Source organism: Syzygium oleosum, unplaced genomic scaffold (genome assembly GCF_021117445.2).
Source record: "Syzygium oleosum isolate NSW1041296 unplaced genomic scaffold, Sole_v2.1 Sole_v2.16, whole genome shotgun sequence".
NCBI classification, from domain to species: Eukaryota; Viridiplantae; Streptophyta; class Magnoliopsida; order Myrtales; family Myrtaceae; genus Syzygium; species Syzygium oleosum.
Genome location: NW_026607500.1, coordinates 277,827 through 349,915, shown reverse-complemented (window position 1 = coordinate 349,915; position 72,089 = coordinate 277,827). Strand labels below are relative to the sequence as shown.

At 40.6% G+C, this 72,089-nt stretch overlaps 1 protein-coding gene across 1 annotated transcript; it reads left to right on the top strand.

Moving 5' to 3' along the window:
- Positions 1–37,693: 37,693 nt before the first annotated feature.
- LOC115691505 (sodium transporter HKT1-like) lies at positions 37,694–41,715 on the top strand. Its single transcript, XM_030618140.2, has 3 exons — positions 37,694–38,935; positions 39,862–40,095; positions 41,517–41,715. The coding sequence occupies exons 1-3, from the start codon at positions 37,722–37,724 to the stop codon at positions 41,713–41,715; spliced, it is 1,647 nt and encodes a 548-aa protein (XP_030474000.1). The 5' UTR covers positions 37,694–37,721.
- The last annotated feature ends 30,374 nt before the right edge of the window (positions 41,716–72,089 follow it).

Sequence of the window (72,089 nt, the reverse complement as noted above, 5' to 3'; positions counted from 1 at the left end):
GATATTAGATCAGTCACCTTTCAATCAAATGAAAGAAAGACCAAATTCATAGATCGAGACAAATCCTTTCTAATGAAGGTCTTCTAAATGATCGTTCAAAGCATTTCTCGAAAGATTTCGAGTTATTTGCTCAAATACTTCCTTTAAAAGGAAATTTGATTGTCAAAATGCATCGACATGAAGAATGCGGTTTTTTCAAAATCAAGTTTCAAATAGCTTTTGGTCAACTTAAAAACAAATTTTCAAAAAGTTTGTGGTAATCTAAAAAAAACCACGTTTCAAAATAGTTTTTGGTTAACTAATAAACCATACAAAAGTTTCGTGAAATTATTCTTAAAATCACATTTTGTTAAAATAGATATTTCAAAGCAAATTGCACTTCGTAGCCTCGGAATGATGATTCTCATGAGTGATCGCGATTTTGCAGCTTTGAATATGGTGATTTTTACAATTTTCTCAAGTGATCGTAGGATTGTAGCTTCGGAGCTATCACCCTCCGAGTGTTCGCGACCTGTAGCCTTGGATAACTTTTTTGGCCCAAAGCATGGCCCCGTCCAAGTCCTATTGGCAAGAAGCCTTTAGGCAATTTCCAAAATCCTACGGGTGAGGAATTACATGGCAAGTCTCCAAAATCCAATCTTATTGGCAAGAAGCCTTTAGGCAATTTCCAAAGTCCTACGGGTGAAGAATTACATGGCAAGTCTCCAAAATTCAAGTTCTATTTGGCGAGGAGCCACTAGGCAAATTTCAAGTCTATTTGGCGAGGAACCACTAGGCAAAACAGATATTCTAAATCAAATTGCACTTCGTAGCTTCTGAGTAATGATTCTCATAAGTGATCGCGATTTTGCAGCTTTGAATATGGTGATTTTTATAGTCTTGCCAAGTGTTCGCAAGTTGTAGTTTCGGAGCTATCACCCTCCGAGTGTTCGCGACCTGTAGCTTTGGATGACTTTTTGGCCCGAAGAATGGCCTATTCATGGTGATTTTTATAGTCTTGCCAAGTGTTCGCAGGTTTGTAGCTTCGGAGCCATCACCCTCCGAGTGTTCGCAACCTGTAGCTTTGGATGACTTTTTAGGCCTAAAACATGGCCTCGTTATAGTTCTTCTAAGTGATCGCGGATTTGTAGCCTTGGAGAATTGACCCTCCGTAAGTGATCGCATATCGTAGCTTCATAAAACTATTACACAAATCCTATTTGGTGAGGAGCCACTAGGCAAATTCCAAAGTCCTATTTGGCGAGGAGCCACTAGGCAATTTCAAGTCCTATTTGACAAGGAGTCATTAGGCTAATTCCAAAGTCCTATTTGGCGAGGAGCCACTAGGCGATTTCAAAGTCCTATTTGATGAGGAGTCACTGGGCAATTTCAAAGTCCTATTTGGCAAGGAGCCACTAGGCAATTTTAAAGTCCTACTGGTGAGGAACCACTAGGCAAATTCAAGTCCTAAGGCAAAGAGCTGCAACCATTCATGGTTCGTGAGTTCGTCCTTAAATTACGAAATCAGAATAATCATCATAATCATCACTACCATCAATTCATGCCCCTAGATGAGCAACAAAGAAACTCTCACAAACAAGTAAGTTTCTCTCTCTCAATCATTAAGAACCCTTTCAAATTGTGTTCCAAAAAGAACCTTTGGATTAGATCACGAATCTCAAAAGCAAAGACCCTAATCAGTTGTTGTGAAATTTCTACCTTGTTTAGTGAGTCGACCAAAAATTCAGGTGTCACCTTATCTTTGAGATCAACCTCTAACGAGCTCAATCTTAAAGAGGGGCAGCTGTTGACACCTAATTTTTAGCTCATTTTTGTCATATTTTCAAAAATTTCAAAATTAGGTCTAGGGATCTTGGCCAAGCCTAGAAACCTATTTCTAAACCAAAAAATATTTTTTTATCATTTTTCTGCATTTTTTCTTAATTTCTTTTAGTCAAAATAAGCAAGAAAATCAAGAAAAATAGTAAATGGAATTAGAAAATTCCATAAAAATATTCATTAGTCTTATTTTAAATCCAATTTCATAAATACACTGTCAATTTTAGAAAATCTCAATCGGGTATATGTTTTTCCCAAAATTGGGCAAAATTAAACTTGAATTGAACTAAAAATGAAATTAAATTTTTTCTAGACATTTTTAAGTCATAGTGTCTTCACAACAATTGATTCTGGGACCTTTAATTGCATAATGGTCGATCCAATTGCACAATTTGACATAAAAATCAAAAATCCCCAAAATTTGATTGAAAATTAAGAATTTTGAACCTAAATTGGCAATTGTGCCCAAAATGAAATTTCCGAAATGTGAGACTATTATTTCTAGGTTTAATCAGGGGTGGGTAATTCAATTTTGGCATCAATTCTGCCTAATCAGATCATTCGGACCTCGAATTGAACAAAACCCTATTAACCCGAATATAAAAATGAGAAAATCTTGGGCACAATTATAATCAAACTTGGGGAAAATTATATGTTTGGGTTCGGAATGTGATGGGAAAGTAAATTTTGAGGTTGAATTTTAAAATTTTGGTGGAAATTGGGTTTAATTCGCGAATTTAGGAAAAATCTGAACTTCCGGGTCGGGCGGGTCGACCCGACCCGAACAATTCATCTTCTTCACCCGGCCACCCAACCCGCGATAAACCCAGAAAAAAACTAACTCAAACCCGCGACTTTGTCAAACATTTCCAGCCATTTTAGCACGTGTTGATCGGCTCAGCCAGCTGGAAAATGTCGAGTTGGCACCGGTTAACGACTCCAACCGATTAGGAGTCAGATTCAACAATTTTTAAGCGGGAAATCAAAGATGAAAAAAAAAGAAAAACGAAAGAACATTGAACAGAGGGTGTTCGACAAAATTCCAGAGAGAGAGAAGAGAGAGAAATGAGGGAAACCGAAGCGAAAAAACTAGAGAGAGAGGGTCAGAGGTCCCCCAGTGAGTGTTCGGCGCCGCCCTAGACGGCAGAGCGCCGGCGAATCACGAGTCGGCCGTGATCTCCCCTCGCCGTGCCAAGCCGGAAAACCTGACCGTGAAGGCTTGAAACCGAGTGCCGTCCGGTCGACTTGGACCTGTTCCAGAGAAACCGAGATCATCAAAGTTAAGACCGAGAGTCAAGGAACAATCATTAGGGTCCCGATCAGTTCAACAATTTCGTTTGATCGACTAACGAATCAGGTAAAAATCGTTCCCAATCAGCTTTATGAAAATTTTCTAGAATTCGGTTTTGTTTCAATGTGCATTTTTAAGTGATTTCATTGATGAATCTTGGCATGTTGATGTCTATTATTAGTTTCTAATCAATTTCGTATGATTTGATTGTGTTTTTGGGTACTAAAAATGCATAAACCGAGTCGGTCATGTTTTAGAACCTCTTCACCGGAACTCCGGTGACCTCACCGGAGCATTGCCGTGGCCGTAAGGCCATTTAGGTTAGTCTCCCTGACCTTGTTTGATGTTTTGACGGTTGTTTGAACCGATTGAGACGGCTAGGGCGGCTAGTGTTAGGATTCGAATCCTGGAAAATGAAAAATTTAAACAGTGCGAGTTAGGTTTTTTAGACCGATTTTTCGCCGTTCGGCGAAGGTCCGGCGGCGACCTAATTAGGTTATTTTGATAATAGAATACATGGACTTGCTAATGGTGCAATCAGACTGACCAAAATGTCACCATAAGGTCGACGGCGAAAGGTTCAAACCTGTGGCCTCGAAAACATTAAACACAAATTCATGCCTACCAAGTGTTTGGGGAAATGCCCCAATGAAGAAGACCAAAACGGTGCCGTTTTGGCACCGTGCCCGCCGGAGAAGGTAACCGGAGCGCCGGCGCCGGCGACGACCGGTTCGGTCTCAACCGAACCGGTCTGAACCGGTCCGGTCCGGTTCATCCCTTCGGCGGGAAAAATTCAAAAATAAAAAAAATAAAAATCAATAAAAAAATAAAAAAAAATTAGAAAAATTCAAAAAAATAAAAAAATCACAAAAATCACAAAAAATTAAAATTTCAAAAAAATTCAGAAAAATACAAAAATTTTCGAACAATTCATAAAAAATCAGTTCTCGGTTTTTAAAAAAAAATTTCGAAAAAAAAAATCAAAAAATCAAAAAAATTCAAAAAATTTAAAAATTCACATAAAGGTCTAAAATCATCGTGGCCAGCCATAAAAGATGAAATTTGAATTTTTTGAAGTGTCCAAATGGCACTTAAAAAAATCAAAAATTTTGAAAAACTACAGAATGATTAAAAATCATTGTGGCCAGTCATAAAAAGTGAATTTTGGATTTTCCAAAATGCCCAAGTGGCATTTTTTGGAAAATTCCAAATTTAGGGACAAAACCCCTAAAAAACCCTAAACCTTCAAAAATGAAATGAACAAGCTATTAGAGCTTCGTTAGGGTTTGGATGTTCTGCTTGACTTTCATTTTTAGTGGCTAAATTAGGATTGTTGTGATTGATTTGGCATTGGATGTGCACTTAATTCTTGGTGCTTAACTGTTTGTTCATGATTAGATTAGTGAATTGACCTTAGGGATCCCTGTGATACGCTAGACATGCCATATCATTCTTAGGTACCGAAAGGGCGTTAATGGTCTCAATTTGAGACCATTAACGTAACCAAGTCTCTTATCCAGAATCTTTGGTTCGTAGGATTGCGGTACTTCTCCCGTACCTCAATTAGGTTTTTAGTCAATCTACCGTAAATGACTAGTGGCGATTCCAAGTTCAAATTTAAATCAAGTAAACCCCGCTGTCACGTGAGGTATGGTCTGGGAGAGGTACGTATAGAAAAATACCTCCATCCTAAGCACGCGAGCGCATGGCGCGACACTTTGGAATTTGCCTAGTGGCTTCTTGCCAAATAGGGCTTTGGAATTTGCCTAGTGGCTCCTCACCAGTAGGACTTTGAATTTGCCTAGTGACTCCTCGTCAAATAGGACTTTGGAATTTGCCTAGTGACTCCTCGTCAAATAGGACTTTGGAATTTGTCTAGAGGCTCCTTGCCAATAGGACTTGGAATTTGCCTAAAGGCTCCTTGCCAATAGGACTTGAAATTTGCCTAGTAACTCTTCGTCAAATAGGACTTTGGAATTTGCCTAGATGCTCCTTGCCAATAGGACTTGGAATTTTCCTAGTGACTCCTCGTCAAATAGGACTTTTGTAATAGTTTTCTGAAGCTACGGTTTGTGATCACTTACGGAGGGTCAATTCTCCGAGGCTACAAATCCGCGATCACTCAGAAGAACTATAACGAGGTCATGCTTTAGGCCCAAAAAGTCATGCAAAGCTATAGGTTGCGAACACTCGGAGGGTGATGGCTCCGAAGCTACAAACCTGCGAACACTTGGCAAGACCATAAAAATCACCATGAAGAGGCCATTCTATGGGCCAAAAAAGTTATCCAAGGCTACAGGTTGCGAACACTCGGGGGGTGATAGCTCCGAAGCTACAATCCTGCGATCACTTGAGAAAACTGTAAAGATCACCATATTTCAAAGCTGCAAAATCGCGATCACTCATGAGAATCATCACTCAGAGGCTACGAAGTGCAATTTGCTTTGGAATATCTGTTAAAAAAAATGTGATTTTAAGGATAATTTCACGAAACTTTTGTATGGTTTTTTTTAGCTAACCAAAAACTATTTTGAAACGTGGTTTTTTAGATTACCACAAACTTTTTAAAAACTTGGTTTTAAGTTGACCAAAAACTATTTGAAACCTGATTTTAAAATATGCATTCTTTGTATTAAATGCATTTCAGGCAATCAAATTTCCTTTTCAATGACTTATTTGAACAAAATGTTTGCAAACTTTCAAGAAATGCTTGAAATAATCGTTTGGAAGACCTTCATTAGAAAGGATTTGTTTCAATCTATGAATTTGGTCTTTTCTTCATTTGATTGAAAGGGGACTGATCTGATATCCCTCAATTTTATCTCTCTTAACCAATCCTTAGGTGTTCGGAGATATTCGCAATATATACAATCCGATTGATCCAATAAGGTCTTTCAAAGGACTGTGATGTTGGCTTGGTTAATGGTTATTCAAAGGATAGGCATTCTGTGGCCAAAAAAAGATCTGATCATCTTTCAACTCACTTCGGGTCTTCAAGTTAAGAAGCTGGAGCATAAGATAAGACAATATTGCACACACTTCTTTAAGTGATGGCTTCTATCATAAAATCATATTTTCACTCTCAACATCTCAATCTAAAGAGTCTTTGGGGAGAGGTTGTAATGTTGGTATTGGGTAGGCTCAAAAGGCTCAATTGTTTTTTAATTCAGGGTTTTTGTGAAACTGGTGATCTTCTAGGCATCACCACCCTTTTTCTTTGTCCACTGGGGATCTTTTCTTATCATGAACACAAGAGTCTCCTAAATTTTCATCGAGATCTTTTCAATCACTGATTTGCTATGACTTTCGATTTTTCACAACTTTTGCTTTGCTTTTTGACTTGACTTTTGTCATTCTTTCTTTTGAATGTTTTTCTTTCTTTTCCTTTGCTCATTTTTCTGGGCATTGGCCTTGCTTTTACCAGGCACACTGCTTTTTCATGCTCCAGACTCCTTTGTCCTTGATCTTTTTGCATTCTAAGGACTCTGTGTTCTACCCTTTTATTTTCTATTTATTAAAGTGGGTCATATGCTCGTGCTCCAGTGCGAAGAAATGATCACCAACTTGGGGTTCTGAAATGAATATACAGGCTCAATTGGGCTTTGCTAAAGGTAATGTGTTTGGGTATAAGAAATGAAGTACTCTTCTTCCTCTTGGGATGTTTTGACCTTTCATATGACTTCATGTGAAGTTATCTCAGAAAGATTGATGCAAGAGTATACAATAAAATCTTTCTTGATCCTATTCTCCATAGCTATCAATCCACAAACCTCTTGATTTGCCCCAATGTGGGGTAGTTCTTAACAGGGTTATTTTGGGGAAAACTTCTCCACCGTTTTGGCTCAAATTTGGTTTGCAAGGGATAAGCATGTGTTTGGGATAGTGAAATGATTACCTTTCATCATTTCAATCCATGTAATCATTGCGAATATCTCCTATTTCCTTCGGATGAATTTTTCTGACTCACTTCTACACTTTGACTTTGAGTGTACAGGGGACGTATTTGGATATGGCTTACCTTTCATCATTTGAAGGTCTTTCCATTTGATTTAATCCAAACTTTTTCTATGAAATTTTTCAAAGCCTTTTGTCAAATTATCCCTTTTAGGGAATTTTGATGCTTATTGCATTTTCAAAGAAAGCGTGTTTCAAAATCTTTGATTAAAACATTTTTGAGGTATTTTCCTTTGCTTAGACTTAATGTCATTCCGCTTAGGGAAGAAAATGTTTGATTTTTCTCTTAAAAAGGCAACCTCTTTAGCACATGCCCTCATGATTTAGGGGTACCCGTCTGATCAACTTACCAAGATCCCTCTTGTTTGCATGCTTTTGCTTTGGTTATACTAGGGATTCTTCTGTCATTGCTCCCTTTCTTTGTCTCTCTAGGGATGGTAAAAAGGAAAGCACATTAGAGGATATCAATGGAAAATAGAATTGGAAATGATACTTCCCTCTACCATTTGATAACTCCATTGGGAATTCTGAAATTGTCAACTGGTTCATTTTCAATTGTTTTCTTCTGCAAAACAAATAAACATGTTCGTGAAATGTGTGGCATGCATGATATGCATGATATGCACATGTTCTAAAGTGACCCGAATCTTTTCTTGAATGTTCGTCTTCATTTTATGGGTAGAAAATCTTGAAAGCATCTGCATTTACAGGATATACCAATTCTGTTCTTGTTATATCTACAAAAATCAATGCTCCTCCCGGAAGAACCTTCTTGACAATGTATGGACCCTCATAATTCGGAGTAAATTTGCCACGAGGATCTAAATTGTTGAAGATGATTTTCCTCACTACTAAATCCTCTGTTTTGAAATTCCTCGGTTTCACCTTTCGATTAAAGGATTTAGCTACTCGTCTTTGATAGGCTTGCCCATGGCATATAGCTCTTAATCTTTTTTCATCAATCATGTTGAGCTGTTCATACCTTTGTTGAATCCACTCAGCTTCTGAAAGCTTTAACCGGGACAGTATCCTTAATGAAGGAATTTCCACTTCAACAGGTAGCACTAATTCCATTCCGTAATCCAAAGAAAATGGGGTTGCTCCAGTTGATGTTCGAATTGAAGTTTGGTATGCCATCAGAGCATACGGCAACCTTTTGTGCCAATCACGATAATTTTCGGCTGTTTTGGCCAGTATCTTCTTGATATTCTTATTTGCTGCTTCAACTGCTCCATTCATTTGTGGACGATATGGAGATGAATTCAGATGTCGGACATGGAAGTGTTCAAGTAGATCATCTACAATTATATTGTTTAGATTTGAGCCATTGTCCGTAATTATTGCTTCTGGAACTCCATACCTAGCAATGATGTCCCGCCTGATGAATCTTGCAACATTCTTGACAGTAACATTTTTGTAGGAGTTTGCTTCAATCCATTTAGTGAAATAGTCAATAGCAACCAGGATGAACCGGTGTCCATTTGAGGCCTTGGGGTTGATTGGACCAATCATATCAATCCCTACATCGAAAATGGCCATAGCTCGGACATTTGATGTAACTCATTTGGCGGTGCATTGATTTTATCTTCATAAACCTGACATTGATGGCAACATCTCACGTGTTGGATGCAATCTAATTCCATTGTCATCCAATAATATCCCAATCTCATAATTTTTTGGGCCAGAAGATGTCCATTCATATGCGGTCCACATTCACCTTCATGAATTTCTTTCATGATCTGTTCAGCTTCTGTAGCATCCACACATCTTAATAGAATTGAATTAAATGATTTCTTGTAAAGGGTTTGACCACTGAGGAAGAATTTGTTGGCTATCTTCCTTATAAACTTCCTGTCACCTGGTTGGCTTTCTTCAGGAAATTCTCCTGACTGAAGATACCTTTTGATATCGTGATACCATGGTTCGTTGTCGAACTCTGCTTGGACCATCATACAATGAGCTGGTTGTTCGAGAATATTGATTCTCAATGGTTTTACATCCATACCATCTTCAGCTTGTAGTAAGGATGACAAAGTTGCAAGAGCATCCGAAAAATGATTCTGAGCTCTTAGAAGATAATCGAATGCTACCTCTTCGAAACTTTCCATCATCTCTTCTAAATATCTGTGATGAGGAATCAGCTTGGCATCTCGAGTTTGCCATTCACCAGTTGTTTGCAATATGATGAGCATAGAATCTCCATATACTTGCAACCTTTTTACCTTTATTGAAAGGGCTAATTGTAAGCCTAGAATACATGCTTCGTATTCAGCGACATTATTGGTACATGGAAATACCAATTTCACAGATACTAGATAGTGTTGGCCTTCTAGGGAGATCAGTAGTGCCCCAGTTTCTGATCCAGATAAGTTGGTTGCACCATCAAAATACATGGTCCATTTGTCATCGACTAATGTCAATATATGATCATCAAGTCGTTCTTCAGAACTGGCAATCTTCTTCGAATTTTCTGCCAGCATGTCTGCTATCGCTCATCCTTTGATTGACTTTTGGGATGAACTTATGATGTCGAACTCAGATAACAAGACTTGCCATTTTGCTAATTTCCCGACCAAGGAGGATTTCTCAAGAAGATACTTGATCGGATCATTCTCGGTCACTAGCAAACTTTGGTGATGAAGGGTGTACTATCTTAATCTATGTAACACCCAAATCAATGCAACACCTGTCTTCTCAACTGCTGGGTAATTCACTTCTGATATTGTGAACTTCTTGCTCAAGTAATAAATGGCTTGTTCTTTACCATCATTTGGTCTTCTTTGTACAAGCACCGCTCCTAGCGACTCATGGTGAATCGTCAAATATATGATTAGCGGGACTCCAGGAATTGATGGTACCAACACTGGTGGGCATACCGGATATTCTTTGATCTTGTCAAAGGCTTGTTGACATTCTGCATCCCATTTTACTTTGGCATTTTTCTTCAACAGTTTGAAGAATGGTTTAGCAGTCTCGGAGAGCTGATAGATGAAACGGGCAATGTAGTTTAATCGCCCCAACAACTTCTCACTTCTTTTACCGTAGAAGGAGTCTTTAAGTCATATATCGCCTTGATCTTGGAAGGATCAATTTCGATTCCCCTGTTACTGACCACAAATCCTAGCAGTTTGCCAGATTTTGCCCAAAATACACACTTATTGGGGTTCAGCCGCAACTTGTACTTTCTAAGTCTTTCGAACAATTTGTGAAGCACCTCAACATGATCTTCTCCTTGTTTGGATTTTATAATCATGTCATCCACATGTACTTCGATTTCTTTGTGCATCATGTCATGGAACAGAGTTACCATTGCCCTTTGATATGTGGCACCGGCATTTTTCAGACCGAAAGGCATCCCCTTATAACAAAATGTGCCCCATGGTGTTATGAATGATGTTTCCGCTTTATCCTCTTTCTTCATGAGGATTTGATTATATCCAGAGAAGCCATCCATGAATGAAAATGTTTCGAACCCAGTAGTGCTATCCACTAATACATCAATATATGGAAGCGGGAAATCATCCTTAGGGCTTGCTTTATTTAGGTCGTGATAATCAATGCACACTCGTACTCGTCCATCATTCTTCATTACGGGTACTATGCTGGCAACCCATTCTGGATATGGCACTACTTCAATGAAACCAACCTTGAGCAATTTCATCACTTCTTGCTCTATTTTCTTCGCCAATGCCAGCTTTGTTTGCCTCAGTTTTTGCTTCTTTGGTGGAATACTTGGATCAATTGGCAAAGCATGTTCAACTATACCTGGATCAAGGCCTGGCATGTCAGCATGAGACCATGCGAATATATCTTGATATTCCTTGAGCAAATCTGTGATTCTTTCTGCCTCTGTTGAGGGAAGACTTTTTCCAATCTTAACCTCTTTGGGGTTCTCTTTATCGCCCAGATTAACAGTAATATTTTTTCTAACGTGAGTGGCTTTGATTCTTCATGACGGATCCATTCTCTTCTGATCCATTCCTCATCTTCATTATCCACTTCAATATCGCAAGTGATCTCCTTAGAAAGATTTGGGTCGCATATGAACCTATTATGGATGTGTGAATGCTCATGCTTGACATGTAACAAGCATGATTAGTAATCGCGCACAAAGTAAGGAACATGATCTTATGAAAAACTTTTAAAATTCATTTTGAAATTTGTTTTGAAAGAACATAAAGACAGAGCTAGTCCTCATATCATCAAACTTTCTTGCTCTTAAAATCATTTTCGCAATAAGGATCAATATAGAAACCCAAAGCCTCAAGCCTCATGAATGAGGATAATGTTCATCATATGTTTGATTTTATTTCTACATGTCCTTAACAAAATATTTGATCAGTTTTATTGAATTGAAAAACGTGATTACATCTATATCAAAAGGAATGTAAACTGAACTGAACTGAAATTGCAAATGACATCACAAGAAATTTGAAATTGCAATCAATAAAATGCAATGGAAAAGGCTAGCAGTAAAAGTTCAAGAGAATCTTCCTACTCCAGTGCGTAGGTATTTTTTGCCTCAGTTATGATAACGTTGATGATATTTTCCTCGAATAAACTTGGCAGAATAGATTCTTCTTCTGCATGTAAGTCCTCTTCCTGAAGTAGCTTGGAAGGTCTAGGAAAAGTTTCCTTGATGTGGATCTGATGATAGGGAAGCTCTCTAGCTTTGCTCTTCCATATAGTTGGATTAATGAGGCGATCACCTTGGCCTTTACAGCCTCCATGGTTCTTTCGACCTTGGCCTTGGCCTCCATAGTGATATTTAGGGTTATTTGGAATATATCCTACTCCGTGCTTCGTTCTTGTAGCGAGAGCAGTGATAGGTTCTTTGATTCCTTGAAACTTTGATCCAAGACCATTACCGGGAGTAAATCCATATTGGCATAACATTCTTCCAAACATAACGGATGACTTTGAGAACTCCGGGGACTTTATGATGCAACCAGCAGGAATTTGCACCATTGAGATCATTTCGAAGGAATGATAACTTGGTTCTTCTTTCACTTCGGGTTCGACATATGATATTGCACTCTCCTTATAGGTGGTGAAATCTATCTCCCCGTGTACGGTGATCATTTTGCCATTAATGACAGATTTGACCTTCTGATGGAGACTTGAAGGAATGGCGCCAACCATATGAATCCAAGGTCTTCCGAGTAACAAGTTGAAAGTCCTTGGAATATCCACTACTTGGAAGTCGATCAGAAAAGGCACAGGGCCTATGTTCACCTCGAGCTCGATATCACCAATAATGTCCTTCTTCATTCCATCAAACGAGCGCACGGTTACCTTAGAAGGTTTGATGAGCTCCTCACTAATCCCCAAGCGATGTAGTGTGCTCAGTGGACACAAATTAAGTGCGGAACCATTATCGATCAACACCCGTGACACTTCCTTGCCCCGGTATTTGACGGCAATATATAGGGCTTTATTGTGGGAACGCCCGTCAATTGGGAAATCTTCATCAGAAAAAGCAATTTGATCCTTTAGAAGAATGGCACCAACAAAGTCTTCCAATTGTACTTCATTAATCGTCTCCGGGACGTGCACCTCATTGAGAAGCTTCATAAGCACCATTTTGTGGCTTTCTGAAGTCTTGAAGAGATCCAACAGAGAGATCTGTGCTGGCATCTTTCTTAACTGTTCAATTACCTCAAATTCACTCGTCTTCATGACTGAGAGTAACTGTTTAACATCTTCTTCAGTCACTCTTTTCTTTTCGTGTTCACCTTCCTTCGGTACATTGCATCTCCCTGATCGGGTTATGGCATCGACTTCTTTAGGAGAGTAATCCCAAGGTACACACTTAGTGTCAAACTTTTCTTTTGGACGGAGAGCGATGATCACAGGCTGCATTTCTTCTTCTTCGATCCTTAGCTGATCAACGGGAAGTTGAATAGTGATTGGTGTGACGGGACCTTCTTCCACCTTATATTTATCCACCTTATCAAGCTTGATTATAAATGGTGTAATCATGGATACCATGCTTCTGTTGGCTTCGTCAGCATCCATTCTACCCCAATCATCAGGTGTGATTGTTTCGTTTTTGACTGCCCATGAAGGAGGCGTATATTTGACACGGTAATTGTATTTACCGCTGTCTTGACCGAGTAGGTCTACAGTTTCGCCTTCCCTGGCCGCTTTCTGGGTGAAACGCCTTTCACCTTGACGGACTTTTTCTTTCTCCTCTTCATCTGGATCTACTTCATCTTAAAGTGTTTCTTTCTTGGGTAGAGTTTTCTCGTCAGGACTGGTTTCATTGTCCATACCACCCCAGCCATCAGGCACAATTACTTCATTTTTGAACGCCCATAGCGGTGGGGTATATTTCACTTGGAAGTTATATTTTTCGGAGTCTTCTCCCAAGTTGTCTACAATCTCGCCTTTTAGGAGTGCTTCTTGATGAAAGCGAGCATCTCCTAATCGAGAAGCTTTAATCTTGACTTCATACTCATCATCAGGCCTTATCATTTCTCCTTCTGTAAAGACCATATTTACTACATTATGCTCAGGAAGAGGGTTCTAATGCACATTTGGCTCTGGCTCTTGAAAGCTTAATATCTTCTTGTCAATGAGCTGCTGAACTTTATATTTCAAGACTAGACAATTGTCTATATCGTGTCCCCTTTCTCCCATGTGATTTGTGCAAATCTTTGACTCATCGTATGAGGGGAACTTTGTAGGATTGTCTCTTGGCACTTCTTTGGCCACCAAATGTCTTTCCAACAGCATCGGTAGTAACTTTGATAGGGGCCGCGGCAACGGAGTGAATTGCCTTACGGGCCTTTTCTTCGGCTTAAACTGTTTTGGATTTCTCTAAGTGATGTTAGACTGTTTTGGGAATGAAGCCTTATTAACATTGGGGCTAGACACCATAGCCACGTCACGTATAGGTTCTTTATCCTTTCTTCCAGGATAAGGTCTCCGTGCTGTCACTTCTTGAGATTTCTTTTCCTTCAATGACCATTTGATTCTTTCACCGACTTTCACCAACATGGTGAATGTTTGGCAGCCCAATATATGCAGTTTGTCGTAATACTTAGTTGGTAACGACTTCAGAAAGAGCTCAATAAGCTCATCCTCACTTATAGCCGGTTTAACTTGTGAGGCTACAGCTTTCCACCTTTGAGCATAGGCTCTGAATCCTTCACTTCTCCGTTTCTCGGTTCTCACTAAGTCCTCCCGGGTTAAAAGTACTTCGACATTGAATTTGTATTGGCGAAGGAATTCTCCGGCCAAATGGTCCCATTCGGTAAAATCTTCTATGTCGAGAGCGGTATACCATGCTAGGGCTGCCCCTCTCAAACTATCTTGAAATGTGCTGATAAGAAGTGGCATGTTGTCTGAATATCTTGCCATCTTACGGAGATAATACTTCAAGTGGCTTTTGGGACAACCATTGCCATCATAATTGCTTACGAACTCTGGATCCTTATAGTTTTTTGGAACAACCACCTTCGTGTATGGCGAGAACTTGTCGAACCTTTGAAGCTCATAGCCCTGACTTGCTAGGCATTCTTCAATTTTGGCCAATCTGTTGGCCTCTTCCTCATCATTTATTTTGGATGTCTTTTTGGTTTGATCATCCTCTTCCAAATTCACTACCTCAGGCGTAGTCTTTGGAGGATTTTTTTGAACCGGTTCTTTGTTTCTGACTAGGTCTTCAATCGGTGTTTCGGTAGCGTTTGAAACTCCCACATTTGGAGTAGTAGGATATGATCCTCGAGATACGAGAATAAAGGCCTTTATTTCCGCCATCATTGCAACCATTTGGGTCATTTGATTCTCGACTTTAGCTAGTCAAGCACGGGTTTCTTCTTCCGCCATTCTAACTTGTAGGCGAGTCCGAGGTCTTTTATTTTCCGTTGTTAAATAACCTGCTTTATAAAAAGACCCAATATCAGCATAGTAAAATGATCATGAAACCCTACATCCTTTTAATTGTATGGTTTCATGAGATTGTCAAGGATAAGAAATTTCATACAAGCTTTAGCTTTGTATAAAATTCTTCATCAATGTCTTTCTCAAAGAATCATACAATTCAAAGAATCGTAATCCATGGTGATTTTTCACAAAAATATTTTGAAACTTCATTAAGCAATTGTTCATTAAGCAATTATTTCAATTTGAAAAATTTTTATTACAATGCTATTCATCAAAATAGGGGAAAACTAGTTTAAACAAGTCTAGGCTTCTTGTTAGCTAAAGTAGCTTCAGCTTCTTCATACTCCTTGACTCGTGTCTCCTATTCTTCCATCGATCACCACCTCCTCGGGAACATACGGCTCTACACTTGGCGTGCTTGGCATAATGTACTCTGGGATATACGGTTCATCAGAATGAGTTGTAACACTCAAAGGTACATAAGGTTCGACGTCAACTGGTCGCTTAGCCTTCAACCACCTTATATACTCATTAGATGCTGAAAAGAGCTTCATTTCTCCTTCCAAATCTTCCGGCCATTGTACTATTTGCTTGGTTGATCTCTTCAAAGAATTCATGATCCCATCGACCCTTGTTCGCAGCTCTTTACTTTTCTTTTCCGGTATAGGTCCTTGCGGTATCTCAAATGTGAACTCTTCAGGATGCCAAATAGGTGAAATTTGTTGGACCATTCCGAATTGTCGCATGACTCTTAGTGGACAATAAGTAGTCCCACCACTCAATCCTAGCAAAGGCACAAAATTACCGTCTTGGGTAGTAATTCGAGCTTCCGCTATCTTAGGCCATCGAATTCTCCATTGAAGCTGGTCGGGAGTTAATGCTCTAATGAAGTTTGCCCACTCATGAAAAGAGTACTTTGGCATTTTGTCTTGGAGTTTCAAATACTTCTCAATAGGATTGGTAGATGAGTCAATCTCTCGAATGCGCATATAACGTTCCCAAGGCCGAATATGAGAGATAAACCATACAGAAAGTAACCCAGCTGAAGCTTGCAGTACACCCTTTTGTTGATTTTGGTATTTGTTCAGTGAAATGATAGTCTTTACCAAGAGCATATTGAAGAAGTCCCATTTTAGGCAAGCTTGCCTAGCAATTACCGCAACGAGAGGATTCAATCCCGTCCTTGATGTGGGAAATAAAACGAATCCGAAGAAGGCCAGAATAAAGATTCTCGTGGAAGTGTTTCCCGTTTCTTTTGGCAATTTGGAGTAATTATCCACCAAGTATGATATAGGAAATCTCCCGGTATTTGACTTGATCAATTTTTCCACTTGAGAGGTTTTCAAGTTTAAAAATTCAGCCATAACACTTGTAGGTTTCAATCCGACTGGGGGCTCAACGGTTCTTGACTCGAAATCAATCCCAATGATTGCCTTATATTCTTCTAATGTAGGTATCATCTCGTGCTCGTCCAATTGAAATGTGGCAGTGGTAACCTCCCAGAAATGGGATAATGCTTGGATTAGACTCACTTGGTACTCCAGGTTGATGAGCTTGAACAAATACCCGAGCCTTTCCCTTACGTATGCTTTGTTATCCTTTGTCATGTTTACCCACCATGCCAAAAGCTCCTTCCTTGGAATAGGAATGACTTGTATGTCTAGTTTCCCCATTTCGATCTAAAGCATGTAAAAGAAAGTGATTATTATTCATCATGGATTATAATTGATTTTAATGCCCCCGTTTCACTTATATATTCTTTTAAGGTAAGACGGAGGCTAAATACATTTGCATGCCTCGAAAGTAATGCAAGTGTCATTTTGAATCCGTTTAAACCTTAAAAGAGCATATAGTTGAAATCATGGACAAATTCAATGTGTGATGTAAATGCCCATTTTGTCATACTCCATTTAGACCATAAAGTCCTAAACTATGGGTTGCAACTTCAAACACATTGAAATAAGCATTTGAATTACATGAGAAATTCGCCATGGACCTATATATTTCATCTACAATTGAAAGAATGGTCAAATGGAGTACGACGCCTTAATCATGCATTCTAAAATGAAAGGGCATTTAGACCAAGCATTGAATGTCATTTAGGCATTTTTTAAGAATGTGCCAACTAACATACATAATTGTAAAAGAATGGAATGGAACGATACTTGCTTACCATGATATTTTTGTTTGGTTTTAGGTATACCAACCACAAAGACAAGCGAATGCAACTAGTGAAGTTTTGACGCCTAAAAGGGTAGGATATACTAAAGGCTCAAGGTCATCACCTTAATGGACAAGGGATTCCATTTCAATAGGCAATCGGCCTAAAGTTATGAAATATTATTCCTCCTCGGTGATTGGCATTGTATTTAAACGATCCCATGAGCAATCGGCCCATAGTTTCGCCTAAACACATACCTCCTAAGGGTAATCCTAAATGTAGCCGGGGTTGGGCCACGGGTGGTGTGTGCCAATGGTGTAGTGCTAAAGCAATTTAAAGACATGCATAACAATTAATAACCAAACAGCACTTCTAAAATTCATCCAAAACACATTCAATCCAAACACCAACCTGCAAAACAAGGGTTAACAAAGACTACACCCCTTATACCACCCGCCTGCAAAACCATTTAACACTATCATTAGCGGGACGTACCTAGGATCCTTGCAAGCACAAAACACAAGCATATCGTTCTATCTAGGCCTAAGTCCACTTAGAAAAGGTTCATTTTCATCCCCAGCGGAGTCGCCAAGCCTGTCGCGCCGTGCTCTTTGGGGTTTTTTCAGGAATTGCGCGCTAATGAGGTATTTCCGTATAAGGGTCTCTCCCAGACCATACCTCACGTGACAGTGGAGGGTAATTTCTAAATTTATGATTTTGGAGTCGCCACTAGTCATTATTGGTAGGTAGACTTGAAACCTAATCGAGGTACGGGAGAAATACCCCGATCCTACGAACTAGAGATTCTGAGTACGGGGACTTGGTTACGTTATTTATCCCAAATTGAGATCCCTAACACCCTTTTGGTACCTAAGAACGATATGATGTCTAACGTGTCATGCGAATTTCCGAGGCTTACCCGCTAATCCTATCCGTTCTAATCGCAGGAAACACCAAACAAGTATTAAGTGCACAATCAAAATCAATCAAGTCAATCAATCCTAAGTGGTCTCTAAAACAAAAATCAATCAAGACAACCCAAATCCTAATGAAGCTCTAATAGCTTGTTCATTTCATGATTTACACATTTTAGGTTTTAGGATTTTTTAGGAGTTATAACCCCTGAATTTGAGATTTTCTAAAAATGCCACTTAGGCACTTCCGAAAATTCAAATTTCACTTTTTATGGCTGGCCACGATGATTTTGAATCATTTTGTGGATTTTCAAAAAAAAAATTTCGGAAAAATTTTTAAACCGAGAATTGATTTTTTTATGATTTTCTGAAAATTTTTATGAATTTTCCAATTTTTCAATTTTTATTGATTTTCCAATTTTTTTCAAAATTTTTTATTTGAATTTTCTGAATTTTTATGAATTTTCTGAATTTTTATGAATTTTTTAATTTTTTAATTTTATATTTTTTTCTTTTTTCAATTTTCTTAAATTTTTGAATTTTTACAAATTTTCTAAATTTTTTCAATTTTTAATTTTAAATTTTTGGAATTTTTTGGAATTTTTTGATTTTCTAAAAAAATTCTAATTTTTTTTATGATTTTCGTGATTTATTATTTTTTTAGAATTTTCTGAATTTTTTTTTTATTTTTTTTGAATTTTTCCGCTTGGGAAAACGAACCGGATCAGCCTGGTTCGGCTTGGCCGAACCGGGTGTCGCCGGCGCTAGTCGCCGATCATCGTCTCCGGCGGGCACGGTGCCAAAATGGTACCGTTTTTGGCCTTCTTCATTGGGGCATTTTTACGAATGGGTGGTGCGTATGGGTTCGTATTTAATGTTTTCGAGGCCACCGGTTTGGGCTCAACGCCGGCGACCTTCCGGCGACTATTTCGCCGTTCCACTTGCACCATCATCAAGTCCACATGTTCTATTATCAACTTAGTCCTATTAGATTGCCGTCGGACGTTCGCCGGTGGGTGAAAACCGATCGGAAAAACCTAAACCATCACTAACCTAAATAACATTTCCATATTTCAAATCACCATTCAAATCGCCCTAACCGTCTAACCCGATTCAAAACAATACTCAAAACATCAAACAAATGTTGGAAATCACTGACTTGGATAGCCTAGGGCCAGAAGAAAACTCCGGCGAAGGTTCCCGAGCTCCGACGAGGTGGTTTAATGGGCGACCGAGGTGGTTTATGCATATTTTTCAATGAAAAAAGCAATCAAACAAAGTAAAACCTGGTTAGAACACATTTTAGGCACCTAATATAGTAAAACCATAAAAAAAAAACATGCACAAACAAACCAAAACACTATTTTGGAATTTCTGGAAAACAATGACCGTGAACGATATTTACCTTCTTCGTCCGATGATTAAACGAAATTGTCGAAGTGATCCACGCTTGCAGTGTTGTTCCTTGACACTTGGTCTTCACTTCGGTGGCCGTAGCTTCGCCGGAACAGGTCTGGATGCGCCGACCGAGCTTTGTTTTCAGGCCTTCCGGACCAGCTTCGTTTTGGTTCGCCCGAGGAGGAGATCCTCCCTAGACGGTCGATTTGCTGGCGCCGTTCAATTGACCGGCGCCGATCACTTGACCTAGGGATCTCCACTCCTCTCTCTCTCTAGATTTCGCACTATTTCTCTCTTTCTCTCTCTTCTCCCTCTTCGGAATTTCGTCAAACACCTTCCTCTCTCTTCTCGTCAGTTTTCTCTCATTTTTTTGTTGATCGATTTCCCACTCAAAAATTGTTGGAACCGAATTCCGATTGATTGGGGTGGTTAACTGGTGCCAGCTGAACATTTTCCAGCATGCACAATCGATTAAAACGTGCCAAAATAACTGGAAATGATCGATGAAGTGGCGGGTTTAATTCGGTTTTTTTGGGTTTATTGTGCTTCGGGCTGAGTCGGGCGAAGAAGACAACTTACCCGGGTCGGGTCGGGTTGACCTGACCAACCCGGCAGACCCGGTTTTGAGTAAATACTCAAATTGGGTTCAATTTCAACCGATTTTTTCAAATTAAACACCAAAATTGAATTCCCCATAATATTCCGAACACAAATATATAATTTTCCCCAATTTTTATTGTAATTGAGCCCAAGATTTTCTCATTTTTGTACTCGGGTTAATAGGGTTTTGTTCAATTTGATGTCCTAATGACCTGATTATGCAAAATTGAAGCCAAAATTGAATTACCCACACCTGATTAACCCTAGAAATGATAGTCTCACATTTCGACAATTTCATAATGAGCACGATTCCCAATTTGGGTTCAAAAGTTTTAATTTTCAATCAACTTTTGGGGATTTTTTATTTTTATGTTAAATTGTGCAATTGGACCAACCATTATGCAATTCAAGGTCCCATAATCATTTGTTGTGAAGACACTATGACTTAGAAATGACTAGAAAAACTTTAATTTCATTTTTGGTTCAATTCGGGTTTAATTTTGACCAATTTTGGGAAAAACATATACCCGATTGAGATTTTCTAAAATTGACAATGTATTTATGAAATTGGATTTAAAATAAGACTAATGACTATTTTTATGGAATTTTCTGATTCCATTTGCTATTTTTGTTGATTTTCTCGCCTATTTTGACTAAAAGAAATTAAGGGAAAATGCAGAAAAATGCTAAAAAATTATTGTTTGGTGTAGAAATAGGTTTCTAGGCTTGGCCAAGATTCCTAGCCCTAATTTTGAAATTTTCGAAAATATGAAAAAAATGGAGCAAAAAATTAGGTGTCAATACTCATAAACAATTCTGATGACACGAATGCAACAGCAGAGGCGAGGGCTACGCACGGTTCAGTCTAGAAACGGCACGGGGTGACGACGGCGGCTGGGTCTAAGCTAAACGGCAGCTGTGGACGGCTGGATAGCAAGGAGGGAGAGGCGGACCGGTGTGGGGGTGGCTCGGATGGACAGCGCACAGCCACGACGATCACGGTGGTGGCTTGGGGGCGGCAAAAATAATAGCTGGGGCGGCAAAGGAGGGCTAGACAGTGGCTAGCCGAGAGGGAAGGAAGAGGAGGGAGAGAGGCCGGCGGTTGGGGGAGAAGGGAGAGAGAGAGAGAGCGAGATAAATGAGAGATATTTCTCCCTTTTACAAGCTTGATCTTCAAGCCAAGTCCAAGTCCAAGCTCATCATGAAAATTGCCTCCAAAGTCTTTTCTCATTAATCCTTTTTTGTCCCAAGATCATGAATGCTAGAAGGGCATTTTGGTAATTTCACAAAGTATAAAATATTATACACGTGTATGAGCTAGAATTTTGTACGGGCTCGTATAAATCAAGTTTGGGCTCAAACGGATAAATAATGGACTTGAAAATGCTATTGGGCTCAAACTTGGGCTTGAATTGCTAGGTGGGCTTAGTGGGCTTGCTTGGCTTGCTTAGGCCCAAGTGGCCGAACAACATTGGGCTTGAGGCCCAATGTGCCTTTGTCTGGCCCACTTTCTCGTGGGCTCCAAATTCTCAGCCTGTTAATCATTTTCCAAGCATTTCGAGCAAAACCGATAAATTGGAGGATTAACGACGTCCGATAGCTCTGTCTTGAAATCCTCGAAAGATCGACACCCAATTTCTTACTCTAATTCATGGTCAAAATCGATCGATTCCGACTTTAGTATATCTCAAACTAACGGGTGGCTTTTAGGTGTTACCCGTATCCGACCCGTGGTTGACTTGATAACAATCCACGTTTAAGCTTTCTCAAGTCATGGATAATCTCGGTTGTCATGTAATTACGAGGGGTCAATCATTAGTTCTGAAGTATATGATCATTAGGAATTGGTTTAAGCTCGTTCGCAATCCATACAATGGTCAGGCAGAATCACTCGCGATCCAATTGTAAACTATTGGTGAAACATTTTATAACCGTTCCTTGATCGGTCTATAATGGCTTAAAATTGTCCCTCGTCAATCCTTCTGGTCGACTTGTCAATCCATGGTTGAGTTCTCAGATCGTGCGTATTTAATTCCTTAATAGCCTTTCCTTAATGGATAGTCTCTCATGAGTGATCAATTCAAAGCGAGATTTAACTAACGGTGCATCGATGGATAATCACTTTATTATATTCCGGATAATGTCGAAATTTGACGATGTCATACATCCAATTTCTCAAACGACGTCGAACGGTACAAACATAAGTAAATAATTTCCGAAAACTAGTTTTTTCGTAAAATAAATTGTTCTTAAAATTTGAATAATGTAACCGTAAAATTCCTTCAAGTCAATAACTATGAATCAGAAACCTTGTTCATGTCAGCGGACCAGTCAACTTCACATGGGCGTTTGTATTAGTCAAAAAGTGATTCCATGTGGCAGCATAGGACGTGCATTCCTTTCACTTGAATCGTGGCCACTGGCTAAATTAAAAAAGAATGCAAAGGCAGAATTCAAGGTCAATTAACTGAGAAGTTTATCCGACTGTCCATGGACGAGGGGATCACGGCTCCTACGCCGTAAGGTGTTTTTCGGACATTATACTCTCTACTTGTGAAGGCCATTCCTATTATATTCTTCATTATAAAAAAAATTATTCTCAATTTATCGGTCGAGAAAGATGATTATGAATATTTCATTTTGAATAAAAGTTGATAATTGTCCTGCTTTGATTAGACCTTTCCTATGAAAACAAAGAGCCAATGATTGGTGCTCAGACATTTTATTAGTTGGTGTCTTTAATTATATTCCCGGTTTGCCTTATCAATGTGGAGTAATAGGGGTCTAATCACACTCATGACTTAATTATTGAGTTTGTGCTCGTACATTTATTTTTTGTTAAATGAGATTACTAGTCATGTCACCGTGATGTTTGTTAGTCTTTTTAAAATTTTTTATGAATAATTACAAAGAGGAATAGATTTTTTAAGTTTACATTCCTTTTAGATAATATATATATATATATATATATATATGGAAGGAAATTCTTATCAAATAGTAACTGCTTTAGTTTTTTTTATTAGAGAGGCTCTCATTAGTGAACCTTATTAATTTGGACTATTACCATTTCTGTTCACAATTAGAAGATATAAAACACAGTGGAGGTAGTACCCATCATTAACATATGTCTAGTATAGCGGACACATAAATAGGTTAAATTGTTGAATCTCATTAAATGACAACAGTTACACATGATGTCAACGTATTATTGGGATAACGCACTAGAAGACCAAAAACTTATTGTGTAAGTGTAATTAAATCATAAAATTTTTAAAAGTGCAATCAAGTTACAAAACTAGTTCAATTAGTGCAATCAATTATTTATGTTAAGTCTGCCAATTTGAATGACAAAAAATGAGAAAATCACTTTTTTATTATTTGTTTGAAGTTAGGTGGCACTGATGTTGCACTAACTAGGCACCACGTAAGAAAAGGCAAAAACAATATTTAAAAAGAAAAACCGAAATAGAAGCCAAAAATAAAAAAGAGGAGTCGAACAAAAATGAGAGAGACGCATGCGCAAGAGGAGGGGGATGAGGCCAAAACGGGGTCAAGTGGGGCGTCATTGTCGCCCCATTCAAGACGCGTTTGATTCGGTATTTGAGAAATCCTTTGGCCAAATACAAAGGCTTTTAACCTAAGAGACTTTGTAAAAATGCAAGACTTTTTGGTAAATTATAATTGAAAAGTGTTTTTGAGAAATGCAAGACTGTTTGGTAAATAAATATTTAGAAAGTCCTTTGGTGTGTGATCAGTTAAGTTTTTTAATTTTAATTTTTTTTTAAATTGATACAAATAATGACGGTAACATTTATATATTTACATTGAGAGTCATGTAAAAGAGACATTTTACCAAATTTATAAAAAAAATCACATCAAAGAGGATCTTTCTCAATAGTAAAGAGAGTCATTTCATTATATTAAACACGATCGCATATGTCCCCTAAAAAGAAATATGTTATCCTTAAATATTATAAACATCCTTAACGACTTTGTAAACTCATGGCTATGATCACGTAAACGTGCTATGTTATGAGATGTATTATAATTGGAAGCCCTCGTCTCCTCATTTATATCATCATGGTCAATTAAATATCCATAATCGGGATCCAAATATGCTCTTTCAAAATCCGTATCAGTCACTACCTTTCTTTGTATGTAATTATGCAAAGCCATTGTTGCTATGACAATTTGCACTTGGTTTTCATATGGATAACTCGGCATATTAGTTAGAATCTTCCACTTATTTTTTAATATGCCAAAGGCTCGCTCAATTACTAAGCGTAGCAGGGAATGGGCATAGTTGAACACTTCTCGATAACCCGTAGTTACGACCTCGTTGAAATTTTGGCAAATAATATCTAACTTTTTATGTGGCCCCAAATAACCCATAAGACTTGGATATACGGCATATACAAAATAATATTTACCTTCACAAATATAATACAAATTTAATCAACATGTGCCACATAGATAGATATGGATGTACCTAAACCATTAATTAACGAATCTGGAGAAGGATGGGGAAATTATGCATTACATCTTTCAATGTCTTCATTAAAGATACAGATATCATGAGCTTATCCCTCCCAACTAGCCTAGGCATAGATAAATTCCATGTGAAAATTACATGTGGCTAACACATTTTGAGTCGTCGATCCTTTTCGACCAATAAAACGAATTTGATTGTATGTAGGTACCACCGATGGGATATGTATACTATCAATCGCTCCAATGCAATTTTAAAGCAAAGAACGCAAATATTAAGTGATTTACATTTAGTTTTTCCTTTTTATTGTACAATCATAACATACCTTAAAATATGGATAAAATCATCGGTCTTTCTTAATCTTCTCTAGAACTTCCTTGTATTGCCGATTAGTTGGTTAGATCAAATCTTTTACCATATCACATACTTTATCTAAAACTATGCTAAAGTGCCTACTTATAGTTTCCCTAGAGCATTGAAAGTACTCTTATGCTAACTTGTTACCTACACCATGTCCCAAAATATATAAAAACATACCAAGCATTTACGTGACATCAGCATTTTAAGCATGTGATAGCACCTTATTGGATGAACATCTTTGCCCATGAACTCTCTTAATCATGCACGGCATGTATATGATGTGATCATGCAAAGTTCTTTGCAAAGGTACATTGCATGATAACCAATTGAAGCTTGACTGATTGAGACAAGATCCCGGTATTCATTTTCCTCTTTTTCACGATTTTCCCTTTCAAGAGAGCCATCCATAACTGCTTAAAGTAACAAAATATATAGTTAGAATAAGAGAAATAATGAATAAGCTTGATCATCCATCAAGAGAAACAATATCAACCATTATATATATGCAAACTCAGCCACATAAAGACAACACTAGCTGGGAATAGTTCTCACATTAAAACATTAATAGAAATGCACATGTAATGCAAATTGATATCTCACATAAAAAGAAAGTAGCATATCAAAGAGTTCAAATAAGATGCTAACATTCTAGCTATGGCTTTCTTTAATGTGACATTCTGAATTTCGATCCACTTTTGGGATAAATGAAATGCGTATATTCTTCAATGCACTTGTAGTTAAATCTCGCCTAGAACTTATCATTCTCGAGATACTAACATTTAGGGAATGGCTACCTAGGGAAATGTACGTGGACTTAAGAACTCGACCATGAGTCGACCTTCGGTAACGATCGAGGTTGCCATGACTTGAGTAACCACAGGTCGATACGTGTAAACCCTAAAAAGCCGCCCGTTAGTCAGAGATACACTAAAGTCACATTTGAGTGAACTTAACCGTCATTTGAATCCGAACTTGGATGGCGAATTTCTTAAAGTGTCACGACTAATTTATTTGGATGACGTCACATAAGCGTGGCCAACCTCGAGATTGCCTGGATTTGTCGGAAAGTGAAATTTGGATCGGGTGCGGATTTAAATCAGTATACCTCCCTCTTGGTTTATTTTATTTAGTGTCTATCTAGTCTTTACTTTGATTTTGAAATTCGAAATTTTCGTGGCCCTTGAATCTAGCTTGCCTAACAAGACCAATTGTGAGCCATTGGATTGCACTTTATTGGTATGTTGACTTTGGTCTCTCTCTCTCTCCCCTCCTTTTTTTCCGCTGCCCCACGTTGCCCCCGCGTTGCTTCTGACTTTTGCCTTGCTGCTGCTGACTTCCTCTGCTCCCCCACGTTCCTGCTTCTGTTCTGCTGCTGCTTCTGTTCTGCTGCTGACTTCTACTTGCCGCCGACCTCCACCATGCTTTCGCTTTGCACCGCTGGTTTCCTCTCGCTCCCCACGTTTCGCCTGCCGTTGACGCGACCATATTGTTCTGCGACTTCGCTCACGACTTCTTTCACGTGCCGCGCTTCGCTTTGCCCCCATGCTTTGACGTGTTGCTTCTTCTTCTTCATTTCTCGCTTCGTTTCTCGCTGCACCTTCTCCATTCCAAAGCACCACGCCAGCCCATTTTCCGCTAGAACCAGCCACCATCCCGTCCCTGTTCAGCCCCCATCTCCGCCCGACTCTGCCGTGAGCCGCCGCGAGCCGCCGCCTGTCCGCTGAGGCTGCTGCTTCTTGTTCTGCTTCTTGGCTTCTTCTTGCTGCACCCCCGACCAGCAGCTTTGTCCACCTCTACCAGCCAACCACCTCAGCCGTCCGGCAACCGCTCGCCGTTGTCCAGGTCGCCGGAAATCACCGAGCCACCCGTCCGACTGCCGGAGCAGCTGCTGCTTGCTTGGCTTGGCTTGGCTTTGTTCGGTTTCTTGCTTAGGCATTCTTAGTAAGTGACTTCCTAACCCTTGACTAGGCTAAGGGGTGACTAATAGACATGTTAGGGATGGTTTAAGGGCTATGGATAGTTGGTTTAGTGGCTGGTTGTGCTTGGTTTGCTTGGTGCTGCATGTTGGTTGATTTCCGGTAAGGTTGCTGCTGCGTCGCTGGATTTTACTATTTTTTCTGTGACTTGTGTGGGCCTAATTTGAGGAAGTGTTCTTCATGAAAGTTGTTCATAACATCTTGAAGTTTGACATAATTTAATTTTGGAATTTTGAAAATTATTTGAGGCCATTCGGAAGTCCATCTTTGGACCGAAATTAGTCTGTCGGAAACACTGTTCCTCCAACCTTCGGGTCTGTTCAAATTTTTATAAATTTTTCCAGACCTATTTTCAAAATACTTCCTTCACAAAACATGTTGGGGACATTTGTGGATATAACATATAAAAATTTCAAATCTTTCTAAGGAGATTTGGTTACTTCTTGAAATGCATTTTTAAAGCCGGATGGCCAGTCTGAATGAAATATTTTATGTCCGATTTTGGATGACAAAAATAGGTGGTTCTAGACAGAACTGGATTTTGTGTTCTTCATGAAAAATGTTCACCAAGATGTTTTGTACAACATATCCAAATTTCATAATTTTTGGAATTGGTTTACTATTTATTTCAAACGGATTTCTGTCACTGTGCAACTGCCCAGTTTGGACCAGATTTTGTATATTCTCGGTTTTTCTCTCTCTCGAGAATTATTCGGTGTTATCGTGGCGTTTTGACGGATTTAGTTGACCTTGGGCTAATTTACAAAGATAAGAATTGGCAATGATTGCTGAGGTGTGTGCATGGTCACGACACGTTCCGTCTAGGCGGGGGTTCTAGACGATGCCCGACGGGGGTTCGGATGCCGTCTAGGCGGGGGTTCTAGACGTTGCCGATCGCGGTGGAGGCCGGATCGATGCTCCTTTGTGGAATGCCGTTTGGGCGGGGGTTCCGGACGTTGTCGTCGCCGAAGTAGCGGGACGATGCCTGGTTACGCCAGAAGACCGGCGGGAGTTCTGTGGCCCGAGGGGTCATTAATAATCTAGACTTAATGAGTGCGATTTGCATATGGGAATGCTTTGCCTGAGTTAATTGATGAGCACGTCTGGATTATTAACCATGTTATGCTTGATCATGCCATGAATTGCTTTGCGCATACTTGATGGGCAATTGGCCATGTTATGGTGATATTCTAACGTGCAGGGCTTGTGTATGCGCCAAGGCGAGGTAAGGACGCCTGTGATTGTTTATGGCATGTCGATTGTTTGAATCGCATGTTTAGAATTGTTCAGAGGTACGCTTTGGCCTAAGCGAGGCTTAGGTAGTTGCTTATTGAGAAGTGTTCTCATGGTTGTATAACCAAACCATTTCAGACCCGCAACCGTGATTGATCCGGAGACGCTGCCAGGATACTACGGGGATTGAGAATAGGTCGAGTTACCCCATCTTTTGAGTGCCCATTTTTGTAGAGGAGTTAAGCTTATCAATCACCCGATCCTTTTTATTGTGCGTGGTTCGTAGATAGTGGCCTCGTAGAAGGCTTGCAAATGTATGTGTTGTAATCGATGTTATGTTTATAAAAGTATCTTATTAATGTGTATTCTTTGTCTTTCTACTATCCCGTTGTTTATATGTTGTATGGAGAGTTCGAGGTTGCTTCCGCATGCGTTGCTCGTTAGTGTTTTGATTGGGTCGACGACAAGTCCTGGGATGTCACATGCTTGATGACCCCTGAGGGATGTTACGTGCTCGTTCGGATTCGGGGCGTGACATTTAAACTCATACTTGAGATAGTTGACTTTTAATGCATCACCCTTCAAGGTCATGAAGACTTGACTATTGTCTTTCTTTTCCTTAAAATGGGTGATTGCAAAAAAATGTAACTTTTCATCTTGCACAATCTCGGGTATGGTAACTAGCATTTCTATGAGGTCCTTGTAAGGATCGAATTCCTCATTTGCTTGAGATTCAATAGTGCCAGCTCTCCTTTGTTCAATAGCTAAACAAAGCTTGTTAATTTGCGTTCCAAGCTGCTATGCTATGGTCAATCTCATTTTTTTCTTTCATCGAGTTTGCCTCATTGAAGTCTACGCCGCTCTTTTACAACTCTAAGTTCCAATTGGTTCATTAATGGTTTTACCCATACGACACTCCAAATTTTCATTAGTAGATCATGCATCATCACCGATACCATGTTGTATGGCCTCAACAATATCTTCATCAATACATAAAACCTTGTCTAGGATTCCATGTAATTCTTACGTTAGCAACTTATCTCTGAACATCCTATCTAACAAAACTTCAAGATCAAGATGTATGCCATTCATCCTAAAAATCTTAAGCTTAGGATTGGCCTATTATAATTGAGCATTTGCATAAATTGCATCATTGATGATGAACAAAATACAAAAGTAAAAGAAGAAGTGATGAAAACCTGAATTTTTTTCTCCCTCCATTCATCACTGGCACTAATGGTTTTCTTCCTTAGTTCCCATCCTAGTCTTGTTTCACTATAAAGCAATGTCCTCCATCTTTTTCATTTTTCCTTAAGATTATCACACTTACTCTTCATTTGATTTTCATCATACTTTTTTTTCTATTAGCTCCTCAAAATTGCTAATAATGACTGCCCATCCATCCCTTTTGTTGTTTGTAGGACGATTGCCTTTTTCATTTTGTTCAACGCACAGCTTACAAAAGGTTCGTACATTTTATGAGCTCCAAAATGCATTACTTGCCATGTACTAATAAAGTGACATGAACAGATTTGAGAGGTATGAACCAATTCGAATGAACACATGCATTTCTTTATGCAAATAAGCTATCTCAAAGGCCCTAAGGATTTTCCTTCTTATGATTCGCCTTGTCCTTCTTTTCAGCTAAGTGCATGACATCTCGAGTACCTGCTTTGCATGAATTATTGGGCCTTCTGTTTAACTTCATTTTGCACCAAAAGAGAGAGAGCACTCAAATAATCAAATTTCACCTCACAATCGAAACAAAGAACCTTGTATAATCAAATAATAATCCCTTGACCAGGTCTTATAACGATTTCCCCAACATTTTGTACTCACTTTCAAACTTCTCAGCTCAAAAATCAACAACATAACACACTCAAGCAAGAAATCAAAGAAAACAATATTGAGAGACCACGAAAAGCACAAATCTAAGCAATCAGCAGATCCACCGAAGAGAGAGAGAGAGAGAGAGAGAGAGAGAGAGAGGAACCTGTGGAGAGATAAGAATGAGCAAAGGGAACAGAGTAAATGAGCGAAGGGCATGGGCAGTCGAGCGAAGCGAACAAGTGTCGAGCGAAGCAAAAGGAGTTTAGAGTAGAGAGGTAGAGTTTTATTTTTTAAAAGGGGCAAAAGTGGACTTTTAATAAGATATTAAGGGCAAAAAAGGCAAATACCCAAATACCATTATTTATGGAGTAGCATTCCGAAAAGGGAAAGTGTCACCAATAATCTCTCTATTTTGCTCGAAATTTAAAACCACCTCTCTCTAATTTTTTTTTTCAAAAGATTCTTGTTCTCTTTAAAAAGTGTCATTGTCATCCTCGAGTAAGTCCGGTGTCGGAATTTCTTGACATGAACATAAAAGTATTAAGTAATTATGATGCGGACCCTTTTTTTTTCCTTTTACCAAGCTAAACTGGACCTTGAATTTTATTTTGCACAAATTTCCTCTTTTTTTAACCCGACCTGGTTAAAATGTCGGCCACCCCCTCTCTCCAACCAAAAGAAAAGTACAAAAAATAAAGTCAGACCCATAGAAGTTTACATGCAATTAAATAAACTTAAACGGGTGACCTCTAGTTTCCGACCTCAAAAGCCCCAATCTCTCAACCAACTATGTCAATTTTTGGGGATTATAACATTATTTCTTCCAAGATTCTTTAAATATGTAAATTTGGAATACAAAAAGCTTTTTGCCACTATAAAGAACCGGATTACAATAAATTGTGTATGACTGTCAATATAGGCTCTTTGCTCCTATTCTTATTTTTGCACCGTCTATGCACTGAAATAAAAGTCTGTGCAATCATTTATGTTGCGTAGTTTACAATAACTTCATATAATATATTTATTTGGACAAATTCTTGTCTAGATTCTAATACGCATGGATTAGTCCATCATAATTGTTGATCATGTAGCCCCATATGTTATTTTCACATAATCAACTGTCATGATTGCATTGGGTCATGAACCCAAATCCAAGTAGATAAAAGTTTCTCCTATAATTGACCCTCCCCTAGAAAACCCAAATCCTTTTATGGCAAAACGTTATTTGTTATTTTATGCAACAAACAAGTCTCGGAGAACTTAAGTCAAACAATGTCATTATTATTACCAAAAAACTATAATGTCATAATCGGCTCCTAGATGTCAAAATTGTCCTCGCAAATGCCGTTGGGACTAATTCAATGCGCAACCTGGCACGGTTTGGGTTTGGTTGACTTGGCGTTTTCGGGGTCTCAACACCAATTGCAAATTGCCCATCATTCTTTTGCCATTATTGAGGCTGTGACTATTGATTGACATTCATGAATCTCTCACATCACGAAAAATTGTTGCATTTCATATATCCCCAACACCCGAAAATTCAACGGAAAAGAAATCACTTGCGAGAAATCCGACTGCAACACCCCTTTTTCTATTCAATGTTAGGGCAATTATTTACTGAATTATTTGGAATCAATACGTGACTGAGGAGTTGGAACCAAGACATACTACAATAATGCCTTTGTTTAGTCTCCCAATTACAAACTACACTAGATCCTTTAGGGATAACCTACGTTTCATCAGTTCTCATATATATCTTTTCGCAATGATTTTTCTGGTGACTGCACTTTTCTGTTTCGTTTATATGACTTCCAGCAGAAACGCTACTTCTCGTGGAGTCCATATGCAAGGTAGATTGCTAACATCAGATCATTGGGGTCGGTGAGGTACAAATAGTCCAATTAATCACAAATAGTCCAATTAATCATAAACTTATTGTACGGATGCCAATTCAGTCCTTAACATTCCAATTTAGTCTTAAACTTTAGCGCAAATTTTCATTGTAGTCATTCCGATTAATTTTTGCCGAAAATCGCTGACGTGGTGGCGGTGTGCCATGTAGGATGACCAAGGATGATTGGACCACCACGTAAGTGATTTCTTGCGAAAATTAGCCAGAAGGAATACATTGAAATTTCGAGCAAAAATTTAAGACTAAATTGGCAAAATTGGAAAGTTTAGGACTGAGTTGGCGTATATACAATAAGTATATGACTGACTGGGTAATTTTCCCGATCGGTGAGTAGTGCAGAATAATTTTTAGTTAATTAATCCATACTTTTCGTAGGGGTGTGAGACCTGTATGATAATAAACAGAGGGGGCGTTAGTGTTGATTGTCCCTGCTTGCTCTTCTTTGCCAATCGTATGTAAGTCAAATGGCCAAGTTTGATGCACCTAGGGGACCGGTGGATCCGTTATGCAATTAGACGAACCGATGGGCTCGAAGTCAATGATCTCGGATTGAGCTCAAATTTGATCGGCTGAAGCGAAACGGTGTGCTGATCAATACTCACTGCCGTTGGCTGTGACTAACGATGAATTTTCACGATTTGGGGTCGTTTAGATGGGTTTTTCTATTATTTTAGTATTTTTTATGGGTTAATTTAGTAAAGGGCAGTTTCGTAATTTTGTGTTTTGATGTTTATTAATCCTAGTAGGGTTAGGTTTGGGAACATATAAGCTTGTTTTAGGGTTTCGTTTAAGCAGACTTTGGATATTTTGATTGTTAATTGATTGAGAGAACAGTTTGTTCCTCGTTATCGTTTTGATTTTTCTGTTTAGCCTAATTTCTTTCGCGCTTCGGCATCAAAGTCATTTTAAATTTCCATTTGTCATCAGCATGCTTCTCTATTGACCAGATGCAAAACTCTCACGCTTTATGATATGAAATTCCGACTGTGTATGAATACAAACAGGACAAATGAACGTGCATGTCGGCAGTCTCACTTGGCCCCGTCGCCAATGTTAAAGAATAAGTTATGTAATTCACCATTGACTCATTTTCTAACGTTTTAAGTTTTAAGAAAAATTATTTGTCTAACATGGTATCGGTTGATAGTTAAGGATTCTAATCCTGATACTTTCTCTCAATTTTATCATGCTTGTTCTTCTTGATAATTCGCTTGTTTTTTTGCTTGATTATGTCAACATCCTATCACACGACTTTAAAAAATGTCATGCTAATTTTAAGTTACTCGAGACATATCTACCAAGCGATAGCTCAGACTTAGGCGATATGCAATAAGAGGAGGCATACCAATGTCCAACATCCCCATCTTAGCTATCTCTAATACCACCGTGAACAACCGTATTGGCTCTTAGCTAACACGATATTATCCACTCTGGTCATGACTCAGTTGATACTATTGCGACTTTAAAATACGTTGTGATAATTTGAGATTGCACGAGACTTATTTACTATTGTAATAGCTACTAGAAGAGATTGAAGATATATCTGACATCCAACATCCACCCCAGGTTTTGATACCCCTAAAGGCAGCCTCAACTAGGCTTGCCACTAGCACAATATCGTCGGTTGTGGTCATGTTTGATCCACGCTTACACGACCTTAAAAGACGTGGAATGAGAGACGTATTTGACATCCAACGATGCAGATTTTTTGACCAACTGGGAAACCACTCACCAGAAGAACTGAAGAATTTATCGATCTCGGCCAGTGGCGGTAAAACATATTGTGAAGTCTCCTCAACTTTAACATATTTATGCTTATATCTGTAAATATTTCATGAATATATGTAGTTCTTTTTTGGTCGGAAATGGATATATGTACTTTGACCTGTTATTTTTTTAGTTCTAGCGTCACTAAAGTTTTTAGACAACGAAGAATAGACCTTAAAAAGCTGCAAGTTAAGTAAAAGTGCGGATATCAACCCAATCAACTATTTGAATGCTTAAAATAGAAACCAGAATTACTGAAAATTGAGAGCTCCAGTTCAATATGTGATTATAACTTATACCTCTCATTTGATATAGCTATTCTTGTGCATAACTCCAATTATAAATTTGGATAATTTTTGGATTACTTTATGGTTTCGCAATACTTATGTTCAGGTTATTTCGAGTTAAAATCGTTGAATTATGTCCTAATTTTCAAGGATATTGTCGGGCTCATATGGGAAAATATTATATACACTGAGAACTTATCTTGGTTATAAGTTGTCAAGAGCGAGAAATTACAATTAGCATGTACTTTTTCTGTTACGAGATAAATCACACTATCATGTTGCAAATATTACTATCACTCTTATACAATTACTCTTATCACGATTACAAAGTAGTGAGAACACTACTAAGAGAGTTACAAACGGACATTAGGCATGGTTTTATCAATACAAAGAGATGATAATAACAGAACAAGCTTTTCTCTATTTTTCATCAACCCTTATCAGCTTCTTTGATCCTTTTTATATAGCCATCTTCAATCCATCCGTTGGAGATGCCAGCCGTTGAGAGTTGATTGGAGTTGTCACTGAGGTTTCAATCGCCCATGCAATCCTTTCCTTCGGTCGCTAGCAAGTTTCCCAAGATGGAGTTTGCTAGCATGGTTATATCATAGTACCCCTGACTATTTAACCAAAACTGCCAATGTTGTTGACACATTTCCGGTTCTTCTACTATTGACTCTCAGCTCCTTTGAGGTTTGCCCTGATCCTAGGACCTCGATGCCTAGAGCATAAGTCATCGGTGTTGGGCCAAGGTCTTCGGCTCAAGATCTCGATGGACATTCCCTAATGCTCAGCTTTCGACCTCAGGTTACTTAAAGCTAGGCCTAGGTCCTTGATGTTGGTCCCGTGACCTCAACGTCCAGGCACAATTGTGAGCGCTCTAGCCTAAGTGCTCAACATTCGAACTTGGAAGCTAAGGTTGTACTCAAGAGGTTTTCTAAAGTATATGTTTTATAATTTTATGATAAATACATACAATTACTTCCATGATTTTTTCTAATATAATCATAGGAAAATGAATCTTTTGTTGGAAATGTTTTTCGACAAATTATATTTTTCACGAAACGAACAAAACCTATAAAGATTTGAGCAATATAACATATGCATACTATTTTTGCAAAATCTAGGTTTATCCCCTATCCATATTTTCTGTTTGAATAATTGAAAGGGAATATGAACGATGATAATTGAATCATTCTTTTACTGACAAGAGCGGCTAAGGGTAGCCTAGAAAATAGTGTGCTATTTCCTAAGAGAGAGAGAGAGAGAATGTGTGAATGTCCGAGAAACTAGTGTTGCGTTTTTTTTTGCGATTGATTTTTCTTGTCTTTTGTTATCGTTTTTTTTTTTTTTTTTTTTGGTAAACCAGGGAACCCCCGCACGGCCGACAGCCGGAAGGTAAACCCTGGGGGCGACACGTGCTAGCCACCACACACGTGCACCGGTTAAGTCACCCTGCGGCGCCCGGGATTCGAACACTCAACCTTTTGCGAGAGGAAGAGTGCCCTTTCCAGCAGCGCCACCCAGGCGGGTGGTGTCTTTTGTTATCGTTTGTGACCAATAGGTGGGAAAATCCCACCCATTTTTACTTTTGGGCCTTAGTTCCTTAGGTTCTTTTCTAATAAAAAAATCCATTCTATAAAAATTTTATTTATATTATTATTAGTGCTAACAATACAGGGGTGATTAGGTTGATTGAAAACTTGTTTGAAGATAACAAGACGAACTCTGATAGTAACAGAGAAAGATTGAAAGCTTCAAATGAGCTGTGCTCATAACAAACAATTAAAGGCAATAATGAACCTATAGGAAATATCACACTGTGATTTATGGTGGTTTGGATTTATCTCAAAGCCTACGTCTACTCTCCCAATTAACAATCTTAACACATGCTAGAATTCACTAGTAATTTTCAAAAGAAGTTACAATCAGCACGCACTACTTCTGTTATAAGATAAATCACACTATCACAACGCAAGTACTATTATCACTCTTGTACACTAACTCTTATCTCGATTACAAAGTAATAAGAACACTAAAAAGAGAGTTACAGACAGACAACGGACATAGTTTTATCAATACAGAGAGATGATAATAACAGAACAAGCTTTTCTCTATTTTTCGTCCAACTCTTATCAACTTCTTTAATCCTTTTTATATAGCCATCTACAATCCATCCGTTGGAGATGCTTTTCAGGAGTAAAGAGCCGTTGAGAGTTGATTGGAGCTGTCATTGAGGTCTAGATCGCCCATGCAATCCTTTCCTTCAGGCGATAGCAAGTTTCCCGAGATGGTGTTTGCTAGCACTGTTATCTCATAGTACGTCTGACTATTTGACAAAAACTATCAATGTTGTTGATTCATTTCCAGTTTTTCTGTAATTGGCTCTCAGCCTATTTTCATGACCTTTCCAGAGGTGAATCACCAAGGGAAAAACTAATGGATTACTATGCAGATACAAGTGGTTACTCGTTAATGGATTGCAATGCTGGGACCTAGCACCTATGCTGAGTTTCCCCTAAGGCCAGACCTAGGCTAAGAACTCGGTGCTCGTAACTAGGTCCCTGGCAAGCTCTGCTCGAGTCCTAGAGTCTATCCTCAAGTCTCGACTTGTGCTTTGGTCCCTAGTGGTCGCGCTTGGCTTTCGGTTTCCATGCCTTGATGCCGATGCCCGGGCCGAGGATTCTTGAGGCTGGGACGAAGAATCCAGTGTCCATGCCCCAATCCTTGATGGTCTGGCCTGAGCCCTAGCTCACACGCTAGGGGACCCTAACGACTGAGACTCATCTCCCTTGAGGTTTGGCCCAATCCCAGGACCACGATGCCTAGTGCCTAGGTCATCAATGCTGGGCAAAGGTCTGTGGCTCGACATCTCGACGGACATTCCTTGATCCTCAACTATCGACCTCAGGTTACTCGAAGCTAGGCCTAGGTCCTTGAAGTTGGTCTCGTGACCTCGATGACTAGGCATGATTATGGGTGCTCTAGCCCAAGTGCTCAACACTCAGACTTGGGAGCTAAGGTTGTACACAAGAGGTTTTCTCAAGTATATGTTTCATAATTTTTGACAAATACAGAAAATTACTTTCATGATATTTGCTAAATGCATAAGGAAAATTAAATCATTTATTGGAAATATTTTCTGGCAAATTTCATCTTTCATGAAACGAACAAAGCCTAAAAGGATTTGAGCAATTACATATGCATACTGATTTTTGCAAAATTTAGGTTTATCCGCGATCCATTATTCTGTTTGAAAAAATTGAAGGGGAGTATGAACGACGATAACTGAATCATTTTTTACCGACAAGGGCGGCTGAGGGTGGCATAATTCATCAAAGGCCGAATCCGTTTCTTCTTGAATTACACCGAATTACACCTCGACCTTCCCCTGGTATTTTGTTTGAACCGACCTTTCTTCCTAGTGAAGAAGCCACCGTTGACTTTCTCCTTTTGACTCTTTGCGGGTTCTTCTATCTCCAAGGAGACATCTGCACCAAGTGGACCTCCATAAAAAATTATGCACCTTTCTGCACTCATGCATATATCATGAACGTTGACGATGACTCTCTTATTCCATAGATAATGCAGAAATGTAACACGGATGTCCCAGTTATGTAAAAGACTCATAAAATACTTTGCGATTCTTATACACCAGATAAGTCTAGAGCTTTGATATGCGTAGGTGGCTTTGATTGGATTCTTCAAGTAGAAATTTCTTAACGCCATGACCAACTTCTTGAACCCTAGGTTGACCCTCTCCTATATATCCACCAGCACTCCAACCTCAAGCTCTCGCAACAAGAACAATTTCGTTCCTGTACGAGAATAACAAAAGAGGATGGGCCTTCCTTGTTTAGGCAAAGAAGTCGTGTGTCTTTGTAGTGCTTCATGGCTCAAACTAGCCCGCCTCTGCAGGTCCTTTTGCTTACTCTTTTCTTGCATTTACCGCTTCCTGCTCCTCCGAGTCAACTCCTTTTGCATCCAAGTTTTCTACTTTGTCTTCCTCTCGTTCCTAGGCTTCTGGGTCCTCAAAGACTTAAGGCCGCGGACCAATTCCTTTAGACCCAGGGACTTGGATCTGTTCTTCACCTCCGTCTCCGCGGCAACTGTCTCGAGCATGTCCACGGTGGAGATGGAGGTCTTTTCCAACTCCCAGCTTGTCGTGATGATCATCCTGATGTTCGTTGGAGGGGAGGTCTTCACTTCCCTCGTCGGGCTTCACTTTACGAAATCGAAGCTCCGACGGCTCATCAAAACCGAAGAAAAAGTCGCCTCCATCAATGGCAATCTCTTCCCTTCAAACCCAACAAACGACATTGCTGACCACATAGAGTTAAGCGTAACAACAAATTTAGATTGCTCGATCTCACAAGTAGACCCTCAATTGTACAGATCACGAGACGAGTCCATAGGTCTTGACTATTTGAAATATTGTTCGGTTAGGTTTTTGTGTTTTGTAGTGTTAGGTTACCTTCTGGTCATCAATGTTCTCGGAGTCGCCGCAGTTTCACTCTATATGGCACTTGTTTCCAGTGCGGGAGATGTGCTAAAGAAGAAGGGTCTTAAAATGGTGACCTTTTCCGTCTTCACCGTCGTGTCTACCTTTGCTAGTTGCGGGTTTGTCCCGACGAACGAAAACATGATGGTCTTCTACAAAAACTCCGGCCTCCTCCTGATTCTCATCCCTCAAGTCCTTCTCGGGAACACGCTGTTCCCGTCGACCTTACGGTTCACGATTTGGCTCATGGGGAGATTCGGGGCCAAAGCGGAAATCAAATACTTGTTGAGCAGGACAAGTGACGTTGGTTACAAGCACTTGCTTCCGAGCCTCTACTCATCGCTACTGGTGCTCACGGTGTTGGGGTTTATTGGTGTCCAGTTTATAATGTTTTGCTTGATGCAGTGGGATTCGGAGGTGTTGAATGGACTGAGCACGTACGAGAAAATCGTGGGCGTGCTCTTTCAGTGCGTGAACAGCAGACATACGGGCGAGACGATCGTCGATCTGTCCCAAGTTGCTCCTGCCATCTTGGTGGTATTCGTCGTCATGATGTTAGTCTCTCTCTCTCTATCTCTCTCTCTTATCTTACCTAGCCATTCACGAATAAAAAATTCGGCTGGAAATTTGGAAAAGAATAATAAAGGAATGGACCATAGTTTCTCACCTCACTATTCACCTCAACATGGGCGTCTAGGGATGCGAAACATCATTCAATTTAATTCTTGACATGTGGCACATTGTCTTGAAAAGTAAGTAAATGGTTTGGACGTATTTGAAAATGACTGCCTCACGATCTCAAAGACGTCTTCCCTTATTTGTGAGGATTTCCATCTGACTTTTAACATAGATTTGACTCGTTCTTAAATTACTAAAATATTGACTCTTAAGGAAGTTTACTAATATAATTGCATTATTGAAGGATGAATAATCTGAAGCATTATTCTGCGGCATTATTGAGGCCTCTTCTGTGCATTTGGAGCGCTGTCTAAGGTTTTCATGTTCACACGTGATAGGTCAAGTCATTTCTGTCACTTAGTCACAATTCGTATTCGAATTAGATACGGTGATGTCGATGGTTGTCCAAATTCGACGTTATAAGAAAGTGCAGATTGGTTATGTATTTCGCGTTGAAAACTCTCTTACGGTTGAGTATTCAAAACACCAAAAGCTCCAAGTCACGAGTTTTCTCAAAACCGTGCCCTCTGTTTTCATCGTGGATGTCCTTTCTAGACAGCACTATTCGAATTTTCTAGTGATTTAACTTTCAAAACATCCATTAAACATAATACGAGAACAATTAGCATATGGCTGGAGAGTTATAAATCCTTAATACAATCCGATTAGAACTCTGTAACTAGCATAAATAACCCGCATCTACCTTGTAAATGCATATTATCAAACCTCCCACAACACCTGATGTAACCACCATTACGTGATCTTTGTCCATTAAAAACACTTTGATGTGTATGATCTTCAGGTACCTTCCGCCGTATACGTCCTTTCTACCAGCGAAAGGTGGTGAGAGGCTCCCGGGAAACAGCAAAAGAAGAGAGCCGAGAAAGAGTTACAAGCAACTGTTGGAGAATCTCAAATTCTCACAGCTGTCCTACCTGGCCGTCTTTATCGTCATGGTCTGCATCACAGAGAGGAAAAAGATGAAGGAAGATCCCCTCAATTTCAATGTGTTGAACATCGTGGTCGAAGTGATAAGGTAAGCATCTTTGTTTCCCTCCTCTCCTTTTAGTCCCATCTTGTTGTTTAAATGGGGATAACCATATTCATAGATAGTCATAAAGAAATAATACTAGGTATGAAATGATATATAAATTCCATCACTGCAATATTCCATAAGTTTCAAGACTTTTTGTGTATCTAATCAAATAAACGTTAATATTTAAAAATTAAAGATTTAAATTTATAAAAGGGTAACGGGACAACCGAATTTTATAATTAGGATTGTTTTTTTCAATAGGGTGGATGCTATTGCTTATCACTAGTTGAGTATTCTTAGTGCTTACAAAGCGCCATCACTCATTACCACCTCCTCAAATTCCTTGCACAAACTCCATGAAAGGAAAATTATCCAAAAAGTACTAAAACTATTGTATAGTAACCAATTCAGTCATAAATATTTCATTATGCAAATTAAGTTCTAAACCTTTTAATGTTTAGCTAATTTAGTCCTAAATCTTTTAATGATTTGCCAATTTAGACCGGAAATCGCTAACGTTGCGGTCTAGTTAGCGCTGGATGACACTAAAGTGGATAATTTTTGTAATTTTTTTATATGTATAATTTTTCTTTTTTCTTCTTTCCTCTATCAGTCATTGCTGGCCTCCCTTTGCCTGGCCCTCGTAGGTCTCAGGTGAGGGCGACCCTCACTAGGGTCCCCTCGTAGGTCTTGGGCGAAGGTGACCCTCACTAGGGGCCTACAAGGACGGTCGTTGCTTGAGGCTGGCGGGGACGTCAAGGCCTTGGCCGGTGGAAGGAAAAATGGAAAAGTGAAAAAAGAAAAGGAAAATAAAGAAAATAAAGAAAAAAAATAAAATTTTCAGAAAATTAATAAAAATTGCGAAAAATGTCCACGTTAGCACCGCCTTGCCATGTAGGATGGCCGGAGTTAAGTAGACCACAATGTTAGCGATTTTTGGCCAAAATAAGCTAAAAGGGCTAAATTGGCAATTATCAAAATGTTTAGGACTAAATTGGCAAATGGTCAACAGATTTATGATTAAATTGAAAAATTAAAATGTTTAGAACTGAATTGATCAACGTATGATCGATTTAAAACTTTTTAAACAATTTTCCCCATGCAAGTGGTCCATCTCTTGCCCATGTTCCGTGGGCACCGCTCCGGACATCGCACTCTCCCATTCTAAGCCACTCTAGGCACGTGAATGGACGTTTCCTCAAACGTGCTTGACCGTTTGCTTGAGTCAAACATTTGGATAATAAGTTTCCACGAGAATGAAATATAATGCAGACATTTAGTTGTCCGTTAGACGTTTCCACGTGATTTTCATTGGTGGTGGTAAATTCACAGGTAAAATGCATTCGAGTTGTAAAAGTGATGGGCACATACCAAAACATGAACAAACCAGTGTAATGAAGTCATGATTTTTGAAATTGTAGTGCATACGGGAATGTGGGTTTCTCGATGGGTTACAGTTGTGAACAACAACTAAGGCCGATTGAAGGCTGCGAGGACAAGTGGTATGGATTCTCCGGGAAATGGAGCGATCAGGGCAAAATCATCCTCATCGTCGTCATGATTTTCGGAAGATTAAAGAAGTTTAACATGCAGGGTGGCCGAGCTTGGATACTCATGTGAGAGAGACAAAAAGACCTCTTCACGCCCCACGGGCAAGCAAATGGAACATCACTAGGTCTAGAGACCAGGGCAAAATCATTCTCATTGTCTTCATGATTTTGCTCCTTCAACTCTTTTTTTTTTGGTCTTGTCCAGTACACAAGGTGTTCTAACTGTGAAAAATTTACATGCCACAAAGTTGAAGCATCACTAGGCTTAGAGACCACGATGTAGATATCCCGTGCCAATATATCGCATGCAAGACTTGATCATAATTGAAAATTCTTGAGCTTTTTACTAATATCTTTTTGAGTTATCGCAATGTGCACTGAAGGTGGAGTTCGGATTCCACCGTTGGGGCACTATATATGGAAATTCCTCGTGGTGTTGCTATAGGTACCACAAAAATGTGACAAAACTGATGCTGCCCATATATGTAAAATCCAACGGCTCGATATACGGTTACCAAAAATAATACGACGGAAGAAAACAATAGCATGGAATATATCACAGTGAGCATAAGTGTGACCTATTTATAGTTAGGTGTAATTTCATGTGTAACTTAGTGGTACATTCAATTCGAAATCGATGATGTTTGGGAACTCATACCTCGTCCTGAGGACCATCCTGTCATCAAAACAAAACGGGTATTCATAAATAAGCTAGATGACAAAGGTAAATTGGTCTCAAAAAGTTATTCTAGGAGGAAGGTATAGATTATGATGAAACCTACGATTCTATTGTAGATTAGAGGTAATCGAATTACTATTAGCCTATACTTGATTTTATGATTTCTAGTTGTGATATTCCGTATTTCGGCTCATTTTTGGGATTTATAAAATGAGTATTTCGTCAGTGTGCTTATAGTGAAATCTCGCCTGGAACTGATAACTCTTGGGTTATTTTTTTTTAATTAGAGATTTCACTAGAATCGCACTCGATCGAATTTGGCCGTTATTTAGAGCCCGAACTTTGGTGTCGAATATCTCGGAGTTTCGTGATGAATTTAATTGGACAGTGTCGATATTATTGTGGCTAGCGTCGATATTGCCCGGGATTGGTGAAAAGTGAAGTTTTGACTGGGTACGGATTTAGACTAGTAGACCTCCCTCGTAGTGTGTTTTATTTAGTATCTTTTGGCCTTTTTCTTAATTTATAATTAGGGATTTTCGTGGACCGTCGGATCGATGGATCGCACTTGAGTGCTTTATTTGACTTTCACTTTCTCTCTCTCTCTCTCTCTCCCCCTGCCCGCGCACGTTTTCCCCCGGACATGTCCACTCACCCCCTCTGCATGGAAGACTTTTCCCTCTCTCTCTCTTCCTTTTTCTCATCTTCTTCTTCTTCTTCCATTTCTCTTCTTCGGCCGTGGCTCCTGCTTCTTCTCACCCGCTCACCTCCCTCTCACCGCCCAGCCACCGCACGCCGTTTGACCCGCCGCCGCACACCGCCTTCTCGCCAACGAGCTGCCACCACCTCGGCTCCACCCAAACCGAGCCGCGCCACTGCCCGTCGCCTCGCGACCGCCCGTCGCCGGTCCACCCAAGCCACAGCGAGTGCTGCCCTCTGCCCGGACCAGCTGCCACCGTCGTGCACCTACGTTGCCACGCGTCCCACCACCGCACGCAGCTCGCAGGGCCGGTGTTCATCCGGCCGCTTTTCCCCCTGGCTGACTGCCCTCTTCTCCTTCTTTCTTGCCGCGCGAGCACCAGCTCGCCGCCGCGTTTGCCGCGGCCCGGTACTACCTAGCCGTCAGTTAGCCCGTCCTGCCTCGCCGCACCGCCTCCGACCGTCGCCAGCCCTACCGTTTCCGCCACCCGACTCCCCTTCCCCTGTTCTGGCTTCCCTTCCCCTGTTTCGCCAGCCAGCTGTCGCCGCGCCCGACCGACCGATCACCGCCGTCGCTGCTGGCCACCTCCGCCTTCGCTGCTACCACCCAGCTCCCCCCCTCAGCCACCGTTGCCGCTGCTGTTCCGGCGAGACCTTCCTCTGCCGCTCCATCCCTTATTCCGCTCCTCCCCTATACTGTTCCCGTCGCCCCTGCCGTCCCTTCGGCAACGACGCGGCTGCTGCTACCTCTATCCGGGCCGTTGGCTCGCCATCGCCACCCTTGCTAGCAGCTTACCATCGCTGCTCAGCCAGTCCAGTCAAGGTGCTAGCCGCACGAGCCGCCGCCTCACTGTCGCCGCCGTGAACCGCCGATTGCCCGCTGAGTCGCTGTTGTGCCGACGTCGCTGTTGCTCCGTTCCGGCAGTCTTGCTGCCTTCCACTCTTGACCATTCTTGCTTAGGCCTGAGGTAAGCGACACCCTAAACCTTGTCTAGGACTTTGGGTATTTGTTAGACTTGTTTAGGGGTTGTTAGTGCGGGATTTGCGGCTGATTAGGGGCTGATTGGGGATGAATTGTTGACCGTTTAGCGCTAATTGGTGGCTGAGTTGTGGGCTGGCTCGGGGCGAGCGAATGGGTCGGAGTATGGGCTGAATTGAGATGGTTTATGGCTGATTTTTGTGGTTGGATTGGAGGTCATTAGTGCTGGAATTTATGCTGAGATCGTCGGTCGTTCGTGCATGATTTAATGGTCGTTTGATGGTAGTTCGTGTTGATGATTCATGATGGGGATAACGCGCCTATTGTGAGTTGTGGCTTAGTGTGATTGTATAAGGGGCCGTTGATGCTAGAATATCAATTTAGTGTGTGATTGTCCCGTGTGGTCCAATGCTTGAAGTGTGTTCATATGTGGTGAATTAATGGTTGATTGTGATCACTCAATGGTGATCGTAAGTGTTTGTTGAAATGCAACGTGAATTGGTGGAACCGTGGCCTTTTTTTGGCGTAAGTATGGCGAATTGTGTTGTGGTCGTTTGGAAATGGTTGTGTGATATTTGATTCTGTGAAAGACGTGAAATTGATTGAATTAAGTGGCGTGTGTGTTTGCTTGAAAAGCCCGGATTGATCGAAAGGCTGCCAACCTGAGGCGTGGTTACGCGGGTGTGGCAAGAAAGGCAAGAAAAGACCCGAGGCGTGTTCACGCGGGTCATTGGAGAAAGTTGGGCCTGAGGCGTGTTGACGCGGGCTGTGAGAATGGGCCTAAGGCGTGTTGACGCGGGCTGTGAGAAAGGACCCGAGGCATGTTTACGCGGGTCGTGGATAGTTGAATGGACATGCATGTGGAATGTGCTTGATTGAAGTGGATGAATGCACGTGTATTTGGCGCTCGGGTGATTGTGATATGTGCTTGTGCTATTATTGCATTATAGTGTTTGACTAATATGTAGAGTTGGCGTGTGATTGGAGGCGAGGTAAGTATGTCTATGTGAATTCCAATTTGTCGATGGTTAGATTGCATGTTGAGACTTGTCTGGGTATGCATTGGCCTAGGTGGGGTTTAGGTTGTCTGCTTATTGAGATTTATCTCATTCCCGTTGTTAAACATGTTCAGGCTTAGAGTGACGAATAGTCATCATGCGCGGTTCGGGGACCTGGAGTGGTTTTGGACATTGATGCTTCACCCCTTTTTGGATGCCCCTTTTTAATAGTGAAGTTAGGCTACCCAACAACCGCCCTTTTTATGATCATGGTTCGATGTTAGTAGCCTGGTTTAAGGTGGTGTAAGCGTGAAGGTTGTAAGTTTTATTAAATGTATCCTTGTTTTGAGTACGTGCTTTTCAGCTACCCCTCCTTGAATGTTTCTTGTGTGGGTTGTTTAAATTTCGCTTCCGCTTGCGTACGACTTTGGGTGTTTCGTTTGGGTCGGCGACGCGTCCTGGGACGTCGCGTTCAATACGACCGTCAAAGGGGTGTCGCGAGCCCGTTGGTGGTTCGGGGCGTGACACTAGTTCTATCTAATGAAAGTGAAATGTGTATTTCTGAATGGCTACATTGAAGAGCAAGTCTTTGTAGAGCAACCACCGGGATTCGAAGGTCCAAGTAGGATCAACGACATGTGCCAGCTCAAGAAAGCACTTTATGAACTCAAAAAAGCTTCGAGAGCATGGTATGAAAGGCTAAATACTTTTCTTGTTGATCATGGGTCTGAGAAAGGTAAAGTTGACACGACTTTGTTCATAAAGAGAAAAGATGATAATATTCAGTTGATTTAAATATATGTTGACGATATCATCTTTGGATCTACTAATGAGCTACTTTGTAAAGGAATTTTCCAATATCATGAAAAACAAATTTGAAATGAGCACAACGACAAAATTAAACTTCTTCCTCAATTTACAAGTCAAACACACCAAAGTTGGCACTTTCACTTTCCAAGAAAAATATGCCGAGGATTAGTTGAGAAGTTTGGGATGGAAAGTTGCAAAAAAATTGATACATCAATGGCACCATCAACCAAACTTGACAATAATGAGAAATGTATGTTCTTGATATACTGCATAGATTATCATTTTTTTTTCTACAAGAAAAAGTAGGTAGTATGAGAATCTATCCATCCAAAGTTTCACAATTTTTTTAAGAATAGAATCAGCAAAAGTAAATTTCGCTAACAACAACATCTGCTCATATCAAGCCTACAAACTGTGCTATTTTCAATGGTCAGAAAATTCTACTCTATGCATTCAAATCACAAGTTGTTAGAGATATATCAAAATGCTTGGTTGAATAGTTTCCTATGAAAGGTTAAATAGTTACTTATTTGAAATGTTTAAAATGCTTATAGATACTACTCTTATTTATTCAAAAGCAATGACATGATATTTGACTTGAGATATTATACAATTAACAGCAATTTGTGTAAGAAATTTGTTGAGTTTATGCATATTAAAATTGAGACGAGCATGATTGAGGAACTCAAATATCATTCTCGAATATCAAAGAGCAAATAATGATGAGGTTGTTGGTTTTGAAAAGAAAATAGAAGCACAACCGTCTCTTCAGCATCTCAACACTGTGATAGCAGTACTGGAAGTAGTGACAGGAGCTGATGTGGAAGATGTTGCTAATGGTGAAAAAATTTTGAACTCCGATGAAAGCTATTCGCAAGAACTATAATGATCTTTGACCAAAAAAAATAAGAACTATAATGATGATAGAGGGAGGAGACCAAAAGGTTGAAGATCAAAAAGAAGAAAGTATAAATGGAGTATTATTAGCATAGACAGCATCAAGTTGTGTAACCTAATTATTGAAGATGTATCTCTTAAGGGGCTCAACCACAACTTAATTAACGTCAGCCAACTATGTGATAAAGGCTATAAAATCAGTTTTGAGGATGGTAAATATGCTGGAGCAAGTAAAACTAGATCTCAATCATATACGGGAGAAGATATGATGATATCTATTTGCTTGATGTTTGTGAAGTTGTTCAATGCCTTGTATCTATTAAGGATGAGAAAAAACTATGGCATAGAAAGCTTGGTCATATTAGCATAAAGCAAGTTGCTAAATTATTTGCTAAGGAATTATTGCATGAATTGCCTAAGTTAAAGTATGAATATCAAATTGTGCAATGCATGCTCGTTGGGAGCAAGTAAAGAGCTCCTTCAAGTGGATAAACGCTGTTGCTACTAAACAAGTCTTACATCTGATACAAATGGACATGTTTGACCAACAAGGAACCCTAGCCTCAGTGGTAAAAGGTATTGTTTGGTGATCATGGATTACTATTCAAGGTTTGAGGATATATTGAAAGGAGCACAAGCTACTGAAGAAGAGGAAAAGAAAGAAAGAGCAACAAGAGGAACAGATCACTAAAGAAGGTGAACAAAGCCAACTCCCCATAGATACTGAAGTAATATAGCAAGCACTTAAACGCTTAAACCTGAAAATATCATCACTGACCCTGAAGAAATAACCACTGAATCAGGAGATGCACCTATCGAGACCAAGGAGGTGTAAGTCGAGAAAAGGAAAAATGATGATGACAACTGGCTTGATCTGACCTTCTTTTGCACCCTACAAGAAGAAGTCTATCCTGATGTTGTAGAAATGTTCTAAGCAAATCTACATTATCCTGATCGAGCTAGCTTCATCTTCTCCTTTGAGAACTATCACTGCTAAAGAACTGGTTGAAATCATCAATGTCTCTTTCTATTCCTTCAAGAAAAACCCAAACAAAATTTGACATTTACCATACGAAGATCTCATCACCCTTATCCGCATGTAAAAGGCATCAGCATTTCGGACGTTTCCAAGACCAAAAGGATGGTCAAACTTGAAATCGGCAAAGATCTTAAGAAAATGATGCTGCAGATGACACTCGAAAGATGGGTAAATACGTTGAATGAAATTGTCCCATTTGGACACAGTGATGATGAGGCCGGTAGAGTTAACTTAAGGAATGACTCAACGAAGGAGTCGAAAAGGAAAGAAAAAACGGAGGCAAAAGCACCTATGTTTGTCCAAAATTATAAAACCACTCACTCTCGCTCGGAAAGATCACAATCTCAAGGGGAAACTCAGATTGAGGAAAAACCTACCTACGCGCAACTTCACTAGGAAGTGCATGTATTCTTGTCATGGTCAACTTCGTTCGAAAGTATCAAGTCATTCCTTGAAAATTATTAGTACGTGGAAACTCAGAAATTTGCTCATATGCAAATTTTTGAAATAATCTTAACCTTTTGAGAAGATCTTTATATTCCCTTTGTAATATCATGCTGTTATTGTGATGAAAACGGAGAGTTAGAATGATTATATGCATCTTTATTTCTTGACATACATTTTTTGATGCAATTGATGTTTATTCTATAAAACATAAGCGATATAAAGACACCACAAGTGTCACAACTTTTGTATAGCACTCATTTGATTGTCATTACTTTTTTTTGGTCCACTTGAGTCTAAAAAACATTTACTTAAATGCCATAAATTTCAATTGATCACTTGAGTGCCATTAATTTATTCAGCCAAGTGCCAAAAATTCAACGTGGCATGACACTTGTGGTGAACATTTTTAGAAATTTATAATAGTCAAGTGATTGATTGAAAAGTTATATGGCACTCAAGTTATCTGAAAAAAAGTTATGACATTTAAGTGAGCATCGTATGAAAGTTATGACACTTGGTGTCCTTTTCCTGAACATAAGTTATATTGTACATCTTTTTTGTTCACCTAAGCGTGTTGAACATGTTCTTTATGGAAAATTGTATTTCATGCCTAATATTTTCGGTGAAATTGTATGAAGATGAGCTGAATTGCAAATTTTTCTACTTAATTTCCTTTACATTATTAGTGCCTTTTTTTTTTTATCATGACAAAAAGTGGGGAGGTTTGATGAAATATGAATGTGTTTGGAGGACTATTATTTCACACGATGAATGTTTATTCCTATTTAAAACTCATGTGATCAAGTAACTTGAAGCATGAGCTTTTGATAATTGTTATTATTTTGCTTATATTGTTTCTACTTGCTATCTCATGATTATATTCATTGAATATCATGATATTTAGAGATTGCATTATGTGTTTATTATGCCTTGAACTAGCTTCCTATTTTTGGCAAGATAAACTTTTCACATGTTGAGGCTAACAATACAACCTAGTGTAGCGACCGTCCCGCGAGGTGCACCATCTAAGGGTTGGCCAACGGATTACTAAGTTTAAACCTAGCTTGGGCTCTCCCAAGTCCATACCCATAAGCGACTTATGATTCAAGTTATTAATATGCAATTCAATTTCACTTAGGAGTCGTTACTAATAAGTTTTTTGTGGGTCGATTAGAAACCCAGGTAAAGTATCGGGAGAATTACTTTACTCCTACGAACTAGAGATTATGGATTCAGGGACTTAATTACGCTAGATTATTCAAGCGCCCCTTTTGTACCTTATTTCTTTTATTTCAAAAAATATTTTGTAGGTAGCTTAAATTGATATTAACCTATCCACTAACACGTGAGATGATCTTGTGGGTGCGCAACCATCAATATAACACTCAATAATCAAAGCAGTAAATTACTTGTTAAGACAAAGGGTTGCATTTACTCACCTCGATGCAAAACAATATGTAGCAATAATAGTTAGAAACGCATATTCGTCCTAAACATGGTTTCTAATTATTTAGCAATTCCAATAATTCTTTTTTGGTTTTCTGTTATTTTAAAATGAAAACTAAACTATATGTCATGCGAAGTTAATTAAATGAACATCATATGTACACTATATGACATACACACGATATTTTTGGTATTTTTATTAAATTCGTAATTAATGAATAATGAAATGGAATTATCTTGATTAAATTATTATCCAAATCATCTTAAGAATTAAACTAGGCTAAATCCTAATTTAAATTGGAATCCTATCTTAATTAGATAAACCCTATCTTAGCATGCAATCTATGTGGAAAAGGAAATATTCTAAACTCCATTTTAATTTATTTTAAAATCTTATCTAAACATGCAATCTAGTTTAAACATGTAAAACTATCTATTAAAACCTACTCAAATATTATCTAATATATACCAAATCCTATCCAATCTTTTTTGAGATTCTTTTATAAGGATAAAACATAACAAAATGAAATCAAATTAAATCAAAACAAGGAATCAAATCAAAATCAGAGATAACATCCAATCACCTAAGATATTATCCATATCCATTCAAATTTGGAAAGAAATAAAATCGGCGAATCGTATCCTACAGCATGAGGATCGGATTGGCCGATTTTTCGTGCGATCACGAATTATATTCGGGCATGAGATTGGATTGTTAACCATGTGGACGTTGGGAAATTAGGATTTTTTCCTAATTTAAAGGATACTTGAAAATTTATGGATATGGCCTATCATTCAAAGATTTGATTAAGATCACAATAATTCAAATATGGCAACGAAGAATTTGAAAATCAAACTAGATAAGATTCTTACCTAATTTGAAATATTGCGCAGATTGGACGGCGGATCACGGATCGTGGCCGGCGATGAGGTTCACGGCAAAGCTAGCTAGCAGTGTGCTTGACGATGTAACCAATGTGGTGGCTGGTTCACAAATGGTGACATAGTGCATGCTTGGGAGGCTGGCTAGCCGAGAGTGGCAGGGATGGCTCGGCGTAGGATTGGCGCTGGAAACTTGCAAAAATAGAACAAAATGAGCATGACAATAGCTCTATCGTCGCGAGCTAGTGCAAGAAGGAGAGATCGAGGATTAGCTGGCCATCGGCGTGGTGGAGACCAGTAGCTTGCGGTGTCGTCGGAGTTCAGGTTAGGGAGCATTGCGGATCTACAGGCTAGAAAAGCAAAGGTGTAGCTGGGACTCCTTCAATCAGCAGCAGGTTGAGAGCAGAACAGGAGCTCATTGTGGCAAAGGGGGTAGTGCGGCAAGATCACAAGCAGCAGTATCGCTGATGGATCTTAGCCGGGGAAGTGGTAGCTCGTTAGTTGGTGTCGCGGCTAGGCATAGTGAGGAAGCAAGGTGCAGCAGCAGCGTCAGTGTGGCAGCTTGGCCAAACATAGGAGGAATTGGCATCGGAGGGGGTGTCGCACGGCCGCAAGAGTACTTGGCCGTGTGCTTCTCTCTCTCTCTCTCTCTCCCTCCCTTTACCCCTTGCGTGTACCTCTCGTGTGTGAATAATGAATTGTTGACCCCGAATTATGAGGTGTAAGTTTGTTTATATAGAGTTTAGCCTAGGTTAATTGGCCAGGCTTTGACATCCGGCCTTTCCGGAATAACGGGCTCAATTAACTTAGGGCCTTCATCTAGTTAGACTCTTGATGGACTAAAGTTTAATTGAGTTGGGCTCAATATGGCCCGTCTCTCCTTTGATTTTCGGGCAAGGCATCAAGGGCTGGCCAAATTGCTGGCCAAATTGCTACTTATGGGATCAATATTGACAGGCTTTAACCTAGGACTTATTCTAATTAAACTCAAAGCTTGTTAACATTACAAGCTAAACCCAACTCAATTAAAGCTCAAATTTTCTAGTTTTGGACTTCAATTTTTCGGCCTCCTCCCCCTTACCTATGCTAGCCGAATTTCACTTGTTGTGCGGGCCAAACCGCTCGACTAATTTAGGTCCGTTCGTCATCGCCGATCCAATACAAGTGTAATTGATGAGTTAAGTTATATGCTATGCAATTTTAATATATTTGTTTAATGGTTAAAAATTAATCCCTAATTTTTGTGCAATTAACACCTAAATGGTTAGGCAAAATTTAGATGTCAACAACTGCCACTTTTTAAAGGTGAGCTCACAGAGGTGACATTCAAAGACCAAATGATACCTAAAATTTTTCCATTGTTGATGTAATGAATGTTATTTTTGCCGGGAGTGTAAGTCCCATTTTCAATGCAATAAAATGATGCATGCTAACACAAATGGTAAAGAACATACCTGGCGTTACCTACCTTGTGGGGTAGAGCTCGAGGTATGGATAGCTAGTTTAGTATTTGGATTTTGCTTCAGACGCATAATAGTGCGTAACTATTTCTACGAGATTGCTTGTTTAGTACTCGACCTTTCTCGGATCCATAACAAGGCTTAGGGGTTGCCTATGTAGTATCCAACCTTTCTTGGATGCACGACAGGGCAATAAGGAGCGCCTTTCTTTGGACAAGGCATTATGATGGTAGCCTGTTAGTACCTAGACCATTCACGCGACATGACAATATGAATGCTTGTTAAGTACTTGAACTTTTCTTTGGACAACAGGGTGAAAATAAACAACATGTTTAACCAAACCTTTCTCAGACACATGACAAGGTCAACCACGGATGCCTGTCAAGTGTCTAACCTTTCTTAGACATAATAATGTGCCCGAACCTTACTACGAACGTATAACAAGGCAATAAAATTTCTTAAAGGGGAATACCGGGACCTCCACTTAGATAATTCCGGGGTTAAAAAACTCTGGGGACAACTCGAACCAATCGAATATTGGTGTAACAATAGAGAACACCTAGATAGTCACAGGTACCCAAACAGGATAGAATGCTTGGTGTAACAATAGAGAACACCTTTACGACATTACCAATCTAAGAGGTCTTTATCAGGATCGTAATGTAGGCTAGGTCAATGGCTAAACAAAGGGAACTTCTCAAGTCAAGGCTTATGAAAAAAGTATTCTACAATTTGCTCTAAGTTTACAAGTCAAGAAACCTACAAAATGAGAAAGAAATAGTCTTGCTCGCACTTATTCAAGCAATGCTTGTGAACATTTGAATTCTATGTTAATTCAAGTGCCCTATGTCGCACCGCGCCTTTTCCGTGCGCCTATGGAGGTATTGGGATTTTGTTAGTGGGGTTAGTAAAATCTGATCATGTTCTCTCTCTCCCTCATTCTCTCTTGCTCTCCCTCTCTTCTCCTTTGTCTCTCCATTTTCGGCTGAAGCTCTCTCTCCCCCTCACCTTGCCCGACCAGCAGCTGTTCTAGCCACCGCCAGCCACCGTGACATCGTCGGAGGCCCGTCGGAACAGTCGCCGGCGCCACTGCTTCACCGCCGCCGCCGCTTCACCACCACCGCCACCTCTCTCTTTCCTTCTCTTTACTCACCAATTTCGGACACCATCGAAGCCAACACCAACCCTCACCGTGACCACCAGCTTGTGCTCGCCTCAGCCGTGGACTGCCGTGATTGGAGCCGCTGCCGTTCTTCCCATCCGGCCGCCGGAACAGCAGCTGCTGGACTTGGCTTTGCTTGATTGATCTTGCTGATCTTAAGCTTAGGCTCCTAGTAAGTACTTCCTAAGCTTTGACTAGGATAATGGGTTAACAATGGCATATTTAGGGGCTGATTAAGGGTTGATTAGAGTTGGTTTGATGGCTGGTTGTGCTTGGTTGATGATTGATTGTTGCTGGATTAGTTCTCGGGTTGATTGCAGAGGTGCCTTGTTATTTGGTTATTTTTGTCGAGATCAGTGTGGGCCGAATTGGAGGTATTCTCATGAAAGTTGTCCCTAACATCTTGAAGTATGTCATATATTAAATTTGAAATTTTTGGAGACCTTTTTGGGGTATTCAGAAGTCCATTTTCGGACCGTTACAACTCTGCCGGATTTATTGTTCACCCGACTGACGTGTCTTTCTCAATTTTTATAAAATTTTCCAGACCTCTTTTCAACAAACCTCCTTCATGAAAGTTGTCAAGGACACTTGTTTATATGACATATAAAAATTTCAAATCTTTCCAATGAGATTTGGGCACTGATTGAAATAGATTTTGAAGGCCGGACAGTCTGTCCTGGCAGGTTGATTTCGATCTGATTTTGAGGGACAAAACGAGACGTTTCTATTTGTAACTGGGTTTTGTGTTCTCATAAAAAATTGTTTATCAAAATGTCTTCTAGAACATATCGAAAATTCAAAATTTTTGGAGTTGAATTACTATTTATTTTGAAAGGGTTTTGGTTACTGCGCAATTGCCTATTTTTAGCCCGATTCTGTGCAAATTTGGTTTCTCTCTCTCGGAAGCTTTTCGATGTTGCAGTTGCACGTGAAGGGCGTGGCTCGACGTGAGTTGAACATGTAATGTGTGGCAATTGGCTAATCGAAAGATGAGAAATTGATTTGAGTGTTGAATGCACTTATGCTCACATAATACCCTGAGTCATTTTACGTGGGGTTGTAACTCGTCTTGATGCGTTTTATGCGAGACGATGCCCGATTTATCGGATGCCCGAGAGGCCCGGATGCCAATCTCGGTAGAGGCCGGATTGATGCTCCTCATAGAATGCCGTCTTGATGTGTGTGACGCGGGACGATGCCATCGCCGACGTAGCGGGACGATGCCCGGTTACACTAGAAGCCCTATAGCCTAATGCGTTTTACGTAGGTTTGGGGAGCCCGAGGGGCCGTTAATAATATGGACCTTGTAATTGTGATGTGCATTGTAGTATGCCCTATTGAGAATCTCGTTGGGCATGTCTAGATTATTAAGTGTGCTATGCATGTGCTTGCCCCAATTTAGATTGTTATGTGCGATGAATGGTTGCCATGTTGTGGCTATTTACTGACATACAGGGTTTATGTGTGTGCCAAGGCGAGGTAAGGAAGCTTGTGATTGATGTGGCACATTGATTGATTGAATTGCATGCTCTGAACGATCCTGCAGTACGCGTTAGCCTAAGCGAGGCTTAGGTAGTGACTTATTGAGATTATTCTCATTATTGAATTATAAACCTTTCATAACCCTGAGCCTTATGAAGCTATGGAAGATCTAGTGACGCCACCTGGCCATCATGGGGGCGATTGATAGGCTTAGTACTCCCGTCCGATGTGTACATCTTTTGAGTAGTGAAGTTAGGCTAACCCAACCACCCGACCATTTTTGATGTGCGTTATTCGTAGTGACGGCCTCTAGTAAGGCTTGTATGATGTAAATTTGTAAGTAACATTATGTTTATAAAAGTGGTTTTTTGTTATGCTTCGGATGTCTCTTTATTACCCCGTTTAAATGTATGTTGTTTGGAGAGTTCGATTTGCTTCTGCGTGTGTTGCTTTTTAGTCCATTTGTTTGGGTCAGCGACAAGTCTCGGGATGTCGCATTCTTATCAGCCTAGTCGGGATGTCGCATGCTCGCGGGGATCGGGGCGTGACACCAATGGAACCACCAATCAATGAGCATACCGATAAAGGAGTAGCCGATGACGTTCCTGTGGTCACCCCTGTTGTGATTGATCTTGAGAACACTTCAAAGGAGAATATTGTGGCTTCTAAAGATGATGAAAGTGCAAGAAGATTAGCAAAAATTGAAGAACGCTTGTGCATATTGCAAAGTTACCGTATGCAAGGCGTGAACAACTTGTCTCCGTACACCAAGGTGAAAGTTCCGGAATCTTACAAGGAACCAGAGTTTGTGAGAAAGTATGATGGTACTGGATGTCCCAAAACTCATTTGAGATACTATTTGAATAAGATGGCCCGATACTCGGATAATGTTCTGCTTCTTGTCAATACTTTTCAAGATAGCTTGATTGGACCCGCTTTATCTTGGTTCATTGAGCTCGACTTGGAAAAGATTCATGGATGAGAGGACCTTGCCGATGAACTTTTACAATAACACAAGTTCAACTCCGAGATCGTTCATACTCGAGAAGATTTGGTACGAGTTGAGAAAAAGAGAAATGAGTCGTTGTTATCCACTCAAAGAAGGAGTTGAAAAGAAAGTCGTGATTGAAGAGGATACTAAGTAATTTCTAGCCATGGTGAAGACTAGTGAATTCAACACGGTGAACCAATTTAGGAAGATGCCCGCTCAAATCTCCTTGTTAGATTTATTTAAGTCATCCGAGAAATACAAGAATGCCTTGCTCAAGGTGTTAAATGAAGTGCATGTGCCCGATTCCATTGATGATGCTCAGCTCGAAGAATTTGTTGGGGCAATCCTTTTGAAGGATCAAATCTCTTTTTTCGATAAGGACTTTCCTCCCGAAAGACGTTCTCATTCTAAGGCGTTATATATATCCATAAAGCATCGAGACATAATTTTGTCGCGAGTTCTCATTGATAATGGCTCGGCCCTAAACATATACCCATTGGCTACGTTATGACGATTGGGAATAAACGAAGATAGACTGTCACGCCCCGAACCCTACGGCACGCGACAACCCTACCGCGGTCGAATCAGTGTGACATCCTAGGACGCGTCGCCGACCCAAAACACAAAACAGAGAACAATGCACATGTGGAAGCAACATTACACCCGTACATAATAAAACATGACAAAGGATAGCAGTGAACAACAACCATCATAAATACATACTTGCATTAATACGGAGAATTTACAATATCCAGTACAACAGAACTATACATATAAATCAAAACGGGTCAGCAGCCACTAACATCAAAAAGGGGGTATGTGGCTCGGGCGGTCAGGCACTATCTAAAAAGGCTTATATCAAAAAATGTCGGCCCTACCTAACTATGGTCAAAGGTGAACCCTAGGGTAACCAGTCCGGGTTGGATCCCGAGGACTCGGACGAATCGTCAGACGACTCGGACTCGGAGTCCATGGAATCCGGCTCGAACTCAGCCTCCACTGGCTCCTCCTCGGAATCCTGCTCCATAGGCTTCGGCTCGGGATCGGACTCCCACTCCATCGGTTCCTCTCCCTCAGATTCGATATCCATCTCGATGATGACTGGCCGGGGGTCAGGATTCTCGGACACGGCTTCGGGGCTGGCCACCTTCCCATCTGCTGCCTGTGGGTCCCAGTAACCTAGCCCGTCTATCGGCACATTAAAAGTCCTAAGGGGTCCGTATACGCCAAACGGGTCCCGAAAACATCAACCCAGATAATGATGAGCCTGGAATTGTGGCTCGCCCACGTCGGCGTCTCCCCATTCCCAATGGGGTACTCGATCACCAACCGCTCTATGCAGTACGGGATCCCAAAACGAATCAGCACTCCTGCCATCGTCAAGACCGGGGGTCTGAAATGTTGGGTTTGAACAACAATGATAATAAGTCTCAGCGAGTAGGCCCCCTAAACCTAAATTAGGCTAACATGCACCTCCAAACAAGTATTAACCAAATACACAATAGAGCAATCATAGGACTTAGGCCCTCGGCCTAAATCCAACATATAATTGACCCTATAGGTTAGGCACATAATAATAATAATAATAATACTGTACCCAACAATGCACATACACATATCAATTGGCCACGATCACTTACTATGCACATGCTTGCACTCGTTAATGCGCTCTTACATGCATGCCCTCATTATGCATATGCTCATTTCATTTCTACACACTTGCACACGTGCCAACTTTTCATTTATTCACCGACCCGCGTTAAACGCATTAGGTCCATCACTTTTCGATCGATCTCCGGCCCGCGTAAAACGCATCAGGCTCATGACACAACCGGCGTAAAACGCATTAGGTTGGCCATCTTCCGGTAGTCCGGGCATCGTCTCGCATTAAACGCATCAGGACGGGTTCAATATTCCGCATAAAACGCATCAAGGTTTTTGTGATCACACGTACACGTACCACCAATTATTATCTGAACCCCGCGTAAAACGTATCAGGGCGATTTAGGTGATCACGTGCTCATGCCAATCGTGCATACTCATATGATGCACATGTTATGCCAATGCTAAATATGCACCACTCATGGCCATAACCTCCGAAACTCGGGCATTCATAAATTCCACATCGAGCATTCAATTTAACCAAGCCACATGCTCAATTAACACTACACATGTTCAATTCAATGTATTAACATGCTCAATTAAGCAATTAACCCAAATCAGCCATGGCTCTCCATTCGGTGCACGAAATCATGCCATTAGTAATTGAAATTACACATGTCGATGGCCCACCAAGCATCTCATCATTCGGCCACACCAAGCACACAACATGGCATCACAATATTAATTATCAATCACACCCAATTCAGCCACCACAAGGCTCACACCTAGCACACTTAGCATTTCATATTTGAACCATAGATTAGCCACGCACGGTCCAATTAATCCCATAGTGAACAGCCACTAATCAGCCCACTCTAGGCCACTAATCCACCTCTAAATTAGCACAATAGGCCACCACAATCACCACAATACCAAGCCTAATCACCAGCCAACCAATTAACCCCTAAAACACCCTAATTAACCAGCAAAAGGACACTATAAGTGCCATAACTTGTGTACGGCGCTCACTTTGATGCCATAACTTTTTTTCGGATCACTTTGGTGCCAAGTCGGAGGAAAAACAATCACTTAAGTGTCATAACTTTTTTTTGGATCACTTTAGTGCTAAAATTTTTGAAAAACGATCACTTAAGTGCTAAAATTTTTGAAAAACGAACATTTAAGTGCTAAAATTTTTGAAAAACGATCACTTAAGTGCCAATCTCCGGCGAGCCATGTCAGCTTCAGAAATTAATAAAAAAAATGCCACGTCAGATTTCCGGCGAAAAATTGTGTACGGCACCGGAGTTGGCACTTAAGTGATCGTTTTTCAAAAATTTTAGCACTTAAGTGATCGTTTTTCAAAAATTTTAGCACTAAAGTGATCCAAAAAAAAGTTATGGCACTAAAGTGAGCGCCGTACACAAGTTATGGCACTTGTAGTGTTCTTTTGCCCTAATTAACCCCTAAAACTATCTAGAAATGCATAATAGCCTAATTAGGGTTTAGGATTTGTACTCACTTATATTCCCAAGCTCCAAAGGTGGTTGGACAGGAGGGAAAACGGGCTGAACAGTGCTGGTTCAAACCAGGCCGACGGCGGCGACGGCGGCGGTCGGCAGTGGCCACGGCGGTTCGTGGCTGGACAAGGCGGCTGAGGTGGGGGTGATGGTGATGGTGGTGAGACGAAAATGAGAGAGAGAGAGAGAGAGAGAGAGAGAGAGGCGAAGGTGGCTGAGGTGGCGAGCGGCGGCGCGCGGTGGTGAGCGGCGCTCGGCGGGCGGTAGAAGTCTCACGGCCTCACACGGCCTAGGCGGGGCTGGTGGTGGCGACGGGAAGGAGAGAGAGAGTGTGTGACGGTGAGTGGTGATGGTGAGGCAAAATGGTGGCGAATGGGCGGCGGCGTGTGGCCTTGGCGAGCGGCGGCGTGGCCGCGGCGATGGGCTGCTCTGGCGATACCTTCACGCGGCCGAGAGGAAAAGAAATAGAGAGAGTGGCGAAAGAGAGTGGAGTGGCCGGTGAGATGGTGAGAATGAGAGGAGAGAGAGATTGCAAGAGAGTTTTGTAAGAATTGGTGAGTGGGGGTGGTTCAACCACCCCACTAAGAATGACTAGACTGCCCACCCCTCTAGAAGCTTGATCCAATGGCCAATATTTGAAGATCAATCAAATCCAATCAAGATCAAGGGCCAAGATTCAATCTAGCACAAAATATCTAAGGGTATACTTGGGATTAGCAAAGGTGATGGGGGCACTATTGACCAAGGATTTTCGGCACTAATAGGGCTGAACATGACCATTTAAACCTTCAAAAATTCGGAATTAACACTTAGGGCTTAGAGGCAAATCGGTAATTTTTCACTTCCAGTCCGAAATTCCATTTTTCGACCAAACCGATTCCAAATATGATTGGCCACATTAATACGACGTTGTCCTTGCAAAAATAGTCGCATACGTCCGTGAAATTCGACACTCAAGTCCGGATTCAATTCCACGATCAATTTCGTTCAAATGCGATTTTAGCATCTTTTACTAACGGGCGGCTGTTTAGGGGTTACGCGTATTGACCTAGGTTTACTCGAGTCGTGACGGTCTCGATTTTCAAGACAACGCGAGGATTTATCGCTAGTTCCGGGGGTCGCGATCGTTCAGAATAAGTTTAGGATCGTTCGCCACGTGTACTCTCGGTCGTGCGGAATCACCCGCGATCCGATCATACGTCGTTGGCCGAACCAAATCCGTCATCCTCCTTGGATCGGCCCACATTGGCCCAAAATATTCCCTCGTCGTCCCTCGAAATCGGAGCTCGATTCACGGTCGAGTTCTTGGGTCCACGTACCGTTTTCCTAGTTAGCCATTCCCTATTGGTCAGCATCCCGAGAATGATTAGTTCCGGGCGAGACTTACTAAAATGAAATGAGAAATAAACATCTATTTCATTAATCACGAAAGTGGGTCGAATTCAAGTCTACGTGCTGATAAGACACCCGTGCGAGCGTTTAACGGAATGAAGAAGGAAACTATAGGCGAGATTGAGTTAGAGCTCATGATTGGACCTGTGCTATTTTCGCTCATTTTTCAAGTACTGAATATACCAAGTAACTTTAGCTTGCTCCTTAGTAGACCGTAGATTCACACCACCGGAGCTGTACCCTCAACCCTTCACCAAAAAGTGAGATTCGTGGTGGATGGCAAGCTTATAACCATACATGCTGAGACGGATTTCAAGGTGTTCCATGATACCGCTATTCCATATGTTGAACCCGAAGTCAAGGAAGAATCGAGTTATAGCTCCTTTGAGTTAGTCTCGATTGCATATGTACCCGTTGGGACAATGATGAGAGTTCCTCAAATGTCAAAGCCTGCAATCATGTCGAGCAAAGTCTTGTTTGGAAATGGTTACACCGCGGAAAAGGCTTGGGGAAGCATTCCCAAGGTATCTTTAAGCCAATTGAAGCCATTATGAAGAAGAACAAGAAAGGCTTAGGTTACCATGGAAGCCATGAGGGCCAAGGTGATCACAAAGACCAAAATGGAAAGAAGAACAGTCGACAAAGATTGTTACCTCCATCTTTGAAAGAGACATTTCCTAAACCTCCTGTGATGTTACAAGAGGAAGAGAATTCCTTCGAGTTTATGGCGAATCTCTTCAATGAAGACTTTATTGGTGCTATCTCAGCCCACGACGAAGCTAGATCATCCGAAGCACCTACCGATCCTGCTGAGTAGGAATGTTTCTTACCCTTCTTTTCAAGTCCATGCATTCGTTATTGTTTCATTTGTTTTCCCCTACGTGGGATCAATTTGTTAGTTCAATTGATTCTTTCAATTCAATTTTTGATTTGTAATGAACACTTGGATCTTGAGCTGTTGGTCCAAGGTAGTATATGTTGTAATATGGCCTTATCATTTGAATTTTAATAAAAGCATATGTACGTTTTATTAAGGACGTGTGGAAATACACCAAACTAGTCCTATGATGATGCTTTGAGGCCTGGACTTCTACACGTTTCCTAGTTTCCAATTTTTTGTGGAACGAGGATGTCTAATGATATGAGGACGAGTTCCCAATCATCTTTCTTCAAAAACTGTCTTCAAAAATGATTTTCAAAAATACCATGCATTTGCATTTGTTATGAACATACTAACGCTTTACATTGCATCTCAGGCATGACATTTTGCATACTCGTGATAAACACATATGTGACTCCAAGTCGCACGATGAGAATTCTTCTGAATAACATGATGAAGATGATCAAAAATCTATTGAACAAGAATTGATTCGTCATGAAGAATCTAAGCCTCTCACTGCTGAACAGATAGTTACTGTGAATTTGGGTGATTCCAACGATGTTAAAGAGACCAAGTTCGGAGCCAGTCTCTCTGAAGTCGAAGCCAAAAGAATGATTGAACTCTTAAAAGAGTATCAAGATGTATTTGCTTGGTCTTATGCCGACATACCAAGTTTGGACCCTAAAATTGTGGAATATGCATTGCCGGTCGATCCTAATGTACTGCCTAAGAAACAAAAGCTTAGGAGAACAAAGCCGGAGTTATCCAAAAAGATTGAAGAAGAAGTCATGAAGCTCTTCAAGGTGGACTTCATTGAAGAAACATATTATTCCGATTGGATTGCGAATATTGTCCCCGTTACGAAGAAAGATGGTCGAGTTCGAGTATGTGTTGACTACCAAGACTTGAATCGAGTCAGTCCAAAAGACGATTTCCCATTGCCACATGTTGACGTTCTAGTTGATAGCACGGCGGGATTTAAACTGTTTTCCTTTATGGATGGATTCTCCGGATACAATCAAATTCGGATGAAAAAAGAAGACAAAAGCAAAACATCCTTCATCACTCCACGGGGGACTTTTTGTTATAAAGTTTTGCCTTTTGGCTTGAAGAACGCAGGGGCAACATATCAAAGAGCGATGGTTACGCTATTTCATGGCATGATGCACAAAGATTTCGAAGTGTATGTAGATGACATGATCGCCAAGTCAAAACATGGTGAAAATCACATTCAAATTTTAAAGGAGCTATTTGATAGACTTCAGAAGTTCAAGCTAAGGCTTAAAACCCCGCGAAGTGTGTATTTGGGGCAACATTTCATATCCTCAAAACAAGTGATATAACGACGGAAGAAAGAAAGACCCGAATCCGGACCCATTTGCAAACAAGAATGGCAGAAGAAGAAACTCGTAACCGCTTGGTAGAGGTCGAAAATCAAATGACCCAAGTGGCCGCCATGATGACGGAGATGAAGGCTTTTATCATCGCTGCAAGAGGATCTTATCCTATGGCCCCCAATACTAATACTCCAAATGCTGGAGAAGCCTCTCAAGGTAACCAGAATCAAAACAAAGAGCCCGTTCAGGAGAATTCGCCAAAGACAACACCCGAGGTTGTGAACTTAAAAGAAGATGGCTCTTCAAAGAAAACTCCATCTAAAGCCAAGGATGAGGAAGAAGCAAAAAGGCTAGCTAAAATTGAAGAATGTCTAGCAAGCTAAGGTTATGAATTGCAAAGATTCGATAAATTCTCGCCATACGCAAAGGTGGTTGTCTCGGAAAATTACAAGGAACTGGAATTTGTAAGCAAATATGATGGAACTGGCTGTCCCAAAAGCCACTTGAAATATTATCTCCGTAAGATGGCGAAGTATTCAGATAACACACCGCTTCTCATTAACACCTTCCAGGATAGTCTCAAAAAAGCAGCTCTAGAGTGGTATACCGCTTTGGACATCGAGGACTTCTGTGAATGCGATTATCTTGCTGGTGAATTTTTACGTCAATATAAGTTCAATGTCGAAGTACTCCCGATGAGAGAGGATCTCATGAGAACAGAGAAGAGAAGAAGTGAAGGATTTCGGGCCTTTGCTCAGAGATGGAAAGTTATAGCCTCGCAAGTTAAACCCTGTTGACACCTAAATTTTGGAGACCCAATTAGTCATTCATTGCATAAAAATTAGGGATCGATCTTGGTCCCTAGAAAAAAAAAATTTATTAGTTAAACTGCATATAGATTTTAGGAGCATTTATAGTAATAGGCTCACATAGTTGCATTTGCATTAAATCAATGGCGAATGGACTTAGTTAAAAGCCCACGAATAAAAATTTTCGCCAAACTCGTTCATTATCATGGGTGGAATTTTCGCACTTGGGATATGAAGAATTTTCGGAATATATGCATGATTCTCGGTCAATATATTTTTGGTTGGGCACTTGTGCAGAAATATCTTTCATGATTTCCTGAAGATGTCCACGATTTCATAGACTTTGTTTTTCGGATATTTGTGGAAATATGCAAGATTTTGTCGGTCAATGGAAAATAGTAAGAGCAACTGGGAAAGGAATATTCATGTGAGGACGTATATTATTTGAGCAATATATCTTTCTCAAAACAAGAAAGAGTATGCTGCCAAGAAGACCTCCCCGTGCCCATGATTAGAAGGAAGATATAACTCTAAGGGAGGAAAGGAATAAACTACACGTTCTGCATAAGGAAAGTTGACCACGTCCTTTTCCCAAAAAATCTAGGTTGTCTTGCGTATAAAAGGGGGAGGAGAATTCACAACAAAGGGGGCTTCTTTTTTGGGTTTGACCACACACGAGAAACACATAAAGAAGAGAGCAAGAAAAAGAGAGAGGATCGGCAAGAGTGAGGAAAAGACGTGAGAGAGAGAGAGCACACGCAAAAGAGAAGGGCATGTTCACAAGAAGAAAGACCCATGCTTGAATTCACGATTATTTTCTTCACGATTCTTGCTCATTAAATTTGCAGGTCCACGCTCTCAAGTCGTTCCTACAGGTTTTCCACAAAGACCTGCAGAGAAGAAGACAAAAAGGAAGAAGACGACAAAGATTTCAACATAAGCCTTTTTTTATTCGCGCTCCATCACGCGTTGCTCCCCTTGCCGCATAATCACCTACAGCAAGCTAGCTCCTCTCCGGCGTCGGATCGAATTCTTGGCTGCAATTTCCGGGCCACACCGGTGAACGCAAGAAGGTTCCAGCGACGTCCCATCAACGAGAGCCACCTCTGGTCACCACCAAGCTGCACTCCTCCGCCAAACCGCGAGCAACCGCAAGGCACACTTGCTAGGCCGAGCGCGACCATTGCCTTAACGGAGAAGTCCAGTCCTGACGTTTAGGCCATCCTTTGCCACGAGCACGTCGTCGGTCACCATCGAGTTCCACCGTGAGCAACACCACCATCATCGGGTCTAGCCGTGTCATTCGTGATCCGCGAGCCACCATCCACTGGTCCTGTTTCGGAAGCGAATCATCCTAACTAGGTCATTTTCTCGAGCCAAATTTGGTCTCCATATTTCATTTATCTAAATTGGGTTATTTGATGCTAATGTGATTTTGAATGATCAGAGCATTATCTAACTAGGATTTTATTGCGTATGAAATCAAATCTAAAAAAGGGTGCCTCGCTTAATTTAAAAACTGCGATTTAACTTAATATTCTTTGGAAATCTTGAATGTGTATTACTTGTCAAATTTGGATAGATTTTGAAAATATCAAAATCTTTTGAATATATCCAAGATATTCAAGATAGCAAAATCTTTTCAAGATGTGATCGGTTAGGAAAATCTCCTAATCCGTAACTGCACACATGGGAATAAGTCTATCTATCAGGCTTTAGATAGAGTTATTTCTATAGCGGGTATTTCGAATTTTTTAGGGTCGATCTGTCAGGCTTCAGATCGAAGTTTAATAAGAAAGATTTAGCGGTTATAATCTTTCTACTAAAAGATTTGCGACTTGAATTTAAATTTGAAAATGCATAAAAAATACAAAAAAATTCATAAAAAGAAAATCAAAAAAAAAATTTGCACTTTTGAATTCTAAATCAGAATTCATCAAAATTGCCGAATTGAGCATTTTTCTTGAGATTGGTACCAAAAGGACGTTAGGGTAATCTAGCGTAACCAAGTCCTCGGATTTATAATCTCTGGTTCGTAGAAATAAAATAGTACTCCCGCTATTTTATTTAGGTTTCTAATCAACCTACCTTAAATGATTAGTGGCGGCTCCCATTGAAAATATTTGCATGCTCATAATTGGACCTAAGTTGCGAATTGGTAGAGTTTGGGAGAACTCGAGCTAGGTTAGTTAATTTAATTGATCTAGTAATCCATTAGCCTAAGATTGGAAAACCTGATTTTTAGGCCGCGACAGCTTGGCAACTCCGCTGGGGACAACTTGAATTTTTTTGAAAATTTAAGGAGGACTTAGGCCAGAAAATTTTCATGAAAAATCACTCGATTTGGCAAAATTTGATTGAATTCTCATTCTTAGGTGTTAAATGATTTTGCAGAATGGGAGTTATAAGGGGAGTAGTGATTGGCTAGCCCTTTGTTTTGCAGGCTTGGTGGATTGGAATTGTGATTTAATTTTAATACTATTGAAGCGGTGTTTGCATGTAATTGTTGTGCATGATTTACTGTATTTGCACTACACCACACACAACCTATGACCGGACCTAGGTCACACCCATAGTTTTAAGATGGTATTTAGATAGTTCTTTAACTTTGGCGGTAAGGCTTAGCTAAAGGTTATCCCATTTGGATCCTGAAAATTTTTCCAAAAAATGGCTCAAGGGCCGTCCTCATGCACATGAGGCTACGACGCATGGGGGTTGCCCTTGTCGACCGAACCAAGCCGAAGTGATTGGACCTGACTAGTCATGACTATTGTATGCGAGGCTGCGACTAGTCATGATGATTGTGCGCGAGGCTGCGACATGTCGTTTCGTTCATCATTTCACTTTGCAAAAGCCTTCAGGGTAGATTGATTAAGATTTAAACTCACGATTCATGTGCATGTCTCTGTGATTGACACTTTCTCCCCAAAGGTGGTAATTTCTTGAGCTTTATCTTTGGTTTTCTTCATCTTATTTTGGGTCGGTCCTTGATCTAGGTTGAGTCATTTGGCATGTGGTCTATATACGAATGGGTCGCCTCGATATCCGTTTCGTGCCTACTCCGAAGCTAGAGTTCAAGAAGTTATGAGGTCAGTTGAAGCCAGATGGTCAGCAATACGTTCTCAAGCGCATTGGATTCATGCTGCCAATCCTAGACATAAATGTTCAGAGCGGGATCATACAGGCACTTGCTCATTTTTGGTGCCCCGAGACGACCACATTTGTGTTAGGAGGTAAGTTTAAGCTCACACCGACTCTGGAAGAATACAGTATTGCCATTGGGAAATCGATTGAGTTGGATATAGTTGAACCACCCATTCGGGTAGATCCTGTGATAACGTTTGCTGAATTTTTGAGTTTGACTAAAAAAGAAATTGAAAAAGTGCTAAAGGGTAATTGTCAAGTATGCCCAGTATCTTTTCTTATTGAATGTTTCGAAAATAGCTCCGTCCTCATGAGATCTAAGATTTTTATCTTAGCTTTTTTTGGACTCATCATTTTTCCATTCCGTCAAAATGCTATTGATCCTGTGATAGCTTGGATGGTAAAACTAATATGTGGTGGAGTTAGTTTCATAAACACAATTCTGGCAGAGACTTTCATATCTCTGACACGATTCAAGAAAGAAAAAGATAGAACTTTTCGAGCCCCGATTGAGCTTTTACAAATCTGGCTTTTCTCACACTTTTCTCAATTTGGAGAAAATATGACTGTATTTGAAATGGGCATGACTGATAACCCTATTTTAAGGTTCAAACAAATACAAGATCAAACTAAGAGTTTGCACTATACACAATGGGTCCATTTGTTCAAGGATCCAAACTCTAAGATTTTCCTTTGGCAAGCTGTGTGATTTTGGAAGGTTGAGGCTTGACTATGCCATGGCGATCAGAAGCCCGTACCTTTGATGGGCATTTATGGGGTAACCATCTATCAGCCTCTTCGAGTTACGCGACAATTCCGAGTTTTGCAGGATATCCCACCTCCACTCGGGCCCAATGAATTTCAAGTCTAGTTCGAGAAGGGCGAGTGCTACAGAGCCGAGCTTAGGCGTCATTCTGAGGCTTAGCAGAAATGTTCCACTCAGAAGCTGATTTGGCCCGCAGATGAGCCCACCGGAAGGATGAAGAGTCACTTTGCCACGACCCAGTATATTCAGTATCATACCATCCCTGCTGAGATACTCCCGAAGATCCCGGTTGTGACAACGCGGCATACCCGTCAGACCCAAATTAAAATCAGCGAAGAAAAGGCGATGAAGGCCCAGGAAAAGGCAGATGTTTTGGCTGAAGAGAATGCACGATTATGGCGTGCCTTGAAGGCCCATTCGTCTATAGATCACGTGGCTTTTAAAAAATGGAAGACCATTTGATTTCATATTTAGGATGGAATGTTAGCTTACATTTGTACTTCATACTATAGACGTTTGCTGGAAATAGATGTTGCTGTTTCTAGGCGATCTTTCTAGGAATTCCTTTGAGGCATTTTCCATTTGGGCAATTCTATGAGAAACATTAAGCTATAACTTGTAAATTTTGAAATTAGTCCAGGTTTTTATTTATTCATTTATTACTGAATAAAGCAATTTGGAATTTCAAAATTTACTAGACGAATCGGTCTTTCAAAAGAAATTTCGTCTTGGGGGTTTAGAGGATGTCATGGACCGACTCGCTAATCTTACTTGTTGTATTTATTCGATAGTTACTTTTTGTAGGTAATTTGCCAAGCATCCTCCTCATCCTTATAATACTCGATCAGTGACCAAAAGAAGGATAGCCAATCAAGTCGAGATTGCAGCTATGATCGACGAAAAGCTGAAAGAACACATGAATACAATGAATGAGCAGATCGCGGCTACCCTGTCCAAAATGATGAGTGATCTCATGGCCAAGTAGCAACAAATCAATGCTGCCTCTCAATCGGAGATTCCACCTCCAACCCGTCAAGGCCTCCGCCTTGACAAAACTCCCGCAGTAAACACTGATCCAACCTTTCAACTGGATGATGTCATTTTGACTAACACTAGTGTATCTCTGGCGGCCCATGTTTTTCATCCACCCCCCAATGATGAGAATGCCAAGTTGCTGGCTAAGCTCGACCAGAGGTTACGTGAAGTGGAGGGAACTCAAAGTGTTTCGCCTGTTGATTTGTCTATTTTTCCCCGGGTCTAAGTGCCCGATAAATTCAAGATGCCAGCTTTCGAGAAGTATGACGGCACCTCAAACCCAATTCAACACATCGAGATCTACCAGGGGCTCATGAACAGATATGTTTCTAACGGACCTCTAATGATCCAAACCTTTCAAGCAAGCTTGAAGGATACTGCAATGAGGTGGTATACCAACCACCAGATCAACCGGAAGGACTCATGGGAAGAGGTGGCAAATCTTTTCATCAAGTACTTTAAGTTCAATCTCGATGTCACCATTACAAGGGAAGACCTGGAAAGAGCTGAGCAGAAAAAAGGGCGAGACTCTAAAGGAGTATGCCACTCGCTGGAAGAACATGGCGGGACAGATCATGCCTAAACCCTCAGAGCATGACTTAATGAAATTGTTTGTGTCCACTCTACCACAGCCGGTTCGTTCACGAATGTTAGTAACGGCCGTCCAATCTTTTAGCCAGCTGATAGAGTCCGGGCTCAAGAAAGGATGGTACAGTGCGTCGGGTTCATCAGGCAAGAGATTTGCTAGTAAGAAGGACAAAGAGCATGTCCCCGAAGTTAACATGACTTATGTACAAAAGACGCCAGCTCAGGCCCCGAAGCTACAATTTACCACCTAGCAGCCAGCCTCTTATGGGCAGCAAGGCCAGCAGAACCCACGCCAGCAGCCCAAACCTCGCCAGTTTACTCCACTTCCTGGGACGTTATCTCAGGTACTGACGGTGCTAAGGAAGAAGAACTTGCTGAGTTCAGAACCACAAAGATCTAGCGCTACAGGCTTTACAAGGTACGATCCGTCAAAGAAATGCGATTACCATAGAGGTGAGGTAGGACATTCGACAGATGATTGCCAAGTGCTCAAACATCGAGTACAGGATCTACTCGAGACTGGAGCGTTTGCACTATAGCCAGCCGGTAAGCCCAATGTGCAGAACAATCCACTCCATGATCATTCGAACAGTGCAAATGTTGTCCTTGGCCCAGGGGTCAAGCAGGTTCAAGACTTCAGGGTCCCTTTCGAGGATATGTTCAATGCTTTAGTCCGAGCTGGTTATGTTTCGACTGGTGAAGTGCTGTCGTTCAGTGAAATAGAGAAGAAGGTGGATGAGTTGGTAAGAGAGGGAATGATTGGGACAGTTGATTAATTCGGGGTAGTGGCCACTATATCTCAGGTCATCATTGACTGGAATGAAGAACTCGCAATGTTGACCGATGAACAAGTTAAGTTGGATCCTGAGTTAACTGACATGCCCCCTCTCGAGGACGCCTCTGACGATGACCTCGGGATCGTTATACCCGATGCTTATGAAGTATTGGTGCTGACATCACCTCAGCCCTACGCTTATGAAAGTGATAAGATGGTTCCATGGTCATACAATGTTGATCTGATAACAAGGTCAGGGCGAACTTATGCTGATAATCAACCAGCCAAGCCAGTGGCCGAGAAAGAAGCGAAGGAATTCCTAGCTGTGATTAAGGCTAGTGAATATAGCGTGGTTGATCAGCTGAGAAAGTTACCTGCACAAGTCTCGTTATTGAAACTTCTCCAGACATCAGATAAGCATCTGGGTGCTCTGATGAAGGTTTTGAGTGAGATTCATGTGCCCGAGACTATCGAAGAAGATAAGCTAGAGGGGTTTGTCGGGGCGATCCTCCTCAAGGATCAAGTAGCATTTTCTGATGAGGAAATCCCAGTTGAAGGACATGGTCATAATAAGGCGCTTCATATATCAGTGAAGTACAAGGAGACTCACATGGCTAGGGTGCTTGTTAATAACGGGTCAGCTTTGAATTTATGCCCGTTGGCTACTTTGAAAAGGCTAGGCATTGATCCATCTACCATGCAAGTAACCAAGACTTCGTTTCGAGCCTTTGATGGAGTAAAGAAGGACGTGATAGGCCAGATTAACTTAGAGCTGCAAATCGGACCTTTGGTGTTCGATATTCTTTTTCAAGTGCTGGATATCCCTTCTGCTTTCAACTTCTTGTTAGGACGGCCATGGATCCACAATGCAGGCGCAGTTGTGCCCTCCAGTTTGCATCAGAAGATCAAGTTTGTGGCTGAAGCAAAGTTGGTTATAGTTTATGGAGAGGAAGATCACCGAATCTTCAATACGACATCGGTCCCATACATAGAGCCCGATCATGTTGAGGAAGATAGCTATCATTCATTTGAGATAGTTCAAGTTGTTCAGGCTTCCTTTGATATGCCGTTGCCCGTTCCTGAGGTTTCTAATGCAGCTATCATGGTGGCCAAGGTCATGGTCGGTAATGGTTTTGAGCCAAGTCAGGGTCTTGGGAAGGAAGGCCAAGGCATTCATGCCCTGATTGAGACAAATGGACAATCCCACAGGGCTGGTTTGGGATATCATGGGCCGGGAAGCCGCGGACAAGACCACGGTTGTTGCAGAGGTCGAAGAGGAGTAGGTCAAAGTCCTTTACCACCTCCCATTGACCACATCTTTCGCTCAGCTGGAGTAGTGGGGGGATATGAGCGTTTAAAGCCGAGCCCGACTGAGGATGATCTCGGGCTTCTCTTTCCTAAGTCGCCACAAGCCCCAACTGACTCGCCAAAGAAGCACGGTAAAGCGATTTTAGTCAGTTTGTCTGATGATTCTGAGGATGACTAGCCACCCTGTATTTTCAAGAAGCCGGAGATGAGGGTGGTGGACTTTGACTTTAATGATGGTATAACCTACCTCACTGGTTGGTTTGTCGAGACCTCCATTGGTACAATCACTGAAGGACCACTTGAAGGGATCTTTATTGCTTTTTTTTCGATTTTCATTACAATTCATGTTGCACTTAGGTTTTTCAATCCAATAAGATGTAATTCATTGATTCGATATCAGTAAAATTACAGAGATTTTTATCATTTTGAATCTTGTTAAAGTGCCCCAAACCAACCCGATGACGATAACCAACGATTGGAAAAATTTGTCATGTACGGTAAGAACTGAGGGTTGGGCTTCTCAAGAATTCTCGTCTCGAGGTCTTCAAAAGCAAAATGAATTTCAAAAAAAGCAATGATCAATTTTCGAAAATTGCATGTAGTTAAGCCCTGTCTTGTCTTTTTGATCCATTTCTTTCATGTTTCAAGACTAATCTCGAGGCATGCGAAGGGACGGGAATCATGGATCCTCATATATGTGATGCAAGTCAATCCGATGACTCAGACGATTCTAATCCGAATGATGAAGAGATACGACGGAACTTGGAAATCCATGAGAAATTTAAGCTTCTGACTGTTGAAGAAATCGTAGTGATCAATCTTGGTGACATGGAGAATCCTAGAGAGGTGAAGATTGAGGCATGTCTCCCAAAAGATGTGGCCAAACGCTTGACCCAATTGTTGAAGGATTATCAAGACATCTTTGCCTGGTCTTATACTGACATGCCGGGTCTCGATCGATCGATCGTCGAACATTGTCTACCGACTGATCCTTCGGTTGAGCCCGTGAAGCAAAGGCCGCGAAGAGCTAAGCCAGAACTGGCAAAGAAGATCAAGGAAGAGGTCATGAAGCTTCTTGACGTGGGATTTATTGAGACTACCCAATACTCAGAATGGGTCGCTAATATAGTCCCAGTGTTGAAGAAAAACGGTCGGGTTCGAGTGTGTGTTGACTACCGAGATCTGAACAAAGCTAGTCCTAAGGATGATTTTTCACTCCCACACATTGATGTGCTTGTGGACAGCACAGCCGGGTTCGAACTATTTTCCTTCATGGATGGTTTCTCAAGTTATAATCAGATCTTGATGAATGAG

Bases quoted from the DNA above. Each gene is read 5' to 3' on its own strand.
- LOC115691505 (XM_030618140.2), top strand. From the start codon at position 37,722: ATGGGCCTTCCTTGTTTAGGCAAAGAAGTCGTGTGTCTTTGTAGTGCT. The intron at 38,936-39,861 runs GTTAGTCTCTCT...TATGATCTTCAG, and splicing joins GTGGTATTCGTCGTCATGAT to GTACCTTCCGCCGTATACGT. The intron at 40,096-41,516 runs GTAAGCATCTTT...TTGAAATTGTAG, and splicing joins ATCGTGGTCGAAGTGATAAG to TGCATACGGGAATGTGGGTT.